This window comes from Haliotis cracherodii, unplaced genomic scaffold (genome assembly GCF_022045235.1).
Source record: "Haliotis cracherodii isolate W230 unplaced genomic scaffold, xgHalCrac1.p SCAF_12, whole genome shotgun sequence".
NCBI classification, from domain to species: Eukaryota; Metazoa; Mollusca; class Gastropoda; order Lepetellida; family Haliotidae; genus Haliotis; species Haliotis cracherodii.
The window spans coordinates 16,311,399-16,371,131 of NW_027266267.1; the positions used below are offsets into that span (position 1 = coordinate 16,311,399).

At 39.2% G+C, this 59,733-nt stretch overlaps 1 protein-coding gene across 1 annotated transcript; it reads left to right on the forward strand.

Annotated features, from left to right (window-relative positions):
* Window positions 1-34,398: 34,398 nt before the first annotated feature.
* On the forward strand, window positions 34,399-56,519 carry LOC139457095 (nephrin-like). Its single transcript, XM_071238534.1, has 11 exons — window positions 34,399-34,720; window positions 35,775-36,035; window positions 48,657-48,935; window positions 50,122-50,418; window positions 51,207-51,512; window positions 54,019-54,165; window positions 54,423-54,444; window positions 54,653-54,696; window positions 55,005-55,103; window positions 55,413-55,534; window positions 56,505-56,519. The coding sequence occupies exons 1-11, from the start codon at window positions 34,399-34,401 to the stop codon at window positions 56,517-56,519; spliced, it is 1,914 nt and encodes a 637-aa protein (XP_071094635.1).
* Window positions 56,520-59,733: the final 3,214 nt, after the last annotated feature.

Consider the following 59,733-nt stretch of genomic DNA (forward strand, 5'->3'; position numbering starts at 1 on the left):
GAGATAATGAAGCTAATTTATTACATGATTTACCTCTAAGTGCTGCACTGTTTTGTATCTTATAACGTCCCCAACCACAAACAGGCCAAAATTAGTGGAAAGCATTCCATTCCGTTCTGCTAACGTCTCTCTATCAGTCACTTTTAGGCAAAATGTATCTTGACATCTCGATGTAACCTTATTTGTGATGGGCATATATGGAGTAATTACATTCTACCAAGTCACTTTACTGAAACGTAATGAAATGTAACGGGTCTGAAACCTTGGCCATTTTCTCATTTGGAAAGCCTATGCTAAACTAGAGTGGTAAATTCTTTTTTTCAACCATGCACATAAATTAAGAGTTCCAAATGATTTTTTACATTGAGTGCAAACCATAGAGACTTACTTTTTCTGTAACCCCACTGATATAAAATGTTCAGGATACATTATAGGGAAAGATATGCCTGTTAAAACATATTACTGGTATTTTGTCATAAAGCTACCAAGATGAAGTAGCGATCAGTCAAGCAACATCAGTGAAGTGTTATCTGTAATCTTCAGAATAACGCCAATGTCACCACAATGAAGTGAGATCTTCTATATGACGGTTCCACCAAATATGAATCTAAACCGTATGCTAGTATAACACAGATAATTTACCACTTACAATCAGCGAAATAGAGCCACAAAGGTATGTGGAGTTCCTAACGTGATTAAATAGTTAAATATTCCAAACATTGTATTATATTCTTTTTCTGGATACCACATTCTTACTGCATATCACATTTCATAATGATACATACAAAATCAATATGACCGCCATGTTCAAAATAGAATCAGAATTCTTAATTTAGAGACACCACAGCTTGGATCAATCATGCAACGATTTTGCTTGACAGACTTTGTAGTTTGTAACGTACAAGTTAACAACGGACCCAAAGTCAGACAACAGACACTGGGCTACAATACAACCTCACTTGACTTTCAATCAGGAGAGCAATGGAGCCATAATGAAGACACTTGTCTCAAGTCGGTTTGGAATTATATGAGAATACTTTACAAACAACAAACCTGTGACCATGAACACACAATTTCAGCTTCATAGATCTTGTAGTTTCAGAGACGTCGAAAATGCAGCAACACTAGAAAAATGCGGGAACGTGTGTGGCTTGGTAACAAACCAATATATACCGAAAAACGTGTCATGTTATTCCACATAGCACATACTTGTTGCATATCAGCTTTCATAAACATACATGAGTCAACATTTCACAGAGAGTGCAAATTCAATAAGACAGCACGACGAATGCAAGTTATTCACCCATAATAGAACTATAAACAGAACTTAAATACTCCACACCCAACCCTTCACATAAGATCAATTTGTAGTTAAAAATGAAACAGACGTCATAATCTGTTACTGTACTGTTCAAAGTTTCTCCAGACCGACATGATGCATTCCATTGCAACATAACCACAGACACATTGGAGCTGGCTGAACAGTGCAGATTGCAGAGTGCAGATGATATTTCATCCTGTTATTGTTAAACATAGATTCAGTGTTCTTGACATATGATTGGTTGGTTGGTTGATTTGTTGTTTAACGCCGCCCTCAGCAATAATCCAGCTGTATGACAGTGGTATGTAAATAATCGAGTCTGGGCCGGACAATCTAGTGATTGACATCGTGAGCATCGATCCTCGCAATGATGGATCGATGACATGCATCAACCAAGTCAGCGAGCCTGACCACCCGATCCAGTTAGTCGCATTTTACGACAAATATAGTCGCGTTTCCCGGCAAGCATGGGTTGCTGAAGATCTATTCTTCCCCTGATCTTCACGGGTCACTCGATACATGAGAACCACTTGATTATCCGAGTCTAAAATAGATATAAAACTCTGCAAAAATAAAATGTCATCCTCAGACCACTGAACGTGTATCTTGTCACGGCCTGTATCTACACAATATTCTCCAAAACCGCTTTGTCTAGCATACAGTAAACTACTTTTAATGTTCTGCAATCAAACCCCCAACTGATGTATACTTTGATCTGATATGATCATACAACTGTTCCAGTGGGATGTGCCTAGTGTCCATACAAAGAGAATGCATCAGAAGTTATGTTAAAGACTTGTTTTATTGAAATGATTTGAACAACTATGTAAACCACTTATTTCACACTAACAAGAATGTGTCTTACTTGCCAACACACTGATGGATACCATTTACAAACTTGACTATCTTCCGTTCCGGCTTATACATAACCATGACAAAAGAATCAATATGAAAGTCTAGACATTCCAACTTCAGGTATACAATTTGGTGGCAGTCCATAACAAAATCATCCTCTGTGGATGCTTAAACAAAACTATCAATCCAGGAAAATGACGGCCGCATGGCCTTCAAAGCGACATTTCTTCACCAGCTGACATGTCACGCTAGTAAAAACATACAGCGCTGCTGAACTCTTACCCAAAATGTATAACTAAACCAAGCAACCAGAGGGAAATCTGTTTGACATGAACAATTACTTAAATGACTGTGACCTTGTCATCATGGGACACTGCTGCTGTTGAGCTAGCAAGTTATCATGATGTCCTGGAGACACTTCTGTACATTGGGACATACACACCAGAATGGGAAAACGCTCGACAGTTGAAACAAACTCCTCGGCCACAATTCAGCTGATTGGTGATTGTATGGATAGGTTAATTGTCAGAAGCAGGTAAAACTTACTAGTTGTACGGTGTCCTCCCAAAACGTCTACATGCCAAAACTTCTACAGCTTAAAACAACAAAGTTTATGGTCCACTGCACCACTAATCTCCTGGCTATTACCTGTTGGGCATTGATTGGAACAGTCCAATTAATTAAGTGTACAACATACAACAAACCAAAATAATTTGAAGACAATGAAGAAAATTTACTCATATAGCACTGGTATAAATAAATAGTACACACACTTTTTGCACTAGACTACTTACTTATTTAATGTAAGCACTGGTATAAGTAAATAGTGCACACACTAATTTCATGTCACAACTGGCCTCACTCTGTCACATACAGCACTAAAATTACTATATTTCAACTCTCTTAATCAAGTTTGAGAAGCATCAAGGAACTCGATAGGGGTTTTCTGTCCTTGAGTCAACATGTCCTTAAGACGTCTCAGGTGATTTTCGGTCTCTCTGTAAACTCGCTTCCTGCTGGGTGGGGCGGCACCAAAGTCTTACTGTGCTATTTTTGTCCTGTCTGCACACTCAATCTTCTTTAACACTTCTACAAATCGGTAGATATTCGGGCGGCGGTGGGGTAAGGTTCTGTTAAGGCGATGGTGAAATCCCTCAAGATTGTTGTTGGTGCGAGGGCCGGCTGTCTGGTGGTGATTCCACAGAGGTATTGGAAACCGAGCATCATCGTCAACCCAGTTAATCCACAATAAATTGAGTAAACCCAATTTAAGGTTCAAACTACTCTCAGCCCGACAACTTGTAAGTTGCTTTTCCTACATACACATGAAACCTTTTAATTTTAAACAGTGCATAATTGTGATTTCATAAACCAGTTAATTTCATTGTAAGTGGGGGGCACGGGTGGCCCAGTCGTCTAAGGCGCCGCGATTCGCTGTGCAGAGTTGCGTCCCTTGGGCACGCCAGAAACCTATGATTGTGGGTTCGAATCCCGGTTCAACCCGATTATGTTTCTAGGTTTGTCAGCACCATACCCGTGCTCGTGGGTTTCACCGAAGTGGTAAACGTCTGAGACCTGCATCACTTCGGGCTTTCCTCCCACATTAAGCTGACACGCCGTGATATAACTGGAATACTGTTAAAAGCGGCGTTAAACCCAACTCACTCACTCACTCATTGTAAGTGACGGGTCTTTTTATTATAATCTTCTTTATCTCCAAATACGTTGTTTTCATTAGGTACATCTGTAACTATTTAATCTTCCCAAAGTACCCTTCCTCGCCCTTCTAAAACAACATCGTAAAGAAGCTAATGAGTCTTCTTAATTACAGGAGGACTATACCATTATAACAATAGGTAAACTCAATCAGCCATGACAACTCTCTGTAGGTGTTTTGGCATGTAGAAGTTTTGGGAGTGAACCAGTTGTACAGGCTGAAGGAACGTGATTGACCTCAAAATTGATCTAATTCCATAATCAGAGGCAAATTTTAATGTTATAGCTGTGCAAATATGACTTGTATATTTTAGTACTATACGATTGATAACACGTGATTATGGAAAATATGAAATACTTTTATAACTGTACGCATTAAAAAAGCCCTCTTAAAAATCGCTGTGTTGGATAAAATTATTTTCACAATTTGCCTAGCCCTAAATGCCTGTGATTAATAATACATGTAACTTTGATTAGTGTTAAGCTTTTTGGACCCTTTAAAGCAATTATATAAATTAATTATATTATATTTTCCTCATAATGCTTTGCTAGAATATACGGGTTGTAAAGTGAAAACGTGTACATCAAACTGTAATAGGAGATAAAACCTTCTTGTAATAATACCTGTATTTGTTTTAATAGTGTTTGAATGTGTAATGAGTGATTCTCCTGTGAATAATGAATCAGCATAGCAGACTCATCAGCAGTACCATGACTACTTATTAGTTCCTCCTTGTAAGGGTTCTTATATTCATCGTGAATTGTGGGTTTTGCTTGTTGTAGAAAAATACAACTAATGAATACTAGTTGGTCATAACATCTTGTTTCGTCGGTTTTATTTTAGACCAAAACAATACAGAATAACTGGATTTTGGAATCAATATTAATATGAAGAAAAACTGATTATGAAAACAGTATCTGACAAAATTTTGACTTATTTGTAATAACTGGACTGCGAGTGCAAAATCGGCAACACCAGAAGCGCTCGTGAAATCTACAACATCATCATCATCATCAATATCTGGATGCTAAATACGCCATTGCAAATCATTTTATGTTGTCCTGTAAATAGGATTTGGCTTTTCAAATTTCAGTTTTTAGTTTTATTTTATGACATTGACAACACCAATAACTACCAAAGAGAATTTAAGGCACTGCAAATACGACTTCCTGACAATTCTTATTTCCGAACGGCAGTGACACTTTAGTACAGACCACTTGAGGAAAGTGTAAATGCATACATTGGGAAAAAGGTGTGCAGCATTACATGTAAAATAAAACGGGGGCATAAGGGGGCATGAAGTCAAGGAGTGACGCTGACAGGAAATGATCTGGTAGGTTTATGAGGAAGGGAAACATAATCGTCTGTAGGGTGTACCATCTGTTTCTCAGTCACTGTATCATAGATGTTCCCATGGTTACAAATCCCTCAACAAAATCAGCTGGGTCTATATGCACAGATGTTGAACATTGAGCATTTCTGATTTAGAAGCTGGAAGCTTTGTAATTCCCATTTCATTCTTCAGATTTGTCTCATCACTCTCATGAGATATGCTTATTGTAATGGTTATTTGACTTGTTGTAAGTCGTCAATCATCCATAATCATAGTCTTGGAGTGAAACAAACAACAAACAATTGGTATACAATCAACAAATGTATTGCACAATTCATTAAGTTTACAAATCAATACAAGTTACTTCAATGGCAAGAAATAATATGATGGCAGTTGTCAGTATAAAATTAAAAAATACATTGGTGATACCAAAAGTCAGTGATAATAACATATATTCACCCAGGGGCGACATTGGTCAAGTTTCCAAGTGGGACTAGGCAGGAAATCGGGGATGATGAGCGATCCCCACATGAAAACTGGTACCGAGGTGATGAAAATGCATGAGAGAATAATGTTTGAGAGATATGTAAGTATACTCTTTTCCCACTATATATACGTAGCCTAACCAGATACTGGAAGGTTCTACCATACACTCATGAGTTTATCGGCATAAGAACATTGACATAGTTTCCACAGCATTCTATCTCTGTCCACGTTAAGAGGAGGTTAACATAGCAAATTAGCTTCTAAATATAGTAAGTTCCTGACGACTGCTAAGATTAAATGGCACTGCATTCCTGACGACTAATCACTAGACAAACACAATGCAATGCACGTCTAACGAATCTAAACCAAAGCAATGTAACGCCGTTACAGTCTGATATATAAGAGAATACTGAAATTATTTGAATTTCATGGCAACAGACCGGGATGAAGTGCTATTAAGCAATATAGGCAGATCGTCTGCCAACACATTGTTGACACCTGCAATATGACGCTGGCCTCCAGTGGTACGAGTTTTACCAACAAGTAAAACTGATTCCATCTGTTCAGCAGTTTGAGTGTGTGGAAGACATCATATTGATGTAGTGTGCAACTTATGAGTTGGCTGTTGAGACCAGAAGCTGGTGTTAACAACATTAGATTATGAAATAATCTCTGTAACAGGTTTAACATACCTTGTTTATATGTTGTCCTTTTCACATATGCAAAAAGGTTTGTGTTCTCATGATTCATGAATACAATGAGTTTTGATTTTTCACACAACGCAAAGACAATACTGTGAGCACAAAACGCCGGAAATACAAATAATGCCAGGTAAAAAGGGTTCAACATATTCTTACAGAAAAAAGTAACTGTGCTTTATTTAAAGTTCACTAAAAGTATATTTATTCTGAAATTAAACCATGCATCTTTCAATTCATAGTCATCTTCTCAACTTTAAGGTCAGGAATGACAACAACTGAATGTTCATTCAGGGCGAACAGTTTAGATATTTGCATATTTGTTGTGGACATATACTCATATACGAGGTTTTTAATGTGAGTGAGTGAGTCAGTTTGGTTTAATGCCACTTTTAACAGTATTCCAGTTATATCACGGCTGTCAGCTTAATGTGGGAGGAAAGGCCGAAGTGATGCAGTCTCAGACGTTTACCACGTCGGTGAAACCCACGAGCTCGGGTATTGTGCCGACAAACCTAGAAACATAATCGGGTTGAACCGGGATTCGAACCCACAATCATAGGTTTCTGGCGTGCCCAAGGGACGCTACTTGTGCCCCATTTTTCATGTGAAGATGATTGTTTAGCTGTCAGCTGCAGATGCTCATCAAAACACTTTGTTTAACAATAAATAACGCTTTCGCAATGTTGCAAACAGGAATGGAGCAAACAAGGTATAATAACGTGTCACCAAAACATAATATCATCTATTTGGAAATATTATTCACAGGAGAGCGACACATATAATTTGCAATCAGCCGCTCATCCACGTCAGAAATACAGCCATATATATTCGGCTAGAGCATACCTGGAATCAATACCAATCTGCCACATTTACAGTTTGGACTAGTTCTAATGAGGGGCCAAATAGTAGCAGAGCCATACGCAACCGAACACCATCCAACCGCACCTATCACAACGTCGTCAGGTTGGGGGGTGGAAATGTTATGGTATTTGATGTTATCACAACTCATGGAATGAAGACATCACATCATTTTTGTCAAATTGAATTCATGCATGGTTAACAAATATAAGAATATAAATGATTATCGAATATCGAGACATCTTAGCTGGAATCATTCATAAAAAATGTTTCCCTCAGTCTGGTACGCTTGAGACCTGGCACGTTCAAATCCCCGCATGGGTAAAATGTGCAAAGCCCATTTTAGGTGTTGTCAGACATGATATTGCTGGAATGTTGCGAACAGCAGCGTAAAACTATACTCACTTACTCACACAGTTTCAATCAAGTAAGCTAAAAACACAGGTACGTGAAGGTCAAAGGTCATAAAGGTAAAAAAATCGAAACATCGCAGATCTTATACTTGCTGCACATCACATTATATATATGCACAGAAAGGACTGAGTAATGGGCAAACAATACGTTATAAATATGTTTAAATTGGATCTATATTTTGTGAGCAATGATTAGTAGGCCCGTAGAAACTGTTGATAACTCGGACTGTGAGTATAAGAGGCAAATGTTAGTGTGAAATGAATTAGAAGCATCTCACTGAACACCCAAAAAACAAACCAACTATTTTGTTTATTTGATGTTGGGGTTGGGGAGGTAGAGTAGGGGCAGTGTCAATGGCGACAATTCATCACAGATTTGGCTCAAATGAAACTGATCTATGTCCCGTATAATGATCATTGCTGCACAGAATTATTGTAATGACTACAAACCTAATTTTCAAGTGGCACCTTTATCTGGTTTTAATATCTGGTTCATATGGTGAATTTGTGACTGTTGACCAAGTATTCTGGCCACAACCATCTGTATCAACTGATGACTCTCAAGGACTCAACAAGACCTGTTAGGAGACATGCCCGCAAAGTCTTCATCTCTGAAATAGATTTGTGTGTATACACAGTTCCCCATGGATCTTCAAGTCCGCTGTCTTGCATGCATTTGCCTCCAGCTCCAAGAAATGATATAAGCTGATGAAAGCCTCCATGTCTCAAAAACAAATTTGGAAACTCATGTCCATTGTCAAAATTGATTTTATAAGCCTTGGCATACAGAGGTTTATCAAACCTCAACTGTCCACAACATTGACCCATATTCTGTCTCTGTTTGTCTACAAAGAGCAAAGAGCTATATACAGAGTGGGATGTTTTGGTTGTATAACACTGAGGAGCACAAAATACACCTCCTGTTATTTCAGACATAAAACCTTCCCAATTTGGAGTGATTTTGTTGAATAGACGAGAGACAAGCCAACGCATATCGAGGCCTTCATACTGTGAATTGTGCTGATCCATGAGTTGTAGCTCTAGAAATTTGTCATCCGAGAAAACGCTCCAAGCTGGTTGTTTGTATGACTTGATGATGTCCCCAAATATTCCCGCTTCAAGGATTTCGGTTGTTTAGACTTTCCTTCTGCTGATGGATATACTGTGCTCGTCTGTAGGAGTCTTGCATGCAATAATACCCATTACATGTGTTGTTTCATGACCACTGGGTGTCGCTTTATTGTGATCGAAGTTTTCCGCCATCCATTGGCAAAATCTATTTGTTTGTGGCTGAGGTACATCGTTGAAGGTCTGAATAACAGCAGCGACCTTTTCAAAGTCTAAGACTTTATCATACGACATGCTAAGGCCAATTCAGAAGGATCCATGAACGAGTTGTCTGGTGAATGAAGAGATCATGCTAAACTGACATATTAGACTGTTAGGATGATGCTTGAAGGATGTCACGACACAGGGATACAATCAGAAGTCTCTGTTTTGCTAGAGATGATTCACTCTGGGGATTCCCAAGACTACTGAGGTGGTATCTGCTCTTCTAGTTTAGCTGTGTTGACTTCATTAGGCTAGGGATAGTCATCAGTAACAAATTATTGATGGCATTTTTCAAAACAGATCCAACTTTCTTGACTTAATTGATTTGCTCATTATCATCATCCGTATCATGTTGACGATAGTAAACATTGAGTATTGTAGATGCTTTTGATTGTAATGTGAATATTTGAGGTTTCTGAAGAGTGAACTGTCCTATTGGGTTCACTTTTCTGACAACAATGTGCATTAACTGTCAAACGTTTTCTTGTTTTCTTTGTTCAGGTTAATGTATTCTCTGTACTGCCTATATGCCAATTATTGTAGTTATCAGATTGTCTAGTTGGTAAAGTTTCACACATTGCCTCCCACATGTTGTGGAAATAGTAATATGTATGAATAGCTGAGAAAAATGAAGCAGTTCAGGCAATATATAATGCCAGTTAGTGACTGATGCCTGACTGAAAAAAACAACTATATTATTTTCTCTAAGTTGATAACATTTCATCAACAATAGTCCTACGTGTTTCATAAGAAACTAAGCATACATAGGAACTAGGAAATGACATTGTAATCGCCATGTACTTTATAACTGCTGTTATTGACACAGCATCCTCCATACTGGATGTTGTTATGACAGGATATACTACTAGTTTGACAGCTAACTTAAATGATCTTATGCTGAATGCAGCATTCAACAAAATTTTCATTGCCCCCCAAAATCACATTTTTCCACGGTTGATGGTGGTTGTTTTTTCCCTGGTTTCTTTGCACCTAGCTAATCTTATTTTTACAGAAACTTGTTATAACAAATGTCCAGTTTTATTTATTTCTATGTCAGTTTCCACTGGTCTATAGAGACACAACTACTTGAATCATTCTATCAGCTCCTTGTAGCAACATAAGACATGTTGAACTTGTAAAAGTTAACGGCGGACGGACAACCAGATGACGGACAATTTGCCACTACTTACAGTCAGATGAACCTAAACGTTAACAACTGATGGTCGGACGACAGACAATGTGGCGTGACATAAGCACTTTCATTCAAGTCAGCTAATCATCAAAGCAATAAAAACAGTGTTCCTCATTTTTCTTACCTGGAAAGATCACATTTGCAAAACCTGATAAACTGATTCCAACACTGTCAGTTACAGTGACTCGGTACACCCCTCCATCAGCTGCTGTCAGGGGACCCTGTATTGCAATCTCTGCTGTGTTTCCCGTTCTACTGACTCTTCCAGCGTATGCAGCACTTGGTGTGAATGTGCTGGCAGCATAAGTTGCAATGTTGTTAAATGTTCCATCTGTTGCTTGTTTTGACCATTCTATAAGGAGTGGATCTGGAGTTGCAAGTGTGTAAGTCCAGTCCAACGTCAGTGGATTACTCAGGCTGTTGCTGCATACACTGATGTTGAGTGGGACAGAAACACTCCAGCTGTACACTGAAACATTGAAGATAAGAAAATATCAAGAAGAGTAATTTAGATGACATTAAACTCAGTGGTGATGTTATCTTTTACTTTAGCATATTCGTTGAATCAAAAGCACTATGATATAAGTGTTAATACATCTAATTTTTCACAACAACCCTTTCGGAACTAGAACAATGTTTCTATTACAGGCAAAAGCAGAAGCATCCTCATACCCACCTTATTATGAATGCTCCCTTATTCGGGTTAATAACAACATTGGCCTTTTGATACTTGACACTATGTTGATATCTGACATTGTTTGAACATTGTTGAGGAATCTAAAAGTCATCATTTCATGAAGTTATTAATTAAGAGGTTTTTAATGAGATTTTTGTCGTTGGAATCTCATATTTTATATATAAATACATTTGGTTAAATGATGCTTATGAAAAGTTAATACTTTTCTGCCCTACAGTAATTAATAACACAGAATAATTCATATTAGGGAAAATGCCATAATACCTTGCTTTTATCCAAAACATTTGTGGCACGTTATTGTGCATTATGACGAACGATAATTCCACCACGGAACGGCCAAGTGATGACAAATGAGACAGACACACTGTGAGAGCGTTATTCTCTTTTCAAACAAAGTAAGGGGCGGTCGGGTAGCCTATTGGTTAAAGCGTTAGCACGTCACGCTGAAGACTCGGGTTCGATTCCCGACATGGGTACAATGTGTGAAGCCCATTTCTGGTGTCCCCCGCCGTGATATTGCTGGAATATTGCTAAAAGCGGCGTAAAACCGAACTCACTCACTCAAACAAACAAAGAAAGCACTGCGGGATGCTTGAGAGACCAATAGTTGCAGCAGATGCCAAAATTAAACCACATATGGAACGGGTCTCCAATATTGAGATATTTGTATGCCCTGGCATGATATGAATCCTGTTACTCAGGGCCCTTTTGTATACCATAAATCTTCATAAAGGCCTCAAATGTTGTAACCATCGTTACCCTTATTAAATGAACTGACGGCCAAAAGAAACGTTACCAAAGATATTTCTAGAATAAAATATGACCAACACAATTTGAAGCAGCAATAACAATTGTATTGTAAAAATTCATCATTCAGAACAGTAAAATGCGAATTTACTAATTCAACAACAAAGTCCTTGACCTCCAACAGGGACATTTCTTGACAAGGGGTCATTCGTCCAGTATTCGATCAACAACATTGGTCACAACCTTAAGGTGACGACGGCCCAGACCGTTCAATACGGCATATGACCTCCATGAGCGACAATACATCTTCGAATGCGGCGTTAAACTGAGTAGACAACATCGACTGCAGGTATCCGATTCCATTCCTCACGGAGGGCAACGATCAACGCTTGTCTCGTGAAGGGAGGATGTTGACGTTTCCGAAGACGTCGCCCCAGCTGGTCCCAAAGATGTTCTATGGGTGACAGATCTGGTGATCGAGCTGGCCACGGCAGGACAGTCACGTTGTTGGCGTTGAGAAAGTCTCTAGTAGTACGGGCTTTATGGGGTGTGGCGTTATCTTGTTGGAACACCGTCCGTTGTTGACGCTGGATGAAAGGAAGAACCACTGGCCGTAAGATATTGTCAATGTAGCGTTGTGCTGTCAGATTGCCTTCGATGTTTACAAGTTCCGTCTTATCGTCCCCGCAAATGCCGCCCCAGACCACTTCCGCCCCGGTAAGGTTCAACCTCCTGGACACAACAAGGAGCCATACCTTCACCACGTCGTCACTAAACAGCACCTGCCGCCATTCCCTTTGCTGCCATCGCTGAGTTTGCCTGCACCACGTCAGTCTGGCACGTCGATATTGACGGGTCAAGGTCATGCCCTTGAAAGGGCGATAAGCCTGGAGACCATAATGTCGTAGTCGTCTTGTCACTGTTTGTCTGCTGACCGGATGTCCTAAGCTAGTGGCAGCTGATGACGTCACAGTAAGAAATCTGTTCCTCAGATGAAGTACCCGTAAAAGGCGGTCATCCTGCGGGGTGGTGACCTTTGGTCTCCCACCCCGTGGTCTTGCATGCAGTTCTGCCAGTCTGTCGGAGACGTGCGACCAGTCTGGTCATGGTCATCTTGGAGCAGTTCATGTTAATGGCAACCTTTCTCTGTGTCGCTCCCATCTGCAGCATACCTATGTTTCTCTTCCTCTGGACAGCAGTCAGTCTTGGCATGTTCGTTGGTGTTAATCATCGCAACCAATGATAGGGAACAGATCCGTGCGTAATTTATACCCGGAAATTGCACGATAAATTGGGAAAGAATGTTTTTAAAAATTGCTGAAAAACACCAATATCTCCCAAAATCGGCAAATCACGTGCAAAGAACGACAGAGAACATGAAGGCTGTATTCGTGAGATGTGTTCTTTACTGTGTTTGAACAGGTTGGCATCTTTGTTTCAAAGTGGCAAATCAGTTAATGTTGGTAACGTTTCTTTTGGCCCTCAGTTTACTACCAGGGGATAGGGGGATCTATATTTTAATATATAAATTAAACTAACAATATGGAAAAAATCCGCAGCCAGATACATATAAAAACTTGGTCAATTAACGTGACAACTATTTTGAAAGTACACATATTATCGGTTGAACTTTTGACCACTTTTTCACATCATGTATATGTCATACATAGGCAATTCACGCCCAGGATCTGTAAATTTATGTACACGTCCAAGCGCGGATACATATTTTTGTTAAAAGAGGGAAACAGTGGGTTGCTACATGTATATATCCCAGATACGGCAATCCGAATTAACACAGCAGAGTTCGGGGAAAAACACAACTTATGACATGACATGTCGGGTGATTCAAGAGACTGAGTTGTGCTACCACTATCTACACCTGTTTTATAATCAAGCAAATGACGACAGACACAGGTGAAGGGGCGTTCATAGCAACAAGCGTGTTACATGAGTGAGTTTTGCAAAGCATGCAGTCGCCAGACAAATAAGAATTATGTCTGATTTCGCATCGGAGGAACTGAAATGTAAATAGACATTTACGTTGATGGTTGCCTTACAACATTTTTCGTCCAACGGAAAAACATACCAGTGAAAGAGAAGGCTTAATTTGTAAGCCTTAAAGTGTCGCTCAAACTAAAAAATACTTATTATGTATCGAACTAGACCTTAGCCTGTATTATCCACACATTCCGAAATTCGAAAACGATTTCCCTGTCGGGATATGTTTCCATACAACTATCATGATTTGGGTGCACCTTCACAGCACTTTTTGTTTGTTTGATGCTGAAAAATTAACGAGGACCTAATATAAATCTTGCTGAGGCATATGCTAACAAATCAGCGTTCAGAAATTCGTATGGTCCCTGGTTTGAGGTCTAGTTTCGCTGTGGTTCTAGACATGAGCCTCGTCTCTCGTCTTGCGTAGGCCAGCTAAGCAACTCACGCCAGCTGATGACAAAGCTCTTCAGACAATGTCAGACAGCAGGGTTGAAGCCTGAGCCCAATGCTCATTTTAATTAAAGTACAATCCTAACAGTAGTCTCTCGTCTGGTATAAATACGAAGAGCTGATGTTAAACGATATGATACATAGGACTGTGATTGAATAATATCATGTATGGTAGAATATAAAAGATTTTGCTTGTTATGTACTGTATGCATAGTATGAATGTAAGTGAGATGATCATGTTGTCCTGTTGAAGCATACTTAATGTGTTATATATTTTGACATGTTATAGGTGTTTGGCTATACTAAACGTTACTGGGATGGCAGATAGACTAGGTCCTCGTAGGTTCGGTGGTGTTACTCTGCTTTTGTGACAGACTGCCTTGTCTGGATGGCCGTCAATATAACATCGTGGCGGGTGTTTCATGTCTATTCCTAATTATAGTATAAATCGTTGTATTTCACTGTCTAAGTATAAATCGGCGGAGTTAAGGTTTATACACAGACGTAACTCACCTTGATAATCGGAATCCTTCAACAGGACAGCAAAGAATATCCAATATACAATATCCACCGGACGCATAGGCTCCATGTCTGTATAGTGAGTATCCGCACCCTTCAATGGTCTGACGAAAACAGGTTCTCTCGTCTTGTTCAGTTGATTGATTTACATTTGTGGGAGCTCGCTGTTCAATTTCAAGGAGGGTTTGCATGTAAAAAATAGATTTATTGTTAGTATGATCATAGTGTTACACTCATGGTACACGCATGTGACACGAGTACTCCCTGGGTGGTGTGCAACATATAGGTCGCCACGTCTTAAGTAGTACTCGTATCTTGACTCAAAGCATGAGCGTGTACACTTGGTTAAAGTCAAGACATGGTTCCGAGACATGATAATCGTGAGTTGGTAAATGTTCTCATAAATCAATATATTATTTATTCCCTTTTAATCTATGTGGCTATATCTGTAAATCCAGTTAACGGGATATATGCAGATGTTAGTTAACAAATGTAAGCTTCAGATGGTACATATATGATAGAGCAATTACCATATAAATGTCATACTTCAAGCAGGAGTACGCCTGTTTGCTTTCTGCCCTCCAAGTACTACACATGTACACCACCCTTATCAAGGATGTAATTGAGATCTGGGCTGCAGTCGATCAGGACGGACTGCATTTTGTATGGTTTGAATTGAGATTTCACTGCCTGTTTTATCGTTTATAGCGGTGCTCATCCGGGTGTTGCCTGTCCATTATACCGGCGACGTCTTTTCTTCTCGTGGTGCCTGGGCGAGCACGATGAAAGAATTGATGCAGTTAGTGGGGAACACTGATGAAGAGAATATATCTAAAATAAACTTTGCCTTGGATTATTTACTAAATGAAGGCATCGTCGTGGGGACGCATCTTCAAATGTGTTTACATCTGTAGATTAGTGTTATATATACCTGTACACCACTTTATACACATCTTTACATGTGTTTGATAATACATCTGTGTGTTTAAAGTTTCTTTTGACGGACCCAACACAATCCAAACACTTCTGATATAGACTATGTTGAGAATATAGAGGGGAAAACGGCTTCATTTTGAGCACCTTGTTTTCCTTAAATACAGCAATCTGAGACAATATAAAGTGATACATAGGTAGATATAATACTTGTCTTTTGATGTAAATAATGTTTAGTAACTTTAGAAGTGCTAGAACAGTTATTAACACGTGTCGTACCAGCCCTATGACGTTCGCGAATATCCACTTCGAAAAAACACCCTGTGCTGGTTTAACATGAAATAGTAAAGGTTCATTAGAGATGCCCAACACGTTAATTAATGAAAGAAGAGTAGTCAAAACACTCTGTCATTTCCTGTCCAGGACATCACACCCCTACACGCTCAGGTCGGTGAGAAACCTTCTCATCAAATAAAACACTAAGTCAAGACACTGACTTTTCTACGAGGACTCTCGATGTGTAGTCATAATTATCTGTTTATTACATTTTTGAAGATGCATTTTGATTAAACTCAATTAAATGAGCAAAACTATACGTTTGTGGACATTTAAGATCTGCCTAGATATGCATGTTTCGTTTTATTATTCTTCAATCCATTTTTAGCATTACTCGCTGGCCCGGCCTGGCAAGATTTTTTTTGGCCCGACTTTTAGGCAATCCCGAAAAGGAGATATTTTCACAAGTCGCCCAGATACACCATTTCGCTAGACACCTGACATATTAACCTTCACTTAACCTTCACTTTGTGTGAGTTCAATGGAGTATGAACCTTCATAGAGTGAGGGCCAAACTGTATGAAGGTCGGAGTTTTCTAGAAGGTTCATACTCCAATGAACTCACACAAAGTGAAAGTCAATTCTTATAATGCCAAGATCTAAACACTATGTTATTTAGTACTCGTGACCTCATGTTTACACTGACAGCCATACAACAACCAGCTACATCGCGGAATAAAATAGTTCCTCAAAAAGAGAGGTGACATGAGCGTATGGATGCACAACTTTCTCCTCAGAAACATCTTACACAACACATGTGTTCAAATAATATTACCATTTGATGAGAAAGGTCTGTAAAGAACTACCTCAGTAAGTCAGTCACAATGACAGAGCGTCGCAATACATTTACATCAAGTACAAGACGTCAAAATGGCCGACACGATAAACGTGACGGGAGAGATTTCCGAAGTTGTTAATGAACCTGTGGCGGTTACATGTGTTAGTCATCATTGATCAACTGGCCGATCATTCAAAGGTGATTGAAGATCCGTCAAACAGACACTAAGGTAAATTCCCTAGATTGCTGGAGACAGTCACTGTCAACCTGGACCACGATCGAGTCGATACCGACGATAGTTTGGATGTGCATTTCTTCGTTTGATCATTAGGATGGGCCGTAGCGAGGATATTCGTCAACAATCATGCAGTCACGCTCTCTGACTTTTCTCAATGCATACTGAAACGCTGAGACCAAGATCAAAGGTTCTAAATGATCAGAAAGAACGCTAATGTATGTTTTCGTGCTAGGGAATTCCCAGGGGTTTCCCCAGGAATGTGGAAGTAGTCCGTCAGTGTTACCGTCATTTCAAGAACAGAGTCTCGTGAAAAACGTATGAACGTCAAATTGTGTCATTCATACACTTATGAACGTCAATTTCGCAATCATGTGACCGACATCTCGTCCAGTGGAAAAGCCGTATAACGTGTATACTTCAAATTAAAAAAATCTTTGATTATATACCTGATTTGTTGCCGACAGTGTTCTTTAAAAACAAATTACCGAAAACAAGTAAAACGCAAAATCTAAAATGTTCCCTTTTTGACGCAAACACGAGGTAGTGCGAATTTAAAATTTGCATAATAATTAAAGATAATAATAAACTCAATACCATACTTGAATTATTTATTTTTTATTTACGTATTGCTGTGATTTTTTTCACACCTTCTGAATAATCGTCACTCATTTTCTGAGTGTGTGTGAGTATGGTTTTACGCCGCTTTCAGCAATATTCCAGCAATATCACTGCAGGGGACATAAAAAATGGGCTTAACTCATTGTAACCATGCATGTCGGGAACCAAACCCGGGTCTTTGGTGTGACGAGCGAACGCTTTAACCACTAGGCTTCCTCTGTTTGAGGTATTTGAGTTTTCGAAAGTTAAGAAAAATGATATTTTCATTGCAGTGAACATAACTCTTTCACAGAACTATTGTGTCACAAGATTTACCTCTTCTTAAATTTGCCCGTACACAAACTGTTGCTTTTCTATTTACAAGGCAAAATAATGACTTTTATTGAGTTGTTATTCTCTTCAAAATGTTTCGTTGTAAACTGTAAATTTCTCATTTAAATCGTCAATCGAGACAGTTGGTTTGACAAAGTCCCACTTTTGATACTTGACAGTGTATTTTTCCGCTTCGAACAGCTATCTCGTAGATTTCAAGATATTTTATGATGAAGTTGATTTTGCATATAATATGAATCAAATTTATGATAAAGAATTTTATTTACCTCAAATAGTTTTTGTTATACTTGTTTATACTTTTTTAAGATTATGCCAACTAGGAACTACATATATTTAATTCGCAATTACAAGAGGTGGTGGAACGTCATCTGTAGGGAGAATTTACGTTTGTAGGTAAAACAACTGTACAAGAAATATATAATAAATAGGATATTCCATGTGTCTCGTGAAATAATATAATGCTTCTCTCATCTCGTGACGGGGGAAAAAGAGATATTTTCACTTGTGGCGACGCCACGCCTGAGAATATATTCTTTCACCCGTCAAAGGTCATCAACTAAACATTTTGTGAGGATGAACATCATGTATTTATCAAACTTGAGAATATTCCAGTATGGGGCTTATTTATTTCATAGAAACACTTTAAATGTTGGTTATATGCTGTTAAAGATCTTACTGTGTTACAAATTACAATCAGAAGTCTCAATGTGAGATTTTTTCCCAGCCAAATATCCCTAAGTTCAAACCAATTCTACTTGATCACGCCACTACCTTTAGCTGGCTGTACATGTCATGACATCTTCCAGTCTGATTTTGTCACGTCTGGTTTTAAAACATATGTCAAATGAATTATGGCACATATATGTTTAACAAGAAGGGTCTATGTCTCGTTGTTCATTAATATAGCTCATTATGACTAAATACATAGTTAAAATGACCATAACTAGATTTTTTCTCGCTTTATACTGTACAAACCATAAAAAAATGGAATCGAACGTCTTAGACAAGTTGTCATCAATTGTTGTAACACAGTTTGTGAAGTTTCTGTGGAGGAGATAAAAGGTAGAGAGCAGAAACATAATTTTTGAGACAATTTATGATTCGTTTGTTTGTGTATGTTTAACGCTTCAGTCAGCAATATTACAGCTATATGACAGCGGTCTGTAAATAATCGAATCTTGACCAGACAATCCAGTGATTGACATCATGAGCTAGGGACGGAGACAACAAGCATTGTCTGACTTACGAGGTTGTTATTGTGTCAACTGTTGTATGGTAAGGGCTATCATGTGTATATGGACACTTGTTTCACTAAGCACACTCATTTTCAGGAACTATTCGACGACAAGAATGATGTGTGTGGAACACTGCGGCCTACCGCATTAGTGTACCGCAGCCTGTAAAAGATGGTCGACCAAAGGCTGGTGATAATCCGCTTTTCGCTACACTGCACTCTTGCTCATAAGAAATGACCTTTTATACACTGTTCACAATGGTTGTCGTTTGTGACGATCGTGCACGTGTGACGTCTCGTGAACAAGACAACCACATTCGGTTGGTGGATATATGAATTGATACCAAACTACCACATTAACAGCTTGGACAATTCCTGGGTTGAGAACAATTAGTAAAAGAACCGTAAGCAACCGTTTGAGGGAGCACAACATCGGGTTCCGGCGTCGAGCCAGATGCCCAATATTGATTCCACGTCACTGTCAATCAGGCATACCTTGTAGACAGATGTTCACAGATAATTCCTTGGTTCATCTGGACAGCTTTGATGGTAGTGCAAGGGTCTACATGCGTCAGGAGAAATGTTTGGCAACGCTTGCGTTTTTCAACTTCGTCAGTTTTGGGGGTTGAAGAATAATTGTATGGGATAGCATCACAGCTCATTGGAGAAAAGAAAACCCATTATTGTTAACGGCAATTTGAATGGGACGACATCTTTCGAGATGATGTTCTACTGTTTGTGCAAATACAGGGACGCAACACCACGTTGCGACAGGATAATGCCCGCCAACACTTTTCACATTTAACAGCATAACACTGATGCACTGCCATGGCCGCTATTTCTCCAGACCTCTACCCCATACATAGAACATGTCTGGGATGAGATTGAGCGCGCCTGCGACAGGACCGGATCTAGCCGGTAACGCCAGCTCAGTTGGGCCAATCTTTGGTTGACAGTTTGAACAACGTTCCCTCAGGCTCTTTTCAATGATCTTGTTGTCCTCAATGCACGGCTGCTGTCATGACTGTATCAACGCAATTGGTGGTCACACCCGATATTGACATTGTTAATGTGCGCTCCCTCTCTCCTTTACCAGACTATGGGTTTCGTCAATGAATGTGATATGATAAAACATTGGACAGACGAATAATTATATATAAATTGTTGTTATTTTCAATGACATAACATTTACAGAACTATACATGAAGTACTGTTACTTTTGTCTGTTAGTATATTAACATAATATGTTTGTGTATTAAAATACTGGTTGAAGTTTTAGATACTACTAATTGTATACATTGTATTTTATATTCGCTTTGGTCAGGATATTTTGAATGAGTTTGATTCATTTGTCAATTGTGTAATGAAGCCTCGAATGTTGAAAATCATTAGCTCTGTTAACATCGCCTTATGTTAAAATGAATAAAACAGGGTGACTTAAGACGAGGTTCAAGGTTAGAGCGGCAACCTACCTAGCCATAGCAATCTGACCTGATCTACATCTGCTTCACCCCATCCTCATAAATGTGGAGCACATAAAATATTGCTTTACCCTGCATCATAAACCTGGCAGCCATTCGTCTCGTCACAACAAGGATACGTACCCTTCAATAAAGTGGGAAGAGTTATCGCCCTTCACATGTACACATCACACCAAGCCAGCAGAGTCCACTGTCTAATTCCATTATCCACACACTAACTCACTCTAGTGGAGATATTACTTGCTCCCGCTAAAATCTGTACAGCATAACGTCCGATATGGATGAAAAATGAAGTCTATAATTTGAAAAAGTAAATATGGACACTGAACATTCACTGAAGGATCCAGTTGTTGTGTTTCATGTACTGACTCACTTATATTGACCAAGCGTCATAAAGCAGATATGACGTGCAGTATACTACCAAAGAAAAGTGCAGAAGACTGATTCTCCAGGTGACCTCAAATTCACACAACATAACGGTCGCTTCCCTGGTTTATTGGAAGAGCGGCTGCCTCGAGAGCGGAAGGTCGGGGGTTCGATCGCCAGCTGTGTCACACCAAAAGACGTGAAAAAACTGTACTTGTTGTTACCCTGCCACGTACTCGGCATTAACTAGTCGGCTCGAAGTCAGTGAGTTGAGTATTCATGTTTAACGTACAGTGGCACCGCATCTCAGTGGGTGGCACTATAAATCGACATCAGTCTGAACTAGTACCAGCAGCCAGATAAGTGCAATTTTATGGAAGGCGGCATTGAGTCACGTAAACCTCACTCACCACCAACCAACCTTACCAAAGTCGAATTAAAGGAGCCACGGGCGAAGCAGTGTCGATGTGTTACTTCTCTTAGTGGTTTAGTCAGCACCGTTACTGTGACCTTGCTCTGTAGTAAACATCCACATTATCCGTCATGTATGTAAGCTTATGTTTTACATTTAAACAATCATGATAAGTATATGAAACTATACTATTATGCAAATATTTGATTTCATAACAATTTCACAATCATTTGTGAGTCACTGAACCTTTACTTCGAACCACGTTTCAAATGTGACTGATTTGTGAAGATCACCATACGACCCACCTCCGGAACAAGTTCATGACAGTGACTTCAACGACAGCAATGGCTTAAGAGCAAGAACTGTATAAAAAAAGGATCTAGTTTTGTAGCTGTAGCTGTTTAGTCTATACAAAATGGCAGACATCCCCCATTTGAGAATATCAAATTTTCGGTTACTGAGGATCAAGTTTTCATGATCCAAACTCCTCCAACAAACTAAAGATTGAAATATCCCGGTGCACACTGATTGGGTAACCTCTATAGGGCCTCTATTTCATGATGAATGGATAGGGACATGCATTCATGGGCACGATGTGCTAGAGGTGCTTGCAAATATGTGTTCGGATATATCACTAGAGAATCGTTGCACATCACGATCAGAGAGCACAACAACATTTTGCACAGATGATTACAACAATCGAATACACTTATGCCCCCTCAACGACAAAGACGTCGTTTGATGACCGAAGAATTAAACATAGGCGTGTTGAAACTGGGTCAACACAATGTCACTTTGCAAACATCTTTAGTGTTAGACAAAGTGTGATCAGAAGGGCATGGAATCGACACCAGACGTTTGGATCAGCTACCCAGAGGCATGCAGGTGGTCGACTGCGTTCCATCACACAGTGGGTAGACAGATTTATCATGGTTGTATCATGACGTCATCATTTAGTGACTTCTACAACACTCAGAAATGAACTGCAGAACGCAAATGGTGTTAACGTTTCTACCCAGACAGTGCCTCATCGTCTCCATGAGGCTGGTTCAGGTCACGGAGGTTATGCATTCGCATCCCACTGACCCGACATCACAGGCAGGCACGTCTGGACAGACCAGGACTGGGCTCCTGTACTGTTCACTGATAAATCGAGACCCAGTCTAGACTTCACAGATCGTCCTGCGCGAGTGGGGTGCAGAAAAAAGAAAGATTTAAGGATTCAAACTTTGCTGAACATGACTACTCAATCATGATTTAGGATAGGATCAGTAGAGCTGGGACAGTGGATCTCCATATTCAACAGCAGGGCACGATTACAGGTGTTCACTACTGTAGTAGACCTGTTTGGATCTTCATTTACTATCTACACAGATCATAGGCCTTCACCAACTATGCTTGGAAATCCAAAAAGCTACACTTCCTCCAAGAATAGAGAGATGGACTCTAAAAATCCAACAATATCAATTTCAGATAGTCTAAAGACCAGGGATTAATAATCGTCATCTAGTGAACAGCTCCCACAGTGAAAGCAGTACAGCAGAGGAATATATAAACTACATAGAACTTGCCTCTGTTCCAAAATTCATGTGAAATATGCAACTGAAAGTGATACACTGTTATACTAGTAAACAGTGATCAACTCTGTGAAATCAGGACACTGGAAAAAAAACAGGGATAACAAAGTGTATGACACTCTGTTCAAATGTAGACATGAACTGATCTCATGACAGTGACAAAGAATGGACTTCTTTTGAAAGGGACTAATCTTGTGTTACCACAAAAAGGAAAAATTGAAAGCAGGAAATGTATAAATTCTTGCCATCCCACAGAACACCTCACATATCAACAGGCTGCAACAGCCTTGTTCAACAGGAACCTGCGAAGAAGACTCCCTTGTTCACCAAAAACTGTAAAAGTTGACAAAAAGAAAATGAGACAAAAGGATATGGCTGATAAACAGACGATGAAGATGTATGGTGATCGTAAGTATAACATCAAATCTCACAACTTTCAGAAAGGTGATCCTGTTCTTGTGAAGACCCCTTCACTCAAGAAATCTAACACTCCATACGAGCCAGTGCCTTTTCAAGTCGTACCAAATACAGACTCCATGATAACTGATGACAGAAAGATAACAAGAAACAGTAGTTTCTTCAAAAAGTCTCCTCAGTATCCAACTGAAGACAATATCCAGGACAACATTGACATTCCTGAAATCCACAATACAAACATTAACCCAGATATAGACAATGACACAGATCAACGACCAAATGTACCAACAACACCTGTTGTACCGACACGCAGAAACCTACAAAGGAAAGAGAAAACTACCAGGCAAATCCAAAGACTATATATTGTGACTTTAATACAAACATTAATTCTGTTCACAGTGAAGTGAAGTGAAAATCAAAATATGTGCCAAAATACAGACAGACAGTTTATTTAGTGATTGAGGCATCAAGGCCCATAGTACAATGCAGATTGGATATTAACATTTGTCACGTGATGTACACGATTAGATTTTAGATCAAGTTACACATTCCTCATTATAAAGACATGTTTTAAGAATACTGAAACAGCATGGTTCATTTCAGGAAAAATATGTGCTTTATAAGCTTTGAATATTAATTTGTGTGTGAAACAATTCATTATCTCAAACATAATGTATTTTGAAATATCATTGTAAAAGTGGAAGCGAAATGTGTGAAATGTGTTTATATGTCAGAAAAAAACACACTCTATAAACAAACTGTATTATCATACATGTGCCAAAGACTTGTTAAACAACGACACAGACTTTGTGTCATCTGAAATATTTTAATGTCATTAAACATATTGTATTGTTTTCTTTCAGCAAAGAAACTTTATTTTGAACAATTACAATGTTTTATTTCAGCAAAAAGGACTTTTAGTTTTTCGATTGACTTTAAATCAGTCATTTCAATGTTAAAATATAACAAATATATTTTCATATATATAACGAATGCTAATATAAAGTAAATACGTTGCATGTTAAAAGGCCAAAATTATTATGTGCTATAATTATTGTTAACTCCAATAATGAATCCAAGGAGGAGAGAGATGTAGCGTTTCACATTGCACTTTAACGTTGTGATTATGTATGAAGGAGTTACCTCCCTTGAATCAGAAAATACAGAGCATGGCCGAAGTATTGCCTCTCTCTGTTCAACCGAACATATGTCGACGTGCATCCACGTACACATATAAAGTAAGCACCTCGCAACTACAAGGAGTCAATTGTAGATGTGCACGTGAGACCGTTCGCTTGTACAATGGGACCGGACTTCATCTTCATAACGCACAACACCATCTTAAAACAAGAGACCATTGTCCGAATGGAGTGGCCAGTCCGGTCACCAGACCTCAACCCTATCGACCACCTATTAAACGAATGCAGATCGCCCTAACTCTGAAGAGTGGAACAATCTTCCCTTGGCAACCATCCAGTCATATTGGGAGCATGAGCAGTCTGTGATCACATCCCGTGGATTGCATACGCACTGAGGAGAGTTATTTGTCGTGATTTTCTGACGCTTCAGTTGTGATCAGACACTCAGACTTTGACCGGTGATCTGAATTTCCCTTTGATCACATGTTGATAATTTCGTTTTGTGTTCGGGTGTCAGTTTTTGAATAGCCCAACACTACTAGTTATTTAATGTCTTGGTGGTTCGCAGGATCACTGTCACGTAGCGACTGTGTTTTGACTTTACTGCAGCTTAGCTAACTTTCAATAGTATATAACAAACATATATTTCCTTGTCAAGGGGGACACGGGATTTTGTGACCCCATGTATGCTCAGGGTGCTTTTCCACGTGAATTACTGTGTCGTATTGATTGCTAATGTCATTGTGACACAATCAGATGATGACCAAAATTAAGTTTAAAATGATATTTGTCTTTGTTTTCCTTTGACTAACATTCACACTCAGTTTGAATTTTGTTTGCCCCAAAGCTTTGTTTGCATTATCATCATGGCGGTAACGTTTTTGTGGAGGTCACACAAGGTATGGGAAGTTATCAGCCGGATGACGACAATCATGACCGTTGTGTTGTGCATTAAGGTGTCACTGTGATCATGAGAACAAAACAAACATGCACAGTGTCCATGGTAACATGGTGCGATGTTGTGGTGCCTAAGAAACATATAAATGCACGCGTGCCTGTCGGCTATACCATTTGCCTCACATTGAGTCGTGATACGAGTGGCAATTTAATTAATGATTAATAAGCAGCACTGTCTCTCGGTATGTCAATTCGTTACATCTTCGTATGCCAACTAGTTAGATAAGTTAGAACTATGTGCTTACTTCTCTCCATACACTGCTACATGAATGATAAGATATATAGGTATACTTTACACACTATGTTGACATCAAACAAGCCTTAACTTACGATCACTACACATGATCACGCAAAGTCAAAGTGAATTTTTATAACATCCCTATATATACATACATATATGATTATAAATATACATTTGTATTTGATATTCTAATTTTTTTTATATGTCTGACATAATGTGTGTCCTATCAGCGATATAACTACCAACTGTCTCGCGATATCCTCATTTTAAGCGATTGTATCCGCGCAATGTGTGATCAAAGTAGTGAGCGAGTTGGGTGTATTCCAGTTATATCACGGTGTGTCAGCTTAATGTGGGAAGAAAGCACGAAGTGAGGCAGGTCTCAGACGTTTACCACTTCGGTGAAACCCACGAGCACGGGTATGGTGCTGACAAACCTAGAAACATAATCGGGATGAACCAGGATTAGAACCCACAATCATAGATTTCTGGCGTGTCCACGGGACGCAACTCTGCACAGGGAATCGCGGCGCCTTGTGATCAAAGTACCCAACAGTAACATTCAAAGCGTATGTATGGTAGTGAATGAGTCCGAAGTGTTTATCATAATACAGTGACATTTAATCGAGGATGATAGTTTTGAATGCATCCTTCGTTTTGTTCAGTAAGATCTATGACATCAGGGATGTTCTGTCACGGACGCTGGCTTGTTTACAGTGTATGCAACATCCCTGATAACACAACTATGATTTTTATGTGCTCATAAGCAATGGGTCATTATTTAGGAGCGAGTATTTCAGCAATATCACTGCGGGGGACACCAGAAATGGGCTTCACACATTGTACCCATGTGGGGAATCAAACCCAGCTCTTCGGCGTGACGATCGAACGCTTTATCCACCAGGGCGCCCCGCGTATTGACGTTAATGTTACCATTTCGCGGTCATGTGCCCAGCCTTGTTACCTTGTTCTCACTTATTACACAATTTAATAACAATTTACAAACTAGGAGATAAACAGACAGTGTTTTCAATGTATAGCTAGGTTAACTGTAGATTTGTTTGGTTGGTTGGTTTGTTGTTTAACGCCGCACTCAGCAATATTCCAGCTATATGACGGCGGTCTGTAAATAATTGAGTCGGGATTTGGAACCGAACGCGCATTCTACCATGACTAATTTAAACGGGAACACTTTGGTGTTAGGGAATATATTGAGTGAAGGGGCGTGGGTTTAGTCCAGTGTTTTGTGTTGTTGTCGATCAGAATTTACAGAATCACCGACAACTACCTTCAGAAACAATACGGCGCTGTGTATGCTTAAACAGTTTGTGTACACGGTAATACTTCATTCGAACTGATACAGGCCATGAAGGCAATTGAAAGCATGTAGCACGGCTAACATGAGGTGGGCTCCCCTAAATAAAACTAATAAAGCTTTGCAGAGATTTCGTTCTACGCCGCGAGTCACTGTTATGACGTTCTGTTCAGAGTTGCACAAATTGTATTGTACTGGTGGCAGTTTGTTCTGTTCAGAGTTGTACACATTGTATTGTACGGGTGGCAGTTTGTTCAGTTCCGAGTTGTACACACTGTATTGTACGGATAGCAGTTTGTTCTGTTCAGAGTGGTACACATTGTACTGTGCGTTTTGCAGTTTGTTCTTTTCAGAGTTGTACAAGTTTGATTGTACGTTTTACAAAATTGTACTGTACGGATGGCAGTTTGTTCTGTTCAAAGTTGCAAAAATTGTATTGTACGGGTGGCAGTTTGTTCTGTTCAGAGTTGTACACATTTCATTGTACGGGTGGCAGTTTGTTCTGTTCAGAGTGGTACACATTGTACTGTGCGTTTTGCAGTTTGTTCTTTTCAGAGTTGTACAAGTTTGATTGCATGGGTGGCAGTTTGTTCAGTTCAGAGTTGTACACATTGTACTGTACGGATAGCAGTTTGTTCTGTTCAGAGTGGTACACATTGTACAGTGCGTGTGGCAGTTTGTTCTTTTCAGAGTTGTACAAGTTTGATTGTACGGGTGGCAGTTTGCTCTGTTTGGAGTTGTACACAGCACGGCTAACATGAGGTGGGCTCCCCTAAATAAAACTAATAAAGCTTTGCAGAGATTTCGTTCTACGCCGCGAGTCACTGTTATGATGTTATGTTCAGAGTTGCACAAATTGTATTGTACTGGTGGCAGTTTGTTCTGTTCAGAGTTGTACACATTGTATCGTACGGGTGTTGGTTTGTGCTGTTCAGAGTTGTACACACTGTACTGTACGGGTGACAGTTTGTTCTGTTGAGAGTTGTACACACTGTACTGTGCGGATGGCAGTTTGTTCTTTTCAGTGTTGTATACATTGTATTGTACAGGTGCCAGTTTGTTCTGTTCAGAGTTGTACACACTGTACTGTACGGGTGACAGTTTGTTCTGTTGAGAGTTGTACACACTGTACTGTGCGGATGGCAGTTTGTTCTTTTCAGTGTTGTATACATTGTATTGTACAGGTGCCAGTTTGTTCTGTTCAGAGTTGTACATATTGTATCGTACGGGTGGCAGTTTCTTCAGTTTAGAGTTAAACACATTGTATTGTACGGGTGGCAGTTTGTTCTGTTCAGTGTTGTCAAATTTTATATTATGGGTGGCAGCTTGTTCTGTTCCGAGTTGTACACATTGTATTGTACGGGTGGCAGTTTGCTCGGTTCAGAGTTTTAAACATTGAACTCAGTGTGGCAGTTTGTTCTGTTCAGAGTTGTACATATTGTATTTTACGTGTTGCAGTTTGTTCTGTTCAGTGTTGTACACATTCTATCGTACGGGTGTTAGTTTGTTCTGTTCAGAGTTTTACACAGTGTATTGTACGGGTGGGAGTTTGTTCGGTTCAGAGTTAAACACATTGTATTGTACGGGTGGCAGTTTGTTCTGTTGAGAGTTGTACACACTGTACTGTACGGATGGCAGTTTGCTCTATTCACTGTTGTATACATTGTATTGTACAGGTGCCAGTTTGTTCTGTTCAAAGTTACGTAGATTCTACGTGTTGCAGTTTGTTCAGTTCAGAGTTGTACACATTGTACTGTACGGGTGGCCGTTTCCTCTATTCAGAGTTGTACACATTTGATTGTACGGGTGGCAGTTTGTTCAGATCAGAGTTAAACACATTGTATTGTACGGGTGGCAGTTTGTTCTGTTCAGAATTGACAAATTTTATATTATGGGTGGCAGCTTGTTCTGTTCAGAGTTGTACACATTGTATTGCACGGGTGGCAGTTTGCTTGGTTCAGAGTTGTACACATTGTATTGTACGGGAGAGAGTTTGTTCTGTTCAGAGTTGTACACATGGTATTGTAGTGATGGCAGTTTGCTCTGTTCAGTGTTGTACAATGTACTGAACGTGCGGCAGTTTGTTCTGTTCACTTTCTTCACACTTTATCGTACGGGTGTTAGTTTGTCCTGTTCAGAGTTGTACACATTGTGTTGTACGGGTGGCATCGTGTTCTGTTCAGAGTTGAACACATGGTATTGTACGGATGGCAGTTTGTTCTGTTCAGTGTTGTACACATTGTACTCTACGGGTGGCAGTTTGTTCTGTTCAAAGTTGCACAAATTTGATTGTACGGATGGCAGTTTGTTCTGTTCAGAGTTGTCATATTGTATTGTACGGGTGGCAGGTTGTTCTGTTCAGAGTTGTACATATTGTTTAGTACGGGTGTTAGTTTGTTCTGTTCAGAGTTGTCAAATTGTATATATTACGCGTGGCAGCTGGTTCTGTTCAGAGTTGTACACATTGTATTGTACGGGTGGCAGTTTGCTCAGTTCAGAGTTGTACATATTGTACTGTACGGATGGCAGTTTGTTCAGTTCAGGGTTGTACACATTGTATTGTACGGGTGGCAGTTTGTTCTGTTCAGAAATTTACACATTTGATTGTACGGGTGGCAGGTTGATCTGTTCAGAGTTGTCATATTGTATTGTACGGGTGGCAGGTTGTTCTGTTCAGATTTGTCAAATTGTATTGTTCAGCTGGCAGCTTGTTCTGTTCACAGTTGTATAAATTGTACTGTGCCTGTGGCAGTTATTACAAAATGTCATCTACACGAAAAGAAGAATCATAATTGTGTAACCACTATTTGTCATAACAAGTCATATCCATGAAATTGCACGGTTTCGAAAATGTCATGATAAATAAAGTTTAATTGTGTATCCAATATTCCAAGCTATATATCTCTTTCAATAACAGTATAATAATCCACAAAATGAAATATATATTTCGTGTTTACAGGGTATTGTTTTGGGAAAATAGCATTTATTGTTTCTGAAAACTGTAAACATTTGCTGCATCGTATAAACGGTGTATATTTCATACACGTTTTGGTTTCTGTTGTAGTTGCTTCGGCTATAACAACTAGTTTCTCAATGAGGCAAGAGTTTAACCTGTTCTTCACACTAATCTAACGCCTTTCCTTACATCAATGTAAAGAAAGTTACACATATTGTCTGCATAAGGGATCCTGAGATAGGTAAACATTTGTATCCCGTAACCTGGAGATCCCTGTGGGGGCACACAACTTGGCTACGAATACAGGCTGGAAGGAAAGTGAGAATGGGATGAGTACGGGCTGATACAGAATAGGATGAATATTGGCTGACTGAGATTGTGATGGGGAATTGCATGGGGTGATTGTTATGGTAGATATACATGTAGGCCTGTCTGGGGTCTGTTGAAGAGACTAATATTTTCTCAGCTTCCTTTAATGTATGCTGAACAGCAATATCAATTATTTGTTATTATTCACACTCTATAACTTGTTGTCAAAGCTCTGTCGAAAAGGGAAAGATGTTTGTCAACTGACAAGACATTGCTTATACTTGTGTTACGTGTCGATTCACAAACTGAAACAGTTAGTTAATCTAGAAATATGTTCGTAAAAGAATTTTTGCGGGAAACCAACAAAACAACCAACAAATAGTATACAGTCAACAAATGTATTACACAATTAACTAGGTTTACAAATCAATACAAATTACTGCACAGCAATTACAATGGCAGTAGCCAATAGAGTGATAGTACAATATTCAATGGCAGTATCAAATACAAAATATGATGGCAGTGGTGGTCGCAAAAAATACAGTGATGATAACAGTTACCTATCCACCCATAGTCAAGCTTCCGAGATAGGCATAAGTTGAGCAACCGATGTGAAAAGTGCTCTTCACATGACATCTGTTCTTGATGTAATATGAGATGGAATGTGAGATGAGACAGGCACGCACCCTCTCCATTCAATTAGTGAAACCAGCTTCGAGCACTCTTTACACAGTGCCATACCAGTTCAGTGTCAAGATTCTTTATTTTAGTTTTGGAGGTCTCGTTGCACAGAGTACAACACATTAATATCTAATTTATTTGTGGATCTCACACAACTGATTTACTATTTTGCCGTGATATGTGATGTAATACATAAAACATAATTATTTTTTTGCGTTTTTCAAATTTCTCTTCAGATACAAAGCCAAACCTTTGATTGTTGAATGTGTTGAGAAGGATGTTTATGGTATATTGTGGAATAAATGCATTTTTTCTTTTCTTATAATATGAACAGACTAGTACAAAATGGTACTCGTCCTCAACAACTAATTCATCACAATGGTCACAGCAGCAGCTGATTAACATTTGTTTTCGCATTGTTTTTACCATAACGCAGTTTTTGTATTTTCAAACTATGAGCAAGATTGTGGAACTTAGCTAAAACACAGATCAAGTCTTTATCTGAAACATCCGATGTGATATACATCTAATAGGGGTGACTATTTAGGCATTTTTGACTATTGCGATACTTAGAAAAACTATCGCCAATAGTATCGATTGTTTTAAGGTACAATCGATAGTGTACTATCGTGAGACAAGCAATCGCAATCAATCGATTATTGCGATACTATTGCGATAGTTAAAACAACCATTGGGATACTATTGTGATAGTGGCCCTACTATTGCGATACTATTGCGATATTTTTCACTTGCAATTATAGCAGGGTTTAGCAGCATATATTTCAGCATTTTGACTGACACCATCAAACTAATTATAACTTTCTGATACTATGTGTAAAGAAAACAAGAAATGAAAAGAAAGCAAGTTCAAATTGACCTCTCGAAAACATGTAACTGGTAAAGTCTTAGGTTACTGCAGTGTTTTAGAACCAATGTGAATGAATGTGATAGTAGCTAAGGTACGTAACTCTAAATCAAGCAGACAAAGTAGTGCAATCCAAACGAAATCACGACAGAGGTTAGATGATCATAGGAGTTGTTTCTATGTTTTTTAAGAAAGTAAATGTACCAAACAAATAAACTATCGAAACTATCGATAGTTAAACAAACTATCGCCAATAGTATCAATTGTTTCAAGTTGCAATCGATAGTGTACTATCGTGAGACTAGCAATCGCAATCAATTGACTATTGCGATACTATTGCGATAGTTAAAACAACCATTGCGATACTATTGCGATAGTGGCCCTACTATTGCGATACTATTGCGATAGTTTTCACTTGCAATTATAGCAGGGTTTAGCAGCATATATTTCAGCATTTTGACTGACACCATCAAACTAATTATAACTTTCTGATACTATGTGTAAAGAAAACAAGAAATGAAAAGAAAGCAAGTTCAAATTGACCTCTCAAAAACACTTTAATAAAAAATTCCACTTCATGTAACTGGTAAAGTTTTAGGTTACTGCAGTGTTTTAGCACCAATGTGAATGAATGTGATAGAATGACTAGTATTTGATCCCCCTTTTTTACGTGGACGAATATCTGGGTGCCCTCTTGTCAAGTGGTCGGTCAGATTAGTAGTATTGCCTGAATACTTTAGAATTATCCGACAGATTCTACAACTTACTTTTTGCTTGTCTGTCTCGTTTTGCGTTTTGACAAAGCCAAAATGGCCCAATACCCACGATTTGCCTGCCTTATTGGCGACAATTTCGAACTGACATGTGGCGTCAGCCAACTTGTCAATGTTGCCTAGCGACGAGTAGCTAAGGGACGTAACTCTAAATCAAGCAGACAAAGTAGTGCAATCCAAACGAAAGCACGACAGAGGTTAGATGATCATAGGAGTTGTTTCTATGTTTTTTAAGAAAGTTAATGTACCAAACAAATTAACTATCGAAACTATCGATAGTTAGACAAACTATCGCCAATAGTATCGATTGTTTCAAGTTGCAATCCATAGTGTACTATCGTGAGACAAGCAATCGCAATCAATCGATAGTTCGATGTATCGTTACACCACTAACATCTTACGTTAGTAATGACTTGTATGACTTATTATGTGACAGAAAATGTGAGCTGGTAATCTTTTGAAACCATTTCTGTATCTCCAAACCAACACCTCTCTCTTTACACATAGTTATGAAACCCCTACGCAATCCAGACATAAGCAAAACCTGTTTGGAATTAAAACATCATGACATGTGAAACCCAGTTCAAAGCCCCAATCGCATCGTGTGACTATAACATTTTATAACAGGCATAGGAGTAATGATTAACTCTACACCAATATGTTATACACCTGTTAGAATAATTTATACATAGATAATAAAGGCCAACTTCGCCCAAAACGACACTTGAAGGTGCTTGTTTTCCAAGTTTCAAAATTCTTTTAAAGAATAAACTTTGTACTCTTTCTTTAGATCCCCTGTATGTATATACCCAGATTTCACTACCATAATACCGAGTGGGTGCAATTTTGTAATCAAACAAAGCAACAATTGTCTTCAAAGATATATCCGCATAAGTTTTCATAAGTTGAAATAACAGAGAACATGACTTTCTAGCTTGTGACGAAATAGTTTCACAAGCTTTAGACCAGATTAACCTTGAAGAAAATATAAGTTCAGTGTCACTTCTTTCTTTAACGCTTGACATCCATCCATTCTAGAAGTTTACAGATAATTCGAGCATCTGAATATAATAACTTCCTCACCACTGATTACATTAAATTATATTACATTCCCGACAACTAATACTCGTCAAAATACAATCCAGTGAACTGCTACCAAACATCAACAGAAACAATGTAATACAGTTACAATCATTGTTTAATAATAAATTACACTGCCATTTTACACTTTTGTGTTCCACCCAGACGCTTATTTGGAGTCATATATCTATTTCATATGTAAAGTTGTTACTTTAACCAAATCCTCAAAGTGTAGAAAAACGATGTGTCTACCTATAAAAGTGGATTCACGTTGAGTTTAGGCGTTTATCACGTTAATTTATTACTATTATGAAAATGAAGGTAGAGATAGAGGAACAAACAGTCGACATCACAGGGATCACATCCGACATCATACTGACGTGATTGCATGATATCTTACACTGTCAAACTGTCACATCTTTACTTTCACGACTTCTGAAATTAAACCCGAAATCAAGATATCGTGACATGTCGGTCACAAATCACGTTGTCACACATTTGTGAAAGTCAGTATTTTATAGAACGAACACATATCTATCCAACGGTGAAACACACTGGCACAGAGTTAGTGTTTTATAACATTACAAATAGTTGAAACTAAGTATGTTGTACTACTTCAGGTACCTGAACTCTGTCAAGATAACGCGAGAGATATTCCATATAAATGTATTTCAGATACACAGTAGACTGAGCAACATATGTAGTGTATATTTACATTTTCTATGCTGGCACATAACCACATGACTTATAGTACATTCCTGACACGAATCCCTGTAACAGGCAAGCCCACAACACCCGGCCGCCCAGTGTCCACAACTCCTGTCTACAACCAGCAAGTGACCTTGACCTGCAACTCCACCTCTTCCACTGTCCCAGCTGACCATAACCTGACCTTGACCTACACTTGGCAGCGTAACAACACTGACATCACAGTTACCTCCCCTGGTTCCCCCTACATCTTCACAGTGAGTTCCCGGGACAGTCACAGCTACAGATGTAGAGCGAGAGAGAGTCAGGGTCTGGAGTCAGAGTGGAGCCAGGGCTACAACATGGAGCCTCAGTGTGAGTACTGTAAACACGTTGCTTATTCATGTCTCACTCTAATGAATCTCGAATGGTCAATCTCAACACATGTAATTGCAAACATGAAAACGAGTGCTCTCAAGAGATAGGAAGCAGTTTTAAACTATGATATTTTGAAATGGCATCGGCGGTTAGGGGGCCTAGTTTATTATATTCCTATTCGCTTGTGTAATCTTTGTTTTAAGACTATACTCGGATATGATCTGATTTATTGTTCGTATATTGAATATAATTTATGGTGAAATAGTGTATCATCACTACAGACTGTTTGTTCATTATATGATGGCACTTTGTTCATATACTTTGTTGATCATGTGATATCCCGCTATATGATGACACTTTCTTTGTATAGTTTGTTTATTGTTTGACACGGCACACCAGCCATGTGATTTAATTTTGCTCATATTAATTGGATGCAGTTTACAACAGTGTAAGATCTATAAGTCACTAAACCTTATAAAGGGGAACTACTTCTAGAAACTAGCACGCAATCTTCCAGGAATTGTTTTTAATTACAAAAGTTTTGGAGACTGTGTATTCTATGTTTAAGTCAAATATCAGACGAGTCCGTGACGCCATATTAGATTTTAACCTGAGTGGATTTCACATTCTTAGCGATAATGCTGATTTGTCGGATTACTGAACCAAGTAGTTTTGCCTGTGTGAAAAACGCGTCGCCGTGACCAGAAGGAGTGTGAGTGACTTTATGTGCTTCACACATTGTACCCATGTGGGGAAAGACCCCGGGACTTTGGCATGACAAGCGAATACTTTAACCACTAAGCTACCCCACCACTCGAAAAGAAAAAGAACCGATAGAAAATATTCAGTCGGCTGTACAAGGTACATTGTGCATAACATGTTTAATAGGTGGCAATTCTGTCAGATTGATTCGCGGAATATTTGTTTCTTTCTTTGAATTATCATTGAATTGGCAAAACGCAGGTAGAATCAACCAAGGTTTTGTCTGGCCCAAACGAGTCAAGATACAGGCTTGAATATTTCTGATATGCGACATTACCATTTATTCCAGATGGTCCCTACCAGATCTCCCTGACTCCCTCCATCTCCTCCTACACTGTGACAGAACACCAGGCTCTTCCATCAATCACGTGCTCCGCCCTCTGTAGACCCGGATGTACCTACAGGTGGTTACACGATGGAGCAACTGCCAGCAGTGGAGCCACTCTGAGTCTAGGACAAGCTGACAGATCTGAAACAGGCTCCTACAGATGTCAGCCTAATAATACACACGGGAGTAGTGACAGTGTTACAGTCAGTGTTGATGTTCAGTGTAAGTATACAGTCTACACTGCTGACAGTGTTACAGTCAGTGTTGATGTTCAGTGTAAGTATATAGTCACACTTGTGAGAGTGTTAAAGTCAGTGTTGATATTCAGTGTAAGTATATAGTCGACACTGATGACAGTGTTACAGTCAGTGTTTATGTTCAGTGTAAGTATACAGTCTACACTTGTGACAGTGTTACAGTCAGTGTTGATGTTCAGGGTAAGTATATATTCTATACGGGAAACAATGTTACAGTCAGTGTTGATGTTCAGTGTAAGTATACAGTCTACAGTGTTGACAGTGTTACGATCAGTGTTGATGTTCAGTGTAAGTATATAGTCTACACTGCTGACAGTGTTACAGTCAGTGTTTATGTTCAGTGTAAAAATACAGTCTACACTGGTGACAGTGTTAAAGTCAGTGTTGATGTTCAGTGTAAGTATATAGTCTACACTGGTGACAGTGTTAAAGTCAGTGTTGTTGTTGAGTGTAAGTATACAGTCTACACCGGTGACAGTGTTACAGTCAGTGTTGATGTTCAGTGTAAGTATATAGTCTACACTGGTGACAGTGTTACAGTCAGTGTTGATGTTCAGTGTAAGTATATAGTCTACACTGGTGACAGTGTTACAGTCAGTGTTGATGTTCAGTGTAAGTATATAGTCTACACTGGTGACAGTGTTACAGTCAGTGTTGATGTTCAGTGTAAGTATATAGTCTACACTGGTGACAGTGTTACAGTCAGTGTTGATGTTCAGTGTAAGTATATAGTCTACACTGGTGACAGTGTTACAGTCAGTGTTGATGTTCAGTGTAAGTATATAGTCTACACTGGTGACAGTGTTACAGTCAGTGTTGATGTTCAGTGTAAGTATATAGTCTACACTGGGGACAGTATTGCAGTCAGTGTTGATGTTCAGTGTAAGTATATAGTCTACACTGGTGAGAGTGTTACAGTCAGTGTTGATGTTCAGTGTAAGTATATAGTCTACACCAGTGACAGTGTTACAGTCAGTGTTGATGTTCAGTGTAAGTATATAGTCTACACTGGTGACAGTGTTACAGTCAGTGTTGATGTTCAGTGTAAGTATATAGTCTACACTGGTGACAGTGTTACAGTCAGTGTTGATGTTCAGTGTAAGTATATAGTCGACACTGGTGACAGTGTTACAGTCAAGTGTTGATGTTGAGTGTAAGTATACAGTCTACACTGGTGACAGTGTTACAGTCAGTGTTGATGTTGAGTGTAAGTATATAGTCTACACTGGTGACAGTGTTACAGTCAAGTGTTGATGTTCAGTGTAAGTATCTAGTCTACACTGGTGACATTGTAACAGTCAGTGTTGATGTTCAATGTAAGTATATAGTCTACACTTGTGACAGTGTAACAGTCAGTGTTGATGTTCAGTGTAAGTATACAGTCTACACTGGTGACAGTGTTACAGTCAGTGTTGATGTTCAGTGTAAGTATAAAATCTACACTGGTGACAGTGTGACAGTCAGTGTTGATGTTGAGTGTAAGTATCTAGTCTGCACTGGTGACAGTGTTACAGTCAGTGTTGATGTTCAGTTTAAGTATATAGTCTACACTGGTGACAGTGTTACAGTCAGTGTTCATGTTCAGTGTAAGTATATAGTCTACACTGGTGAAAGTATTACAGTCAGTGTTGATGTTCAGTGTAAGTATACAGTCTACACTGGTGACAGTGTTACAGTCAGTGTTGATGTTCAGTGTAAGTATATAGTCTACACTGGTGACAGTGTTACAGTCAGTGTTGATGTTCAGTGTAAGTATATAGTCGACACTGGTGACAGTGTTACAGTCAAGTGTTGATGTTGAGTGTAAGTATCTAGTCTGCACTGGTGACAGTGTTACAGTCAGTGTTGATGTTCAGTTTAAGTATATAGTCTACACTGGTGACAGTGTTACAGTCAGTGTTCATGTTCAGTGTAAGTATATAGTCTACACTGGTGAAAGTATTACAGTCAGTGTTGATGTTCAGTGTAAGTATACAGTCTACACTGGTGACAGTGTTACAGTCAGTGTTGATGTTCAGTGTAAGTATATAGTCTACACTGGTGACAGTGTTACAGTCAGTGTTGATGTTCAGTGTAAGTATATAGTCGACACTGGTGACAGTGTTACAGTCAAGTGTTGATGTTGAGTGTAAGTATACAGTCTACACTGGTGACAGTGTTACAGTCAGTGTTGATGTTGAGTGTAAGTATATAGTCTACACTGGTGACAGTGTTACAGTCAAGTGTTGATGTTCAGTGTAAGTATCTAGTCTACACTGGTGACATTGTAACAGTCAGTGTTGATGTTCAATGTAAGTATATAGTCTACACTTGTGACAGTGTAACAGTCAGTGTTGATGTTCAGTGTAAGTATACAGTCTACACTGGTGACAGTGTTACAGTCAGTGTTGATGTTCAGTGTAAGTATAAAATCTACACTGGTGACAGTGTGACAGTCAGTGTTGATGTTGAGTGTAAGTATATAGTCTACACTGGTGACAGTGTAAAAGTCAGTGTTGATGTTGAGTGTAAGTATCTAGTCTGCACTGGTGACAGTGTTACAGTCAGTGTTGATGTTCAATGTAGGTATATAGTCTACACTGGTTAAAGTGTAACAGTCAGTGTTAATGTTCAGTGTAAGTATATAGTCTAAACTTGTGACAGTGTTACAGTCAGTGTTGATGTTCAGTGTAAGCATATAGTCTACACTGGTGACAGTGTTACAGTCAGTGTTGATGTTCAGTGTAAGTATATAGTCTACACTGGTGACAGTGTTACAGTCAGTGTTGATGTTCAGTGTAAGTATATAGTCTACACTGGTGACAGTGTTACAGTCAGTGTTGATGTTCAGTGTAAGTATATAGTCTACACTGGTGACAGTGTTACAGTCAGTGTTGATGTTCAGTGTAAGCATATAGTCTACACTGGTGACAGTGTTACAGTCAGTGTTGATGTTGAGTGTAAGTATCTAGTCTGCACTGGTGACAGTGTTACAGTCAGTGTTGATGTTCAGTGTAAGTACATAGTCTACACTGGTGACAGTGTTACAGTCAGTGTTCATGTTCAGTGTAAGTATATAGTCTACACTGGTGAAAGTATTACAGTCAGTGTTGATGTTCAGTGTAAGTATACAGTCTACACTGGTGACAGTGTTACAGTCAAGTGTTGTTGTTGAGTGTAAGTATCTAGTCTACATTGGTGACAGTGTTACAGTCAGTGTTGATGTTCAGTGTAAGTATAAAATCTACACTGGTGACAGTGTGACAGTCAGTGTTGATGTTCAGTGTAAGTATATAGTCTACACTGGTGACAGTGTAAAAGTCAGTGTTGATGTTCAGTGTAAGTATATAGTCTAAACTAGTGACAGTGTTACAGTCAGTGTTCATGTTCAGTGTTAGTATATAGTCTACACTGGTGACAGTATTACAGTCATTGTTGATGTTCAGTGTAAGTATAAAATCTACACTGGTGACAGTGTTACAGTCAGTGTTGATGTTCAGTGTAAGTATATAGTCTACACTGGTGACAGTGTTACAGTCAGTGTTGATGTTCAGTGTAAGCATATAGTCTACACTGGTGACAGTGTTACAGTCAGTGTTGATGTTGAGTGTAAGTATCTAGTCTGCACTGGTGACAGTGTTACAGTCAGTGTTCATGTTCAGTGTAAGTACATAGTCTACACTGGTGACAGTGTTACAGTCAGTGTTCATGTTCAGTGAAAGTTCATAGTCTACACTGGTGACAGTGTTACAGTCAGTGTTGATGTTCAGTGTAAGTATAAAGTCTACACTGGTGACAGTATTACAGTCATTGTTGATGTTCAGTGTAAGTATATAGTCTACACTGGTGACAGTGTTGCAGTCAGTGTTCATGTTCAGTGTAAGTATTTAGTCTACACTGGTGACAGTGTTACAGTCAGTGTTGATATTCACTGTAATTATATACTCTACACTGGTGACAGTGTTACATTTAGTGTTTATGTTCAGTGTAAGTATATCGTCTACACTGATGACAGTGTTACAGTCAGTGTTAATATTCAGTGTAAGTATATGGACCACACTGGTGACAGTTTTGCTTAATGTTGATATTTATTGCAGATATATAAACACACAATGCCATTTAGTAAGTGGTCAAATGTAACAAATGTTATATTTTGGAAAATACTTTCTTCGTAAAGTACAGATTCGAACCAACACCGCAAGAGAGTGGCACCTAATCGCCATCACACAAAGTCAGCGGTCTAACCAACTCAACTACCGATGCTTCTACAAAAATGACAGCCTGACAACTGGTAGTCTGGATCACGTACTTTGTGTACCCATCTGACAAGTCTTAATTGGCAAGACTTCCATTGCCGAAAGCTATGAACACACACTGCCCTTCAGGAAGTGCCATTAACCTAGTTATACTTGAATGTGTGCGACAATCTCCCATTCAGGTGGAACTCAACGTGTGCATGTGTCAGACAACTTTAGGGCCTGATGCTATTGTGATGCAACTTTTCAGCCGTATCACGAACCATGAACTGATAATCATCAATCAAATATGCATAACTTCGGACAGTTCTCCCACATAAAGCTAACATGCTGTGATATGAGTGATTACTGTTTGAATCAGTCTCACTGATCTTTAAACAGGATCGCGTACCGCATGTGTAACAGCAGCATTCCTACGGAGCCATCATATACATGTCCTGTCGTGGCAATCTACATCAAGATTTGAACACCATAGAACACCAATAGGAAGAGTTGGAACGTAACGTATGATAGCATCATCCTGAACCTCAGACAACAGTTTGCACGTGCATTTCGGGTCGCGTGAGCTAGCACTTCCCAACGTGTGATCTCTACAATGATTTCGACCGTGAACAGGATCTTACAGGCAGTGGTTGGCACTTATACTGGACACACGGGATTGAGGTCTCCCGACCTTGACCTTTGTCCTGTAATCTGTTCATATTGCATAAGTGCCCACTGTACTTCCGCTTGTGATGTCATCACTCACATGTTTTTTACTACCCATTAACAAGACACGCCTTTGAAAACAACCCGAAATAACATTATAAGACTATATACAGCTAAACAGACATCTACATGTGAATTCCTTTTACAATACTACATAGAGGACCATGTTATTTTAGTAAATGCACGTTGAACGATCGTTTCATTTTGAACGATCCAGTCATTACATTTATCTGAACAAACTTTCCAGTCATATGAAAAGCAATGAACTATTACCACAAATTGACAATACTGACACTTCCTATGTAGTTTCAATTGACAAATCTTTGCGATTAAACTGAAATGTTAACTGCCTGGTTTAATTTGTGCATGTCTCGTGAGTTGATATATTTTCATCGTTCTTTTGAAACAACGAGTGTTTCTTACACGTATCTGTCAAGCATGTCACATGTGATAGTGTTTGCCATACTATTGATGATCCACATATCTTAATAACTCATATTTCCCAGACTTTCATTATCTATAAGTGACTTTGAGGTGGCAATTGTGTTGTTAGACTATGTCAGATTGTCACTTGTTTATTGCTGCACAGATCCAGCAGAGGTGGTTCTAGAGACACAAGGGAACGCCACCTGTCGGCCACACAGAGTCTATGTAGGTCAGCAGAATGTCCAGCTGACATGTCGAGTGACGGCAGCTAACCCGGCAGTGACATCATACACGTGGACTCACAACAGTTCTGTTATCCAATCAGCGAGAGGTGGAGTGTTCACCATCAGCTCCGTCAGCAGGACCAGTGGAGGGTCCTATACCTGTCAAGGGAGCAATAGCCTCGGTGGGTCAACATCTTCACCAGTGACACTGGAGGTTCAGTGTAAGTGCGTTAGTCAACATGTTGTCAGGGGAGCAATAGCCTCGGTGGATCCACATCGTTACCAGTGACACTGGAGGTTCAGTGTAAGTGTGTTAGTTAGTCAACATGTTGCCAGGGTAACAATAACCTCGGCAGATCAATATATTCCCCAGTGATACTGGAGGTTCAGCTTAAATGTTGTAATTCGTCAATGTAAAAGCCCCTCATCAGAGAACTGCTAGTATCGAATGTCAAATGGTAATTTATAATTGATTTGTTTTAAGTAGTCTTGATAAAAATGAATGTGAAATGAAAATTTAAAAAAATGAGATGACAGCAGGTGTTCGCGCATAGGGTAAGCATTTTCTGTTCTTCCGTACCAAACGCCACTTACACAATTATAGATAACAATGTACGTGCAGGTTTGTAAGAAGTGAAATCTCACAGGTCGGTCAAAGGATGGGACAGCGCATCATGTTGACAAGCAATGTGTGCTGTGTATGGTCGATGCTGCACATGCATTTCAAAATTAACGTTGTAAGGCAAGACTAACTGCTGATCCACGAGAGAGAGAGAGAGAGAGAGGGCAACTCGAATGGTGCAGTTGATTGCGCGAGTTGCGCGCGCACGTACCGAGAATCTTGCACTGGACGGGAGAACAAGGTCCTACCGATATGATATCCTTTACTTGTAAGACAAAAAACGTTAAGACAGAAGGGCGAAGAAGTTTGGTGTTGAATATATTGGCTAGAGAATACTGCAGAGGGACCTCCATCCAATCCACGTTTACTCGTTATATTTATCTTTCACAGTAATAATATACAATCGACTCACTCTCTCACACTTTCCTGTAACAAAGTCACTGAACACATTATTTAAAACCCTGCCATTCGTGGATACTTGTGTATTAGCTCGCACATTTAGGTTAGTGGCTCGTTCCTTATCCTGTTGGATTTTACAAAACATGGAATGTGACCTACGGCAAAGATCGTACTGATATTAAATTCTAAAGGTGTTGCTTATTTTCAGTGGAAGAATATCAATTAATGTACTGCGTTGAAGGTGATACTGGAGGTCCAGTGTAAGTGTGGTGTTTAATATGCTGTCAGGGGAACGACGATATCAGCATAACAATTCTTCATCAGTGACATGGGAGGTTCAGAAAATGAGTGTAACTTGTTATAATCGTATCCAACATCTTCACAATATACTCGTTCAGTGATTGTATCGATTACCTTTATAATACGAGAGTTTGTTGCATGCACCGATTTAAATAATCACAATGTATACATTAGCAATGTGTATGGAGTGTGCCATTGTTAAATGCAAAGGTTGCAAAGTCAGTGAAACAGATCCAATTTTTCATGAATCTTGCAGTAAGCCGGCAACAATTATGGTTGTAATATTTACAGTTGGATAGGGACAAGCATTTTGAGATCAATACAAACTATCAGCATTAAATTCCTAATTACGGGCGCGAAAGATGTTGAGCATCTACAGCTCTTCCTGTACATCGCGGCGTGTCAGCTTAATGTGGGAGGAAAACCCGAAGTGATGCAGGTCTCAGGCGTTTATCACTTCGGTGAAACCCACGAGCACGGGTATGGTGCTAACACACCTAGAAATATAATCGGGGCGAACCGGTATTCGAACCCACAATCATAGGTTTCTGGCGTGTCCACGGGACGCAACTCTGCCCAGCGAATCGCGGCACCTTAGACGACTGGGCCACCAGTGCCCCCAGTACTTGAGCAGTCAGGTTCGAATGCTGACAAATATTTTCCCATCATCCAAAGCGCGATACGCATAGAGTATCACAAATACCCTCTACACTGAGATGATATACTCAAACACCCTTCACATATTGGAATTCTTAGTTCGACAGTCGGTGTTCCATTCTCAGTTTACACTGATAATAAAATATTCACTGCTGTTCCCGCCCCCTTTTGTCAATTGAATATATTTTAAAGTGATTGCAATTTGTGACACCTCAAAAGTATAACGTATGAAATATGATGACAGTCGTACAGCGTATATAATATGACAGTTTGATTATGTAAATTGTAGGCGGAGGCGAGTGGTATAACACCTAACTAGGGACGCATAAAACCATATGTATCCCGAGTGATACTGCTTCAAGGAATTTGCCTTACTGACATGCTTTGATATGTCAGTTAACGTGTAGCATGTCACGTTACTTTCATTGACTAGGGAGAAGAGTGAGGCTTGGAAGCGGGTATAAGGGATTTATTCTCTTGCTGAGAAATCCACATTCATGATGTCTTCTTCGTGGCGAGGTATAAAGGATTTATTCTTCCGCTCCAAAAAGTATTTCCCTCCAAAATAACGAGAGCCAATTTGATCACATCATTCTGACATGACGATATGATAAAGTTATGTTATGCAGTGAATAAAGAAATCGTACTGATCAGCTATGTTCACTATATCTCGTTCACAACTGTGGCTCGTGCAATGTTTATTTGGTAATACAGTAGCTGGCGGATTCTTGGTCAATGAAGAAAGATGGTGGCGAGCCTGTGTGATACTCAGTGTTTGTTTTAATCGCATGAAATTAAGGAGGGGTCTTGCAATGTTTGTAAACATTATGTTATGGGTCGACCACTTAATACCAATAATATAACATAAACAACCGTTCATATGTTTTGGTGAGTGCTCACTACATCCTAATATCACCTTTTCTAACCAAGACGGTCCATCCGTGTTAGTTGCCGCTTCCACTCAGACTGTGACAGAGGGACAGACTCTGGCAGTGACCTGCTCTGTGGCCTCCAAACCTAGAGCAACTGTGACATTGACAAGGAAAGATGGCAGCAGCTTTACCCCTCAGACTGGATCTGCTCTGACCATCAGTAACATACAGAGATCACAGACAGGGACATATGTGTGTACAGCTACCAACACCCTCAGTCCTTGTGTGGGTACATCTGTAGTGGGATCTGACTCTGTGGAGGTGACAGTGGATGTACAGTGTAAGTATCATTGTTAGAATACTGGATATATGTGTGTACAGCTACCAACACCCTCAGTCCTTGTGGGGGACATCTGTAGTGGGATCTGACTCTGTGGAGATGACAGTGGATGTACAGTGTAAGTATCATTGTTAGAATACTGGACACATGTGTGTCCAGCTACGAACACCGCAAGTCCTCGTGTGGGGACATCTGTAAGTGATATTTGACTCTGTGGAGGTGACAGTGGATATACAGTGTACGTGTCATTGTTAGAATACTGGACATATGTGTGTACAGCTACCAACACCCTCAGTCCTTGTGGGGGGACATCTGTAGTGAGATCTGACTCTGTGGAGGTGACAGTGGATATACAGTGTAAGTATCATTGTTAGAATACTGGACATATGTGTGTCCAGCAACCAACACCCTCAGTCCTTGTGGGGGGACATCTGTAGTGAGATCTGACTCTGTGGAGGTGACAGTGGATATACAGTGTAAGTATCATTGTTAGAATACTGGACATATGTGTGTCCAGCTACGAACACCGCAAGTCCTCGTGTTGGGACACCTGTAGTTATATTTGTCTCTGTGGAGATGGCTGTGATGTTGAGTGTATGTACATGTGAAACGTCAACGCCAAAATAATGGTCCGGGTGACACTTGACAATTGATCTTTTAAACTTAAGCTCTGCACAACTTCCTACTTCTCAATACCGAAATTATTTCTTTTAGATGGAAACGCGAAAGCTCAACTCCGCTTCCAACTTCTCACTTCCAAAATCTGTTTTAAAGATGGAATTTTGAAAACTCACACTGCTTCCAACTTCTTACTTCTGTTAACCGTTTTGTAAAGATGGAAAGCTCGAAAGTTCTACTTCGCGTCTCAGTTCCCACTTACATGAAGATGTTTTAGAAAAAAAGGAAACTCAAAAAGCTTTAATTTGCTGCTAATTTTATATATTATTTGATAGTTATGGAAGTTTATGTTACGGTGGTCAATTCTTTCGTTTGTAAACTACCTACTGTCAGAAATTAGAAAATTAGTTATTACGATATACATTCCCTTACGACACTCGATGGTATCTTATGTTTATATGCTTTGTTATATAAATGCAATTGCAGTATTGGCAACATTTATATCATAACGTATCAGTAATGAAATTTTCTTCTAAGTCGAAACACTGCATCTGTCAATCAGTTAAAGCTTAATTCACACATGACGAGCTATAATAGACTGAGTTCCTGTCTAAAATAAACAAGTAGACAGGTGAAGGCTTAGTTCTCGCTGGTGCATATAATATTTTTAAATATTAATATGATTACTAGAAAATGAACGATCTGCATCTGCCTGTTTGTCAGCCATAGCATATATATGAAACTGTACACGAATGCAAGTTCCATGTTGTTATCTGTGCAATTTCTTGGAAATCTCTTACTAATGGTATTAAAGGCATCAGGAATCATATTTTACAATGACAAAAACTCTCAATGCACAGTGAACTTCACTATGGTACGAATTTCGGGTATTGTCAAAGTGAATCGTGATGTTAAAATACTACCTGCTCTGGTATAATATATAAATTATGAAGAGATAACATGAAACATTTCATCAAGTACTTGAAATTTAATGAAAGTCGCATGACATTTCTAAACGACTAAAGTCAACGTATACTAACGCCAGAAACCTATCATTGTGAGTTCGAAACCCGGTTCGCCCCGATTATATTTCTAGTTTTGTCAGCACCATACCCGTGCTCATGGGTTTCACCGAAGTAGTAAAGGTCTGAGACATGCATCACGGGATTTCCTCCCACATTAAGCTGACACGCCACGATATAACTTGAATACTGTTAAAAGGTGCGTTAAACCCAACTCACTCACTCACTCACTCATAAGCCAAGTAGCCAAGTGTTGAAGTGTTAAAGATTGTCGCTGTTAGAACTTTCAAAAATATGTTTCAAACCTGTACAACAGTATCCGTTCATAAATAATATATATATGACAGACTCGTGGTGGACTTTACTCAAATAGGCCACTAACATTAAATTTGCTGATACAACCTGTATTGATTACGTCTAAAGAATATGCTTATTATGTTATTTTCTAAACTACAGTATACACTTGCATCAACAGCAACATGAAGTCTGTAGTGTTTGAGAAAGTGCGGATGCAGAAGAAGGGGTAATGTGTGCGTGCGTGCGTGCGTGCGTGCGTGCGTGCGTGCGTGCGTGCGTGCGTGCGTGCGTGTGAATACCTCGATCTAACCCTGGGCAGGATTTAATTATGAACAACTTCATATATCCCATTTTGTCATAATGGCAGTTCACCAAAATTAGTGAATTTTGGGGAACGCCGGGATGTTGACTGAAAGTGCTAAGCTAACTCAGGGTATTAATAGCAGAACCAGTTAAGAGCAATTGTAATTAATAATGTTAACAAGCCGGGAGTAAACAAGTGAAACAAACGCCCCGTAATGTTAGATTCCAAACTATGAATTATATAAATTTAGTTGAAAATTGGCAGAAGATTCGAGCTTTCAAAGTTTCTTTCTCCTGAAACATCTCTACGGAAGTGGAATGTGAGGCCGTAGTAGAGGTTTCAAGCCTTCCATCTTTATAAAACGGTGTACAGAAGTAAGAAGTAACTAAAGTTTGAAAGATGAATTGTCAAGTGTTACCCGCACCAATATTCTTTTGGGAGAGGCCAATCTAAGATGGAAAAACTTGTCCCCCAATCCCGTTCATCTCTTGTGAATAAAATATAATTAAATCAGATCAATAATCAGTTTCGAATTATCTGCTGAAACAAATTCCATGGGATGTAAAAGGCAAATCAGTGATGGAAATTATTTGAATGGGTCACTGAAAATCGCGAAGAATGTCGATATGTCATGCTCTGGCGGTAACACCCACCACTAACTCAATCTGACATCAGGAACTCCACAAGCTTTCTAATCACCATGTAGTGTGTATCCTTTGAAGTTTGTTTAATGGCCATGATTTATTTAAAATAAAAGAAATTTGTTCCCAACTTGCCATCATTAAAAGTGCTTATAGTTCTCGGTTTTGTTTTACTGTTGGTGGTGTTGGGATATTCTGTGTGTAAATATTGAAAACGAATTAAGAGACGTGCAAAAAAAGCCAAAATTCTGAAACATGGAATACTGTACACTTTTGAGGTGGTATGAAAAGAATGTACAAAGAATTTGGGCAACTTTCACACTCCTATTATCTGATACCACCACAAAGCTAAAGTGCTCAAAATAATACTTTCCAAATTTAATGTGATAGTTTATTAATGCCAATTTTAGTTATGCAATCATTTGCAGTTCGACATATATTGCTGTTATGTCTAAATGTACCTGCATGACAGCTTGATACAAACTAGGAAAATGTCTCACTGCCGAGGATTTTAGGCATTTTGAAAACGAGAGTGAATATTTAAAGCCTCAGAAATACGCTTTTGAAGACAAACATTCAGGTGAATGTCACACTACAAATGGTAACTTGTAAATGTATGTTCCTGCAATATCATCAAAGCAAATCAGAACAAGAATTGTATATTCACGCTATTGCTAAAGTGGTTTGTTTCAGTGAACAACTCTTGTTGCGTTACATGACTACATTCGAAGGGCAACTGTAGATATTTAAACAAGTTATTAAAAAATCAGTAAACTTAGCTTAACCCAAGAACGTAATTAAGTTGACCCAAGAACGTAATTAAGTTAACCCAAGAACGTAATTAAGTTGACATTGCACATTTATTTCCTCATGTCGTTCAGTTTCTACTTTTTCCAAATTTATGTTCATCTTAAATTTCAGATCCTGCCAATGTAAGTATGTTCACCGCCAACTCTGGCAGTGGTTCAGTGACAGTTAACGAGTCAGATCCAGTGACCTTCAGATGCCAGATTGATAGTAATCCGAGGTCAGTCATCAGGTTACTGAATGGAACTGAGGAGTTGACAAGGGCAGATAACTCCCTGACAGCAGATTACAGACTGGAGTCAGCAGACTGTAGACAAAGAGGGAACTACTCCTGTACTGCCACTAACAACATCGGGGCACCTGTCAGCCAAGGTGTGGAGTTGCTGGTCAAATGTGAGTATTTTATTTTCAGCAACTGAAACTCACATGTCTAAGGGCAGAATGCGATTGACAATATGTGAATGCCACATCATCATGTCATACACTTTATCGACAAACGCCTTAGATGTTGTATTTCATTAATAATTTTTTTTGCAGTCATTTATGTTTACGTCACCTTTATCTTCTAATTCCTAAAACGGGGTAAATTTGGAACAGCACCAGTAAAAGATGTCTTACTGAAAATTAGAACACAAATACTATTTCAGACATTTAAGACATATAAATGTATCTGACAAGTCAAATTAACATTTGCTGTAATATGGTTTACTAAGTAGGACGCTTCCTAAACCTTCTGAGCATGGGCTGCGGCAAATTGAAATCATATGCTTAAAATAAATATTTATAATTCAAATGGGTTATTTTAAGATCATTGCCATAAGTCATTGCCTATCTGCATTATTAACAATGATCATCGACACTAACATCATGCATTATGAATTGAGAATGTCCTGCAAAAGTAATTACTGATTTTATGGTGATTGGTTTACAAACTCAAGCCTGGTATTTCATTTTAATATGGTACAGGTTTCATTAGCAAATATCTGACATTTAGGTGACACAAAGATAAAACGACTCTCATATAAGTTCACATATCAAGAAAGGTGTTTATATGTAGGAAGCGAATCGGGTAACAACAAGATTTAATTTGATGATTTTTTAAACTTATCATATCTCACACTATCAATAACTCTTTCATCTCTCGTTCTTAAGTGGAACCGTGTCTAGGCAAGGATTTCCAACTTCTAAAATCAGTTCACCCTGACATACCTCACATCACCATGGTCACCTCCTAACATCTGCGTCACGCACGATTGCATGCTTTTTGACCAACTTGGTTTCTCAAGCCAACTTATTCTCTTTCAAATCGCCACACAGTGGTAACATGTTTGGCAACACTATGTAATCCGTATTTCCCTTGTATTACGGCTACCTGTGTTTATTGTACTCCTTTGGGCTTCCCAGTCTGGGTATCCTGTTGGAGGATGTAGTCACTCGTCAGATAGTCAATAACCCCCCCCCCCCCCCAGGCCAAAAGGACATTACAATATCATTAGAAAAGGAGTCGACTACGACAATATGTTGTTGTTGAGCTCACAAACCTTTCATTCATGTTTGAAATTTCCATTCATTTTCTCAGGTTCTCCTCGACCAGATGAGACAATGCCCCAGCAACTCCAGTACGCCTCTAGATTGGGTGATAACGTGAATGTGTCTGTGTCAGTCCTGGCCTACCCCCTTCCTACATTCACCTGGAGTAGAACCAATAGCACCAGCCAGGACCTCACTGGTTCCTCCAACCCTGTCTCAGTCATCTCAGTCACTGCCAGACTACACCTTACTGACCTCCAACAGCAGGACTTCGGGGACTACAGGCTTAAAGTGGACAATAGTGTAGGCCGGTCGGTGACATACACACTCAAGATAGTGTCTGAAGGTAAGAGTTGGATGTGAAATATATCGTGTAATTGTCTAGCAATGTAATGGTCTACACCCTACGAACTTCAAACAGCGGAACTTCGGGGACATCAGTTGCATACACATTGCAACTGCAGTGCCTGAAAGATATTTTCGTTTATTAATTATGCGTAGTTGAATCTGCATTGTCACCCTACCATTCACGTTGAACAGATTCAGATCGACGTTCTTATTCAGGCACAGGAACACCCCCCCCCCCCCCCCCCCCGCACACCCCCCCGCACATCCACCACCCCCACCCACACACACAAACCCACACACTCACACACACACACCCCCCACCCCCCCACCCCACACTCTCTCTCTCTCTCTCGCTCTCCTTCTCTCTCAGGAACACCCATCCATTTGCTTTATAGGCTTTATATTGTCATTTAGCCCTGATCCTTGTTTCATATTACGAGTATTGTAAATTGATATCACAATCTACGTAAAGTTCAGGGAAGAACACTTCGACTTCACCTTTCACACATATGCCACCATTATTTTCAATATGCCGTTTTGCCCCTATTGACCTTTGACCCTATTTTAGTGCACCATTGAAGAGTTTTGGATGTTTTTACAAACTGACATCATGTATTACATATAAAATCCTTCGGATGCATACTGAGAACAGTTTTGTAAAAGGCATGGTTAGAATAATGTATTTTCTGTTCAACTTGATGATAGTCTGGTACACTTTGGCTGTACCTACATCAGACTGTTAACATAGGCATGATCTATATTTGCATAAACTGCGATTGTTTCCAGGGCCACCAAGTACCCCAACAAACATCAGTGTCTACCCAGAAGGACCCTTCTCTCTGCGTGTTTCCTGGAAGGAGGAGTTTAATGGCGGCGCCACTCAGACATTCATTGTAGAGTACAGCACAGACGAGGAAGACTGGAAGACAGCAGGAAGTCATGAAGAGACAGGAAGGGGGAATTACTTAACGTCAGTCATCAGGAATCTCAACCCTGACACTCAGTACTATGTGAGGGTTGTGGCCAGCACCAAGTTTGGAAACAGCTCCTACACTGAACATGTCACTGGACTTACAGAGAAGAAAGTTGAACGTAGGTCTGACACAATCTCATTCTAACATGCAAGTCGTCATCTCTCAAGAAGTTCACAAGAAGTTACATTTGTTGCATATTTATTGCTCAAGAGGTGGCGTTTTTTTGTTCTGGTACTGAAACAGTCGGTTGTTTTAATGTCGCCTCTATAGAGTTTTCTGCTACTTGAGACATATACATTCCAGAAGAAATAACACCCCAGCATCCATGCCAGACCATGAAAACCTGCGTTTGTGGTTTTAACAGGGTGTGATTGAATGGTTTGAATCTTTTATGTCTTCATAATGCTATGAGCAATGCTACTTTCCCTTTAATACTTTGTAACAATATTTACGTAAGACTATGTTTCTTCATTACCTTTTCGTACTCATATGATGTATTCATGATGAAACTTTGAAAGTACTGTAGAACATGTCATCACCACCAAACCACATGGACCGCCTCCGTGGTCTAATGGTAGAACGTCCGCCCGGATAGCGGATGGTTCGGGGTTCGATCCCTGGCCGCGTCATACCAAAAGACGTTCAAAGATGGTATTTGTTGTTAACCTGTCTGGCGCTCGACATTGAGGGGCTAAAACAAGGATTGGTCGGCTCGGAGTCAGTATACTGTGTCTGAGTCGGCTAGCACTATAAATCGGCGTCAGTCCGGACTAGTACAAGCAGCCACAAAAACACATACACGTGAATGCACGACGCTATATAAGTGCAATAGTCTTAGACGCGACGTTAAACCCCATTTCACCTCACCTCACCCAACCACATGACTGATTTGAATCGGTTGGTCGGAATTCTGATATTTGGTTGATTGTGTGTCATGGTGTTTTCAGTGACTGATTTCATGACATAACTGACATGTTGCAAAGATATATCTGGAATATTGCTGACTATGTCAATTTTCATACCCTAATTGTAGCATGACTGGCGTGAACATTGAACGTGAGTTTGCATATCCGCCTGTGTACTAAACATAAAACATATAACTGATTGTTTACTGCCCACATACCTAAAACGGTATATAGCGGACTTATACTAACCGAGAAAGGATCCCTTATGAAACCCGTTTCTGAACACCCATTATACCTAGGTGTCAATCCAGGCCATCAGATGACCCAACAAATAATAATAATGTCAAGTGATATTTGGAGGCAGCATCACATGTTTTATTAATGTTAACAACATAACAATAGCTGAAGATACACAACACAAGAACCAGTGGTTTTAAATACATAGGACCGTCGTCTTGGTCAACGGGAGGCCTACTCGTAATCAAAACATCAGATACAGAGTTAAGGATGTTGCTAAGTCCGATGTGTGACAGAAGTGTCAGCATGTGCTGATGTTTTGAAGATATTTGCATTTTGTTCAAAGTGAATGTCTTGGAGAAACGACTTTTTAAATATGATACCTTATCACTGAATAACTTGTTAAATTGTGTGCATCGTGGGTTTTTGTATAATTGCATCATTGGTAAAGTATGGTGTAATATTTTGGTTTTGAAAAGAAAAGCCGCTTAGACTCAGCAAGAAGTGAGGATAACTCTCATGAACAAAATTCGTTCTTCTTTGTTATTCTTTAACCTTCCATAATTAATTATTTAATCTTCTAGAAGAGTCTCACTGCTAATTTGACTTCAAAATCATATCCCTGTCATACAGTTAATTAATTTTTCCAAGAATGGAGAACAACGTCTATAGAGGTTGACGGAAGACAAAGTAGACATAATTTATAGATAACAACTTCTTTTATGCTCTAAATTCGACGTTAAGGTATAGATCCTTAAACCGTTGTCAAGCAAGACTGAATGAGGAACATTGTACAGAATATAAATAGTAGGTTGTACGTATAGATGGTATATTCAGATCATCTAAGACGGATTCGGTTTCGTAAACCGACGTTTAGACATCTACATTCATCTCTAACTCATTTATCATGTGTTTATCAAATGCAGTTTAGTCAGACAGGCTGCTGGTTCTGGCATTTAAGTCTCCTGATATGTTCGGATTCAGCAGACATAGAAAGTGTAGAGTGTCCCAACGTGTAAAACATACAACATCTAGATCCTTCTGGGGGTAAATAAACCACATCAATGAAGACATCGCTATCAGTATAAAATATAGATCACTTAAACCGAACACAATACTCATTTGTCTGATCAACCTGAGTAATATGTTTTCTATAACAGCCTTTAACTGCTGGACCTATTCCAGATCGGTTGTGGGTTCCTTGTCTATGTTGAATATACAGCTTATAGCCCTCAATGTGTAAATCGTCTAAATCATCAGTCTTAGTCTCTTGAAAGCATAGTATGTCTGTTAAATATACAAATGTGTGCAAATTCGGGGTCACCAAGGCGTTTTCGTAAAACTCATACATTAACAGTTCCAAATCGGATAGCACATATGTTTCTGTCAATATGGGGTGCTGATACTGATACTGTGTGCAGTCATCTTACTATCATCCACTGCATCAGTGTTGTTAAATGTTTATTTCTGTTTTAACCTTAGCTCCTCCAACACCCTCTCCACAAGTTGGTCTAATAGCTGGAGTGACAATCGGCGTATTGCTGCTGGCCGTCGTCGTTGTGGTCGTTGTTGTCGTCATGGCTAGGAAAGGATACACATGCATATGTAATTGCACGTTACAGAAATCAGGTAAGTCCACTATAGCAAAACAAAACACGTTTCTGCATGACAACACCAAAGGAGAAGAGATGGAAAATAACACAGGTATGTAACCTTATCACAAGATATCAACACTGTCTTATTAATGCAGAGTCTCTTGGAGCAACACAGCATGCCACACCAACACACATGCAAACTTATGTCATATTTTTACTTGCTCTATCATATACAAATGGCACAATGATAAGTTTGGGAGTGGCATGACAACATCTTGTTTCCCTCTACAGGTTCAACAGACACACAGAATGTGTAAGTTCACTTTTAAGTTTTCATTTACAAATGTACTTGTCAGTGTTAACAACTACATGCAGATTTACCTTTCTGATCGTAATTAAATTTCTCTCTCTCCTACCCTATCTTCTCTCTCATCTCTCACTCATCTCTCTCTCTGTCTCTCTCTCTCTCTCTGTGTCTGTGTAGATTACATGCCCTTCTGACAGTGTTGTGTCTGTTGCAGAACAGGGATCCAAGTCAATCAGAGTGAACAGACGCATTTCGAAGGTATGTCTATGTTCAAAGTACCGTAAACTACGGTTATAACGAACTCAAAGGGACTACTAATTTTAGTTTGTTATAACCGTAATTCGTTATAAGCATATATACAGCAATAACTACAGCAAATAGTCGGGACTAAAAAGTTAATTCGTTTATATCCGTTCGTTTGTTATAAGCGTGTTCGTTATAATCGTAGTTTACTGTACATGTATATATGAGAACGGAAAATAATGTGAAGCTTTACAAGATATTTTGCATTAGCATAGCTAAATAATGCGTATTAAAGTAATGCGTCTTTTATTGCTGTACTTTAGGTGTTAATCCGTACTCTGACCTGCAAGATCGAGTAGATGACAAACAGACTTACACCGAACTGAAGAAGTACGAAAATACAGGATTTATTCACTCCAAAGGTATTCCACTCAGCTAGCTAACAAGTATAGATCTGAAGCTCTCAAAAACTGATGACAGATCTTGTATCACACTTTTCATCTGTATTTATCATTTAATCTACACCATCTTAATGTATTCCAAATGCAATTGCACAGTTGAATTCTGCGAGCATTGTAGCTTTTTGTGAAGCATAGCTATTCCCTTAAACATTCAAAATGCCTTTTGTCAATGATCAAATAGCCATACCCTTCGATCCCTGTCTTTCCATTTGCGTTGCTGTAATCTCTGCAGGCTTGTGGTTATTTTATGCAAATGAAAACTATTTTCAGACAGTATCAATACCTACGAAGAGCTTAACCGGACATCAGGACAACCTTATGAACATGTCAAACTTGACACGTATGTGAATGCTGATTTCGCTAGCAAAGGTATGATCAAGGTGGAAACAATCGTAAGCATGGGAAATATACTAATATTGTTAAATATGAAAAATATCTCCCAGTAAGAATCCAGGAAGGAAGGAATCCCGTCAACCCATGCTCCTCGTATTGGTCGGGTTGTGACGAAAATTTACATGGCATTACATTTTAAACAAGCGAAATTTATTGTTAAATGTAAAACATATCTCCCAGTAGGAATCCAGGACAGAATGAATCCCCGCCAACCCATGCTCCTCGTCTGGTGGTTACAATAATTAACATGGCATTACATCTTAAACAAGGGACGTATATTGTTAAATGTATAACATATCTTCCAGTAGGAATCCAGGAAAGAATGAATCCCCCCCAACCCATGCTCCTCGTAATGGTCGGGTGGTTACAATAATTTACATGGCATTACATCTTAAACGAGGGACGTATATTGTTAAATGTAAAACATATCTCCCAGTAGGAATCCAGGACAGAATGAATCCCCGCCAACCCATGCTCCTCGTCTGGTGGTAACAATAATTTACATGACATTACATCTTAAACAAGGGACGTATATTGTTAAATGTAAAACATATCTCCCAGAAGGAATCCAGGAAAGAATGAATCCCCGCCAACCCATGCTCCTCGCAATGGTCGGGTGGTCACAATAATTTACATGGCATTACATCTTAAACAAGGAACGTATATTGTTAAATGTAAAACATATCTCCCAGAAGGAATCCAGGAAAGAATGAATCCCCGCCAACCCATGCTCCTCGTCTGGTGGTTACAATAATTTACATGACATTACACCCCGATTGCTCCTTCTATCAGACCCAGACCCGTTTGTCTGTCCCAGACTAAATAATTCATACACGTCACCGTGAATATTTCTGATATATGATTACATTAAAATGTGAATTAAAACATTCTACTTCAAAATATATTTGGATACGGATATATGAAGAGTCACGTGCTATCCCGCTGAACACTGAGTTGTTTCTGTTTCAGATTCTCCATATGTGAACGCATGAAATCAATGGCGTTAATTCAAATACATCTCCTACGCCAAGAAGTCAGTGATTAGTGATCCAGTCCGTCTGTTCCTCCATTAATCAGATGGGGAAATATTACCAGAATATTGGCTTCAATGTCACATGTTTTAAGTGACTGTGAATGACACGTACGTTTCAGTCTCTATACATCTACGTCGCATAAAGTTCCCTTAGATCTCATGTGTGCTTAAACCACTGACACATTCACAAGTAGTTGAACATGTGCTTGATGTGCTTGATGTCGGTGGCAGTTCCACTATATTTTTGTCTGTTCAGTATTTATAACAGAGAAACGGCTAATCTTTAGACATGTTCACATACATCTTCACAGGATTTTCTTTTTAACAGTTCAAAATATAGGTATTGAGAAACAGTTCAAAATATAGGTATTGAGAAATGTTTCTACGTTTTAATCATGGTGAATTGGTATACATTGCTAGATGTTAACGGTATATATATATATTCCTTGTAAAACAGGTGGACACGCAGATGTTCTCTTGTATAAAGTGTACATATTGGTATGTATTATACCTCTATGCAATTCATGACAGCAACACAGCTGAATGTTTGTTCTCTGCTGCTCCATCACCTTAGCAGGCTTAAATAAACAGCCTCAAAGTTCCTGGTGCTTGTGACCGACGTATCACTTATGTACAGTAGGTATGTATAATGGTGAAGTCTATCATGCATTAGTACTAGTTTATAAACACGTGTAAGTGTATGGGAAATACATGTGTTGTCAATTTATTCAAAGTGGATTCTTTATCGTTTGGTTCAACGTGAAACGTTTCTACTGATATTCGTTGAAAGTGGCATTCCTTCAGATATATTTCTAAATTACAACAGTGACCTGTATGCATGTATATCTCATAGAGTAGGTACATGGTATATTAAGTATGTCAGTACATGCTACTAGACAAGTGTAATGTTGTCAACTCTGGACACAACTGCAGTCACAAATGCTCAAGTCCTTAACATTTCTGTTCGAGACTGCATGTGCTTTGTAATGCAACTATGTCACCTGTATTATTACATGTTGTTATACCTCTATCAAGACTCTTGCAATTCCATTGGTTACACTGTACCACGTGAAGAATCAATTCATTTCAGTGACTGACACTGGCGAAACAATTCATTTCATGTGACTGACACTGACCTCGAATATAGACCTGTCGCGTGATGAATATTGACTTGTCTGCTAGAAAACAAGATGGCGTCTTGTAATAAGTTTCACGGTTCGCAGCTTAGATACTGTAATGAAACAGAAGACGGTTTAAAGACTTCATAAACGTTTAAGTGAATTTCGGTATAAGACGAGGTCAATATGCGAAAACAAGAACCTGTGGACCCGACCCCTGATGTGGTCTGACAGGACCGAGGCCGCATGCGTTAGGTCGGGTCCTCAAATTGCGTCCTCAGGTCCTTGTTGTCGCATATAGACCCCTCCTAGAGTAATTGTTTGTATAGCATCATATTGTTATAACGTTGAATCAACTCTATGTCTTTTGCAACGTGAGTTTCAACATAACTGTACACATTCACATATTCGACATATATATATGTGATGGAATAATGTTAATACATAGATACATAATGTTACTGGCTCCTCAGCGGTGATGTACTAAGTGTTCCTACATGCACGAAACAACGACTGTAATGCTAGTGTGAATTACTTAATATCATGATGTCACGAAGGGTCATATTTCAGACAGCAAAATATTGTCAACAGTAAAACGTTCATCGTACTCCATACATTTATATGATAACGCCAAACTACCAGGTAGATAGTATAGTTAAGAAAGGAACGACGAGTGTGAGTTGTTTATCGTACAGTAGAACACAGCAGGGAGAATAAACCATGGCTTCTAAACACTTACGCTGAACCTCCAGTGTCACTGGTAAAGATGCTGATCCATCAGGTCAATCACTCCCCTGACACGTATCCGCAACTATGGTGCTGTGGATGGAGCTGATGGTGAACACTGCAACTCTCGTTCAGTCCCCGTGTATTACGTCACTGCCGTGTTAGCTGCCGTCACATTTGTGTGCGCGTTTGTGTGTCCATGCGCGTGCATGTGCGTGTGTGTGTGTATTATTTAATTAGTTACGTCTCTTATTATATGAATTGCTACTGGAAAATATTAACATTCAATGGTTCATTTCAAAAGTGATTTACCCAAAGTTAAGAAATGTCCTTATAAAGATTCTTAGTTTGTCATGATCATACCAACGCCCCTTGGTTTCACCAGTATAGAAAACATTTCCAACCGACATTAAATTACGCGTATCGTTTCACTATAAGGCATAGTGTCATCGGTACACTTGTGTTACAATGTGACTTTCAAACTGATACTCAGAGGTTAACCCAGAAATCGGTTAATGCAGAACTAACTTGCGAAATTAGTAAAGGACAACACACGATGAACACAAAATAAAACACAACATTGAAAGACACAGATTTAGGATTACAATTAAGAAAAGTCAATACAATGGGTCATGTCTACTGGATTCTACAGTTCTACATGGGTTCTAGAGGCCTGTCTCTGTTCTTGAGTCCAGAATGGTGTTGTAAGATGGCGGGAATTTGGTGTTAACAGATATGCATCCAAAACCGCATATTGCACGTAGAAAATATTCAAGTCAAGAAAAGAGGCATCACATCGCCCACATGTCGCTCTTATAGAGGAACCCACAGCCATCTGAAACGGTCCCATATCGAAACTTTTCTTTGAACAAGCCTGCAATGTTTGTTTTCAAAAACCAAGCTTGGACGTCAGATCACCGCCAGCAAAGTTGTGGTCGGCCTAGATGCTTTCAGGAACCACCATCACTACAAATCTACATGGAAATGGCACATTGGGCTTGTTTACATGACGACGGAATTATAGTTTGTGTATGACACACAGAGCTGAAAAATGGTTGATTTCTAACTTGAAACTATATTGCGTTAACACATAATTATGATAAGGATATTACCGCGTTCACACATACCTACATGTACATATATTAATTTAAACATGTTGGTTTGTTTGTTTGTTGTTTAACGCCGCCCGGAGCAACATTCAAGCGGTCTGAAAATAATCGAGTCTGGACCAGACAGTCCAGTGATTGATATCATGAGCATCAATCAACGCAATTGAGATACGATGACATGCATCAACCAAGTCAGCGAGCCTGACACATGT

Coding starts and splice junctions, on each gene's coding strand:
- LOC139457095 (XM_071238534.1), top strand. CDS start 34,399: ATGACTTATAGTACATTCCTGACACGAATCCCTGTAACAGGCAAGCCC. Junction 34,721..35,774: donor CTACAACATGGAGCCTCAGT/GTGAGTACTGTA, acceptor CATTTATTCCAG/ATGGTCCCTACCAGATCTCC. Junction 54,445..54,652: donor TCAACAGACACACAGAATGT/GTAAGTTCACTT, acceptor TGTCTGTTGCAG/AACAGGGATCCAAGTCAATC.